Consider the following 72089-nt stretch of genomic DNA (forward strand, 5'->3'; position numbering starts at 1 on the left):
AGTCAGATTAGGGTTTCCTAGTTGTAAACCCTAATAGCCTACATGTATAAAAGGGACCCTTAAGCCCCAAAAACGTGGACAACACTTCCATTAGGGTTTCCAGCCGTTTTTGGTGCCTCTTTTTCTTCTCCTCTTCATCCAAGTTGCATATGGTGTTTGTGACTCCATTAGAGGTACTACACTTGTGGTACTTGCTTTCAAGAGAAAAGGAAATTCAAGGAACTAGTTGTTATTGCTATATAACACCAAAAGGTATGTATTCTAGCTTTATATATGAATTTCGAAAATTATTGTAGCATGCCAGGTTTCTTTTTGTGTTCATAAAGTTGTATAACTAATAGTGAAAACATAGATCCAATACTAGGGTTGCATGCACACATAGGATTGTTTGTATAAGAACCCATCAGTGGTATCAGAGCCATTGGTTTTTGTTTTCAATTAGCTTTTATTCAAATTTGTGAACTTGACATATTAGGGTTTATGGCTAATAAACCCTAAAGGCTATGTAATTTTCGCAATTAGGGTTGCAAAACCCTTGATGGCGATTTTTGCTAGGGTTTCCCAAATCCTTTCCTTAGCCTCCAAGATTTTGAAATCTAGGGTTATCCAACCCTTGGATTTCGAAATTACCTACTTCCCAAAGGTTAGATCCTAAATTTTAGGGATTTGGATAATCCCATATCTTGTAATTATCTTTTAATTGTTAAATATGGTAATTAAAGATCTTAAATTATCCCATCCCTTATTTTCGAGATTTAGAGAGGGATTCAAGGGATTATGATATCTTAGATGTATAATTGGTAATTATCCTCATGATCTAGATAATCCCTTGTGATTTAATAATTTAAATTAATTGTTTAATTTATGGTAATTATTAAATCAAGAGTTTTAATATTTAAAATTTTAATTTAAATGTCTTAAATTCGAAAATTTTAAGTGAGATTAAAACCTAATTGTTTTGAAGAGTTTCAAAAACTTGCCCTCAAGTTTTGGAATTTAAATTGTTGATTAAAAGTTAATTTTGAAAGTCTAAATTCCAAAACCCTGATTTTGAAAAGTTCAAATTAAACCCTTATGGTTTTATTAAATTAATTAAGTGTATAATTAAATGAGATTTAATAAATCCATAATGATTTTGGTTAATTAAAAGTATAATTTAAACTACCTAGTATTTTAAAAGTGTAAAATACACCCTTATACTATATATAACATTAAAAGTTTAATATTATACATGTATAACTAAAAATTCAGTCTTACCGTTAGTAGGCCTCATTCATGAAGCTAGTCTATAAGGGGTGTTTAAGGAAATTGCCTATAAAATGGCGATTGAATGGGTATCCACTCTTACCCACCGCACTCTTGACTAGTGGAGGGTCGTTAGCCGAACGGGTAGGATAGGACAGAAACCTTCCATTATAAGTATAATGAATTACAAAGTAACTAAATGCTTTTTCAAATTCACAAATCATAGTTACTTTAGGCAAAATGTGAAATTGTATGCTAACCCATGGAATTACACTTCGTACCCTTGTCAAACGTTAGTGGAGCGTGTGTGGTTAACCAACACACTAATTTGGGGATGACATTGATGGCAAAGGGTGGCTCGATGCTTATCATAGATCAATGGAGCGTGTGTGGCTAACCGGCACATTGATTAGGTGATAGTAGCATTGGGTGCACCACGTGATTCGTATGGTTATTTACACCTTGTTTGTGATCCTCGGCATCCCAGTCACGAATAGTAGGGCATAATCGAGATTAAACATGCCATTGAAGAGTTCAATGAGTCTCAAAAGATCTAGGAGTTTCAATTCATTTAAAACTTAAACTTCTTTTTCATTTTTCATGGTGGAAATTGGTAAATCGTCATTTACCTACCTTCAAATATTCTACAACTAGATTACGGCATCCCTCTTCTAGGTTGTAGAGTATTGTGTTGGATCCTAGCTTGATGTTTCATTTGGGTGTTGCATCAAGAATTCTAATCAACTTAACTAGAATTTTCTCCCGTTTTGTAGATGTCTGAATCTTACAATGGTCTTCCCAAATCCTTTGGAACAAGCTTTCCAAATGAAGATGACGTTCCGAGATACGATCAAGGAAATGAGAGTCATGCTTCACTTCCTCCACCTCCTCCAATTATTCTCCCTGACCCACAAGTTCAAAGGCTTGAAACGTTCAAGCTCACTCAAGCCCTTTTGGCAAGTAAACACGAAGATGGGAAACATGTGTGTGCGCACGTCTTAGAGATGAAGTCATACATTGATAGGTTAAACATGTTGGGTGTCGAGATTTCAAGTGAGTTGGCTATTGACTGGGTTCTTCAGTCACTTCCTGAATCATATAGTGAGTTCGTTAGAGAGTACTATATGATGGACCACGACGTGACCCTAATTGATCTCACCTATTTGCTTATAGCTGCTGAATTAGCAATGATTTGGCGTGCTGGTCAAGCAAATTTATCTAGTGAATCAAACTCCCAAACTTCAATGGACACTGGCAACATTGGAAGTCCAGAAAGAACTAAGTCTGTGATTGTCCGATATGTTGTGCCAAAAGAGTCTATTTGCTTTTATTTCCAAGAGAAGGGGCATTGGGGACGAAGCTGCCCTAATTACCTGAGAGATCTAAGAGATGGGACAGTCAAGACGTATGGCTCTGCTTCAGGTAAAATCCATTAACTAACTCTTTTAAGTTCCTATTCTAGATTCTTAATACATGATGTGATAAGATTACATTTTGATGTTTTGTAGGATCGAAGAAAAGAAAGGAAGCTTGAGAAAAGAAGTGAGCTAAATCTGATCATGAAGAAATGGATTTCGATCGCATTACTTGAAGAATGGATTCTTGAGCTACAACTTGGAGTTAGAATAGATTGTTAACATAGTTTTTCAGTTGAGTTGCATTGTAAGGACAAGTTTTTTCCGCAATAAAATAAATTTTGATTTTGTCTTATTTATTTATCCTTACAATGAAATATATGAAAAATTGATGTTCATGTACTTCTATTATTAGCAAAATGGATTTGATTCTTAATTATGGAAATGTTAAAAGTGTACCAAATAGGGAGACTTTCTCATCGCCCAAGTTTCGATTGCACAGAAACTTGGAATCATGCAATGTGTATTGTATGATGAATGGAAAACTTTCACATTTGGGAAACTTAGACTAATTCTTTGGCAAAGTGTCAGTTGAAGGACTAGGAGATCAAGTACACTAGGTTGTGCGTTGATCAAGTCCACCACAAGAGTGACAAAGATATTCGTCATGATTTACTAATGTTTAGTAAATGTGATTATACTTATAAGATTAAGTGTAATTCTGAGATTGATTGAAAGAGTTTCAATGAATAGTAGAACGAATAAAGAAGAATCGAGTAGGCAGAAAGATAAAAGTTTCTCTTTTCTAGGAAGAAGGGAGAATACCTTTTATTGTGTTTTATGATAAGTCTTAAAGATTAAGAACCATGTCTCAATAGATCCTCTAAGTGAGTCTTAGTGCAATTGCATGTCTAAGAAGAGGAATCAAGTATTGTAGAAATGGTTAAATCAAGAAGTCAATCATACTTCGTTCCAATATCAAGTCTTAAAGTCAAGATTGTGACATTGAGTGAAAAGTTTTAAGTAGGTTTATAACACTCATCAAATATGGAACTTGGAAAAGTTTTCTCATTCTTGTACATTTGAGATTGGTAAGTTGTGATGTCTTGGATAAGACAAAGACCAACTAGGACCAACTTGTGAAGTGTTCTTGTCTTGATAATAACTGCACTGACTCTTGAATATTTGATTGTCAAGAAATGTTTCTTGAAAAAGAGAATCATATATGTCAAGAGGTCAGTGGGAGTTTTAATGTTTTGAAAAAGTTTCAAGACCAAATCAAATAAACCTTATCGATCATCACTAGCGCACGAGTTGAGGTTTACAACCTATCGTGTTGACATTATTTTGATTCTGTGCCAATCCAATCGAGTTAATTATGCATGTGAGTTCTATGAATTCTCATTTGAATGCATAAAAAGCAAGGACCTTGATCAATGAAAGTACATTGATAAGAAAGGGTGAACTGCTTAACTACTTGGAAGACGTGGTGGGCAGCTGTGCTACCATAAGGCAAGAAATCAAGATTAAGAAAGGTCAGTCCATATGAGTTTGAATTTGTCATAAACTTTGGTTTTAACAAATTCACATGGATAGGAACAAATACACCATTTAAATCTAAGTGTCATAAGATTTCCTCCTTCATGAAAATGATTGTGAGGAAATGCTTTCACTGAGAAAGATTTTAAGAAGATAGTGATTGTAAAATTGCATTCTCGAATTCGATCATGGTTACGGTATCCCTTTCCATAATTTGAATTGTGAGGTTTGGCAATTAGTCTTAATTGTTAAGACACACATATGAACTATCTAAGGCAAAGGTGTATAAGTTCAAGAAGCCTTGATAAAAGATTATCAAAGCACTAAGTATTAGAAACATGGACTTAAGAAATTCAATAGTTATTGTCTTTCTGAAAGTTAAGATGTTTATGAATACATGTCGAAGCTAGTGGGAGCATAAGTGTTATGTTTTATAGTAATCATCATGATAGTGGGAGCATAAAAGTCATGATTGTATGATTATTATGGAAAGTATTGCAAGTTAGCAATATTAATTATAGAAAAACAAAGATTCAATTTGCAAAGTTGCATGGGTTGAAAAGTTGTTTTGCTATAATTAAGGGAGAGAATATTATACTCCGTTTCAAAATCTAAAGCTTAGATTAAGAAATTTTAATATTTTCAGTCAAAGGATACTTTGTGTGTTCTTAAAACGATTATGATTACGACATCCCTCTTCATAGTTCGAATTATGAGAACATGACACATAAAATATTATGGCAAAAGATTGGTAAAGTATCATATCTTTATGTAGGACATTATGCATCGTGTCCTATACGCTTCGGGTATAGGATCGATTGCAAATGCTATAGTATTTTAGCATTCTAAAATTTTCCAAATGTCTAGCGCATTTAGAGGGAAAAAAGGGACTACAATTGGTTTTAACTAAAATAATTAAACAACTATCAAAGGACAATCCAAAGTTCGACGAGGATTGGTCGCTTGTGAGTAGTTGGAAGTATAGTATTGAAAAAATATGGAAATGTTTCCATATTGGATGGACCATATCGACATCATTACAAATAGAAAAGATTCTATTAAGAATGGGTTGTCATGAGGAAAATATGGAAGCGTGTTCATATTAGGAAGTAAATATTGAAAATCTTTGTCTAGATTAGAAACTTTTATACAAAAGGATGTTCAAAGGAATGTACTTTGAGTGAGAGACATCATATCTAAGGAATTGTCTTGTAACAATCTCCGATAGAAGACTTTGTAATATCATTGGAAATAGTGCAGTGACATTATGAAGGGATCGTTGCATAAAGTGTTAAGATCTAGCATATTCTATAAGTAACGAGAATTTGATATTCTTACACTTATGAAAATGGATTTGGAGTTGTGAAATGAGAATGATTGGAAATGTGTTCAATTGATATATTTCACAAAGCATGGACCATAGGAAACACGGTGTGCATGCTTAGAGCATGGGACAATTGTTATTGTAATTCAAGCAATGAGTTGATTATCCGAAACATTAAATGATAAATAATGAGTAATCAATATGGTGGATAAATAGAAGGGTTTTATTTACTCTCACAAGTTTGGGGCCATATAGGATTAAGTATTGTTGTTATGTTTCAATTTGCATGTTTTGACTTCCAGAATAACTAGGTTATTCAAACATCCACAGTTGGTCATACGTTGGGAGTAGGTATGAATAAAGACTGTCATGAATCTATCTGTAGATTGTATGAAGTGTTTAGACATGGCACAAGTTTGCTGCAGAGTTCGTGAGTGCTTTGATAAGATTAAAGTATTGGATTAAACCCACGCTCACTTGGATCACTTCACGGTTTTATCACGAGGGATTAGTGAGACGATAATATTGTATATTCTTGAAACCGAGACGTGTGAGTTGTTATTTGTTGGTCAGTTACACATTGATAATAAGTAAACGCACCAGTAACTTGGTGTTATAAAACTTATTGTTGTGTGTGATTCGATCAGTAAATGCAAGCGAGCATTTGAGTCGAAGTTTATCCGTTCCTTTTACCCAAAGTGGGATAAAAGCGATATATGTGGGCCTCTCGATGATTTAGTGATGACACCTAAGCGCTTGGCCAAGCCGGGACTAAGTTGATGTGTTCAATTGTAGTCTGTTATTAGTCGTCATGAATCGGAAGTCGGGAAATAGTATAGAGAGAATGATTGAAATTCATGTCTTTTGTCTATACGATATATTGAGAATGGAGGAATATATAATCCCTTATCTAGAGGACACGCTATCTGATAAGATCAGAGTTGATAGCGGCTTTTGAAAGCTACGATTGCTGATCAGGTTCTGAAGTCATACGGAAAATAGTTATTAGACTTATCCAATAGGGAGATTGTTGGATTAGTGTCTAAGTCCATAACTGTTTTGGTATCTACTTGGCCCGATTATGAGCATGGTCCTTTTGGGTTGCCTTCACCATAGAAATATGTAGGATGATTTAAGGAGAGAAAGGTTTAAATATGATTTATTAATATATTATGAGAATAATATATTAAAGGAGAAATCATATTGTTTAATTAATATTGGTCAAGAATTAATTAAGAATTAATTTTGTGGTTAAAAGAGATTAATTAAACTTAGGGGACTGAAGTTGTAATTATAAGATAATTATAATTGGGCTATGGATCACCTAATAATATATAGGTTGAACGAATTCTATGGGAAGCCCATTAGAAATCATCCAAGGGATATGTTTAAGGAGTCCATGGGCTGCTTAGGGCCTAAGCAGTCAGATTAGGGTTTCCTAGTTGTAAACCCTAATAGCCTACATGTATAAAAGGGACCCTTAAGCCCCAAAAACGTGGACAACACTTCCATTAGGGTTTCCAGCCGTTTTTGGTGCCTCTTTTTCTTCTCCTCTTCATCCAAGTTGCATATGGTGTTTGTGACTCCATTAGAGGTACTACACTTGTGGTACTTGCTTTCAAGAGCTAAGGATATTCAAGGAACTAGTTGTTATTGCTATATAACACCAAAAGGTATGTATTCTAGCTTTATATATGAATTTCGAAAATTATAGTAGCATGCCAGGTTTCTTTTTGTGTTCATAAAGTTGTATAACTAATAGTGAAAACATAGATCCAATACTAGGGTTGCATGCACACATAGGATTGTTTGTATAAGAACCCATCAGTTGCAGGGCCGTAAAAACATGAAAATGGTCCTAAATCATAGTTTTCACTTGGATTTGGAAGCTAGAAAGGTTGTACAACAAGTTAGGGAGGTTACCTTGATGAAATGGAGCTTAAATTTAATGATTTTGGACTTGAAACTTGGATTGGAGAAGAGAGGTTAGAGAGAGAGACTAGTGAGAGAGAGTAAAAGCTTCAAATGGAAGCTTAATTTACTTTAAATATGATCCAATTTTGGGACACGGTGGAATTCTTCCCGATACCGACGTTAGACGTGGATTTTTGTCGCACCCGATTAAGTTGTCGTAACCCGATATGATCGATTCTAAAATGTTACCGATTACTAATATGGAGTGGTAATATGAGTTCTAAATACGTTTGGACACCCATTAAGTCATAATAGAAATCTCATATTTATGACTTAATTTAATGACGTAACGGAAACAAAATTGAAAATGACGAATATATTAACGAAAAGGGTTACAAATGATGGAACGAACTTCGGGTTGTCACATTATCCCCCCGTTAGAGGGAATTTCGTCCTGAAATTCAGAATTAAGATACAAATCATGGATCTGGGAACAGATGCAGATACTTCTATTTCATCGAGTCTTCACTCTCCCAAGTGAATTTTGATCCCCGCTTGGCATTCCGGCGAACCTTCATTATCGGGATGCGACTTTGTTTCGTGCGTTTGATATCTCGATCCATGATTTCGATGGGTTCTTCCATGAAGTTCAAGTTTTTGTTGATCTCGATCTCGTCTAGGGGAATCATGAGGCTTTCATCGGATAAACACTTTTTAAGGTTCGAGACGTGAAAGACGGGGTGGATCTTGCTAAGCTCGTGAGGTAATTGAAGTTTATAGGCTACCGGACCGATCCCGACGAGGATCTCGAAGGGTCCAATGTACCTTAGATTAAGTTTCCCATGCTTTCTGAAGCGTACCATTCCTTTCCAGGGTGAGACATTCAACAGGACACGGTCTCCAACCTAGAACTCCAGAGGTTTCCGTTGTATATCATCGTAACTCTTTTGGCGATCTCATGAAGCTTTCAATCGTTCTCGGACTTGTATGATCTTTTCAGTGATTTCGCGGATGATTTCAAGACATGTGAGAGCACTTTCAGGGAATCGACTATTGGCTAGCTGCATGTCCCCTACCTCGGCCCAGCATAGAGGGGATCTGCACTTGCGACCGTAGAGGGCTTCAAATGGGGCAACCTTGATGCTGGTGTGGTAACTGTTGTTGTATGAGAACTCGATTAAAGATAGATGTGTGTCCCACAATTTTACGAAATCAATGACACATTCTCTAAGCATGTCTTCCAAGGTTTGGATAGATCTCTCTCTCTGTCCATCGGTTTGAGGGTGATAAGTCGTGCTCATGTCTAGTTTAGTTCCAAGAGCCTTCTGGAGAGACTGCCAAAATCTAGAGATAAACCTACTATCTTGATCAGAGATAATGGATGCAGGTACACCATGCAGTCGAACTACATCTTGGATGTAGATCCGCGCGAGTCTTTTCATTTTGAACGATTCTTTATTCGGAATGAAGTGAGCGGACTTGGTCAAACGATCGAGAATTACCCAAATGGTGTCGTACCCACTCAGACACTTAGGTAACTTGGTGATGAAATACATCGTAATCATTTCCCATTTCCACTCGGGTATCTCGGGCTGTTGGAGCAGACCCAAGGGTTTCTGGTACTCTACTTTCACCTTGGCACAAGTCAAGCACTTGCCCACGAATGTAGCGATCTTGGATTTCATGTTTGGCCACCAGTATTATTTCTTGAGATCTAGGTACATCTTGTCTGAACCTGGGTGAACATAATATCTGGTCTTGTGTGCTTCCTCCATGACAATCTCCGTGAATCCTCTGGACTTTGGAATCCAGATTCGGTCCATGAAACAGTAGACTCCGTCACTTGTGATCTCAAGTTTCTTATCCATTCCCCTAAAGGCTTCGTTTGACACGTTCTCAGGTTCGAGGGCTTCTGTCTGGGCGTCCCAGATTTGCATGGATAATCGGTAATGAATACTTATCGTCAGTGTCCTCACTTTACGGCTTGAGCTTTCCTTTCGGATAAGGGCATTTTTTTACCACATTGGCCTTGCCTGGATGGTAGCGAATCTCACACTCATAATCGATGAGTAGCTCTACCCATCGCCGTTGCCTCGTGTTTAAGTCTTTCTGATTGAGGATGTGTTGCAGGGTCTTATGGTCAGTGAAGATCGTACACTTGGTTCCGTAGAGATAATGTCGCGAAATCTTCAGTGCAAAGACTACAGCTCCTAACTCCAAGTTGTGCGTAGTATAGTTGACCTCATGTGCCTTTAGCTATCTCGAGGCATAAGCAATTACTTTTCCTCTTTGCATAAGCACACAGCCTTAGCCCTGATTAGACGCATCACCATAGATAACGAAGTCTTCTATCCCTTCGGGTAGGGACAGAACCGGCACGCTGCACAAGGCTTGCTTTGATGTCTGGAATTTTGTTTCTTGATTTTCACTCCAACAAAAGGGTACACCTTTCTGTGTTACAGTGGTTAGGGGTTTGGCGATTTTCGAAAAATTCTTGATGAATCTTCGATAATAGCCGGCGAGACCCAAGAATTGACGGATTTTTGTGGGTGTCTTTGGTGCCGACCAATTCTCTATCGCTTTAATCTTCGAAGGACCCACGTGAATACCCTCCTCACATACCACGTGACCAAGGAAAGTTACCTTCCAAATCCAGAATTCACACTTGGAAAATTTTGCGTACAACTTTTCGGATCTAAGGGTTTCCAACACTGACCTCAAATGTTGTTTGTGATCTTCTTCGCTTCTAGAGTAGACAAGGATGTCATTAGTGAACACAATGACGAATTTGTCTAAGAAGTGACGAGACACCCTGTTAATCAGGTCCATGAACATTTTCGGTGCAGTGGTTAGACCAAAGGGCATCACTACGAAATCGTAGTGTCCATATCGGTCCTGAAAGCTGTTTTAGAAACATCACTCTCAAGAACTCATAGCTGATGGTACCCTGACGGAAGGTCTATCCTTGATTAATAGCTGGCTCCTTGGAGTTGATCGAAGAGGTCATCGATTCGAGAAAGGGGATATCGGTTTTTTACGGTCAACTTGTTGAGCTCACGGTAGTAGATAAACATCCAGAAGGATCCATCTTTCTTCTTCACAAACAAAACCGGAGCTCCCCAGGGTGAGGAACTCGGTCTGATGAACCCTTTGCTGAGTAACTCATTGAGTTGGCTAGACAACTCCTGCATTTCTGCTGGAGCTAAACGATATGGAGACTTGGCTATGGGGGTAGCTCCAGGAATTAGGTCAATACGAATGACTAACAAAGCATCTTTCAGCACCCGAATCGAAAAGAATACTAGCATAAGAGTTGTCGAGAAGGAACGTACCCGAAACAATGGTGGGATCAGCGACTGCCTCTTCCCGTCCCATGGCTAGGACTCTTCCGGTATTATCAGTTGTCGCCTTCTTGGGGGAGTTCCTCTTGAAATGCCCAACTTCTCCACAATTATAGCAGGCTTGACCGACACCTACTCCAGAAGATTGATTTGCAGATTGGGCTGGTGCCATGCAGAATCGGACCGTGTGCCCCTTTTTGCCACAATTGGTGCGTGACAGATCATGGTAGGGGTCGGGGTTATGGTGGTATTTTCACTTTTCACACATAGGAAGGTTACCAGCATACCTACTGGTAGGTGTTTGAGCTGTAGATCCCACAATAGAAGCGGAAGCAACGGGGGTAGTAGCAGCATGGACTGTTACAGTCTGCTGTTTCTTTGCGGATCCTTGAGAAGGTTGGCCTTTCTTCTTCTTCCAGAACTTTGTTTTCTCAACACTCCTCTTGGTCGTTTCAGGAGTGGTGGTTGTTTCCTCAACCTCATCACTGTGATCAATCAGGGTCTCGGCTAAGCTTTTGGTACTGTCATATGTATCCGGCCTCGTAGATAAGACATTTCCCTTAGTGGGTTAGGTCAACCCCTATATAAATCTCTCAATCTTCTTACTCTTTGGGGTAACCATTCCCGGATAGAGTAGCGCCATCATCAAATCTTGAGGTGTATGCGACAATATCGGAACCCTTTATCTTCAGGTTCCAGAGCTCGTGCTCTAACTTCTGTATTTCTCCCCGAGGGCAGTACTCAGCTAGAAGAAGTTCTTTCATGACTTCCCAACCTATAGCATTAGCTACAGGTAGAGTTAGGGATTTGACTCGGCCGTTCCACCAAGTCAGTGCCTTATCGATAAAGGTGTAGGCAGCAAACTTTACTTTGTCGGATTCCGAACAGGCACAGATTTCAAAGACAGATTCGATTTTCTCAAACCATCGGGTGAGGGAAATGACACCTCCAGTGCCATCAAAGGATGTAGTTTTTTCGTTCATGAAATCTTTATAGGAACCCACCTTTCGTTGTCCCTGGCTACCTTCCTGGTTTTGTGGCTGGGGACCACCTCCTGAACTACCGGGGTTCATTTGTGACATGGCGACTATCACTGCAGCAGTAACAGCTACATGAAGCGTTACACGATCAACTGGAGGAGAAGGTGGTGGCGGAGGGTTGTTGATCTTTGAGCTGGGTCTCTTTCTTGGAGGCATCTTGATCTAATAAGATCAGGAAAGAGAGGATGATAAGTCCTCCGAATTGAATCATGAGATATGACAGATATATATTCCGAATAAGCGATAAAGCAGGAAAGAGTTATCAAAGCAGACAATTTATCGCTAAAGGAATGTTCAAGGAGAAACGCCTGAATGAGGATTTCTACAAAGGATTGGCTCGAGAAATACTCCCATAGTATTTCATGATTCGCTACGACCATGGTTCGGTGTTTGGGGTATTAGGGTAAGTTTTAGGCATGCTGAACACCACAGTCACTCCCAAGCACATCTTGGTTGTGTCTAAAATGAATATATTTGGCCATGCTATATTGATCCTAGACACGACTACATAACTTCCCACGTTTAACCGCAATGCACAACACCCATTTACTTATGTTTTGTTCTACTTTGAAGTATACTTTTAGTTCAGAGCAATTAGGCCCTTAGTGTTTAGAGTTTTATACCACGTATGGTTTGGTATACTTTATTCACTATAAACAAGGGTTCTGATACCAATCTGTCACACCCCGAAAACCAAGGCGGAAACATTTCCGAGGTGGACTCCATGTTGAGTATCAAATCTAATGCACATAGTAAGCAAAGTAAACAACCATTACGTTACAGATGAAAATTAACAATTGTTCAAAAGTAAAGTTGTGCAAGTGTGATACATATGTGTGTGTGTGTGTGTGTGTGTGTGTATATATATATATATATATATATATATATATATATATATATATATATATGAACAAAAGCAAGACATGTCTTCTACATACTCCGTCTTCTCCCAAAAGGATCATCGGGTACCTATCTAATGCACACCTGAGAATACAAGCATTTTAAAATCAGCATAAAGCTGGTGAGTTCATAAGCGGCTTTGTTTTCTGAAAATGTATGAGTTTCCTTCCGGTTTCTGAAAACGTTACGACGCAAGAAAATCCCGTATTTTCTTTTAAGTAAAGCTTAGTAATCTGTTATGTTACACGGTTCTGGTTTTTGTACAATTGTTATCCCAGGAAAATCCCATATTTTCCTAAAAGTTGACTACCGATCTGAAATGTAACGTGAAAGATGTATATTGAAAACCTGGTTATCCTTGTTAAATGTATGTTAGTTTACCAACCCGAGATGTAATGTAAAAGATGTACACTGAAAATGTATTAGTTTTAACACGTATATAAAACTAATAACTACAAAGTAAACTAGTTACTGAAATCCATTATTACTGAAAAGTAAATCTCTGTTAACCAAATTGCGAGTTCCATAACCATACAACAGACTAATTATGGTAATAAGTAGTCCATCTCACTTTATGACTTTCGTCACCCTTAAACCCTTCGGTTCGGCCGTAGCTAGCAATCAGGTGCGGGGTAGTCAGCCCCGTATAGATCTATACACTCAAGTCACACTCCCTATCTAAGAGATTCTGGTTATAGCGGCGGTCCTCCACTCACGTATCCCTGTGGAGTGTTCTCCGAGGACGTGTCTCCAATTTATAGGAATAACAAATTTACTACTAATAATACAGAAAGTTCGAATGACTATCCTCCACTCGCGTATCTCTATGGAGTGTTACCGAGGACAAAACGATATTCTAAGTTTCATGTTCAAAGTTCAATGTTATGCTTTTAACTGTTATGATGTGGGAAAAACCATTTGTGAAAATATAAAATACAAAAATTTATAAAGTTTATCACAAATAATATGATAGTGTGTTCTGCAAGTTCAACGGTTGTTTGTTACGATTGTCAATGTTAAAAGCATTTGTAATATGAAACATAACACATATAAAAAAAGTTTTGAGTACAAGTATTCCTTGTACTTTGCTTGTATTCCCCCTGAAAACAGTGAAAAACATTGAAAATGGGTAGATAAGACATTTCCTTTAGTGGGTTGGGTCAACCCCCAAATAAATCTCTCGATCTTCTTACTCTCTGGGGTAACCATTCCCGGATAGAGTAGTGCCATCATCAAATCTTGAGGTGTATGCGACAATATTGGAACCCTTCATCTTCAGGTTCCAGAGCTCGTGCTCTAACTTATGTATGTCGCCCCGAGGGCAGTACTCAGCTAGAAGAAGTTCTTTCATGACTTCCCAACCCATAGCATTAGCTACAGGTAGAGTTAGGGATTTGACTCGGCCGTTCCACCAAGTCAGTGCCTTATCGATAAAGGTGTAGGCGGCAAACTTTACTTTGTCGGATTCCGAACAGGCACAGATTTGAAAGACAGATTCAATTTTCTCAAACCATCGGGTGAGGGAAATGACACCTCCAGTGCCATCAAAGGATGTAGTTTTTGCGTTCATGAAATCTTTATAGGAACCCACCTTTCGTTGTCCCTGGCTACCTTCCTGGTTTTGTGGCTGGGGACCACCTCCTGAACTACCGGGGTTCATTTGTGACATGGCGACTATCACTGCAGCAGTAACAGCTGCCTGAAGCGTTACAAGATCAATTTGAGGAGAAGGTGGTGGCGGAGGGTTGTTGATCTTTGAGTTGGGTCTCTTTCTTGCAGGCATCTTGATCTAATAAGATCAGGAAAGAGAGGATGATAAGTCCTCTGAATTGAATCATGAGATATGACAGATATATATTCCGAATAAGCGATAAAGCAGGAAAGAGTTATCAAAGCAGACAATTTATCGCTAAAGGAATGTTCAAGGAGAAACGCCTGAATGAGGATTTCTACAAAGGATTGGCTCGAGAAATACTCCCATAGTATTTCATGATTCGCTACGACCATGGTTCGGTGTTTGGGGTATTAGGGTAAGTTTTAGGCATGCTGAACACCACAGTCACTCCCAAGCACATGTTGGTCGTGTCTAGAATGAATATAGTTGGCCATACTATATTGATCCTAGACACGACTACATAACTGCCCAGGTTTAACCGCAATGCACAATACCCATTTACTTATGTTTTGTTCTACTTTGAAGTATACTTTTAGTTCAGAGCACTTAGGCCCTTAGTGTTTAGAGTTTTATACCATGTATGGTTCGGTATACTTTATTCACTATAAACAAGGGCTCTGATACCAATCTGTCACACCCCGAAAACCAAGGCGGAAACATTTCGGAGGTGGACTCCACGTTGAGTATCAAATCCAATGCACATAGTAAGCAAAGTAAACAACCATTACGTTACAGATGAAAATTTACAATTGTTCAAAACTAAAGTTGTACAAGTGTGATACATATGTGTGTGTGTGTATATATACTTATATATATATATATATATATATATATATATATATATATATATATATATATATATATATATATATATATATATATATGAACAAAAGCAAGACGTGTCTTCTACATACTCCGTCTTCGCCCAAAAGGATCATTGGGTACCTATCTAATGCACACCTGAGAATACAAGCATTTTAAAATCAGCATAAAGCTGGTGAGTTCATAAGCGGCTTTGTTTTCTGAAAATGTATGAGTTTCCTTCCGGTTTCTGAAAACATTACGACGCAAGAAAATCCCATATTTTCTTTCAAGTAAAGCTTAGTAATCTGTTATGTTACACGGTTCTAGTTTTTGTACATTTGTTATCCCAGGAAAATCCCATATTTTCCTAAAAGTTGACTACCGATCTGAAATGTAACGTGAAAGATGTATATTGAAAACCTGGTTATCCTTGTTAAATGTATGTTAGTTTAACAACCCGAGATGTAATGTAAAAGATGTACACTGAAAATGTATTAGTTTTAACACGTATATAAAACTAATAACTACAAAGTAAACTAGTTACTGAAATCCATAACCATACGACAGACTAATTATGGTAATATGTAGTCCATCTCACTTTCTGACTTTCGACACCCTTAAACCCTTCGGTTCGGCCGTAGCTAGCGATCAGGTGCGGGGTAGTCAGCACCGTATAGATCTATACACTCAAGTCACGCTCCCTATCTAAGAGATTCTGGTTATAGCGGCGGTCCTCCACTCACATATCTCTGTGGAGTGTTCTCCGAGGACGTGTCTCCAATTTATAGGAATAACAAATTTACTACTAATAATACAGAAAGATCGAATGACTATCCTCCACTCGCGTATCTCTGTGGAGTGTTACCGAGGACAAAACAATATTCTAAGTTTCATGTTCAAAGTTCAATGTTATGCTTTTAACTGTTATTATGTGGGAAAAACCATTTGTGAAAATATAAAATACAACAATTTATAAAGTTTATCACAAATAATATGATAGTGTGTTCTGCTAGTTCAACGGTTCTTTGTTACGATTGTCAAGGTTAAAAGCATGTGTAATAAGAAACATAACACATATAAAAAAAGTTTTGAGTACAAGTATTCCTTGTACTTTGCTTGTATTCCCCCCTGAAAACAGTGAAAAACATTGAAAATGGGTAGGGGTTATGAACTCACCAGATGAGAAAACGTGTCGGTTTGGACGCTATGTGTCGATTTGGGGCTTGGTAACACGCGAGGTTCCAATGTAATATGAAATGGTATACAAATGTATCTAATTACACTTTAAATCACTAATTAGATATGATTATACATTCCAATACGAGAAAACACTTCAATCAAGTGTTTGGAGTGACCCGGGTGACATCTACGGACGTATAGGGGTTTGGAAAATGAGTTTGCTCTTCAAGAGTAAACTCCTTAGGGAGGTTACAACCCTAAGACTATGACCACATGAGTTCACGGCCTTGAAATCATGAATATGGGGTATTATGGTGTCAAATGGACAAATAACACTTGGGAAGGGTTGCTATGATTTAATCTAAGGCATAGGAATGAGTTAAACCACCAAAGGGACCATCAAAGGGAGTTTAGGGCCCTAAACTAGGATTTTACAGCCGTAAGATCCTATACCGTTCTTATATTAATGATTTGGTGGCCTTAGATCAATCACATGTGATTCAAACCAGTTTTACACGCCTTAGAATGAATTTAGGGCATCATTTGGCTAGTGTATATGAGTTTATGGCCCAGGAACCCATTCTAGGGGGGTTTACAGCCATGAACTCTCAAAGGGATGGTTTTCATCAAGTTTAAGGCCCCTAAATCGATTGTGGTTGATTCTAGAATTTAATCCAAGGCTATTGGTGAGTTTAAGTGGCATTTAAACACTCAAATTTGAGTTTACTCCCCATGAATGTGAGTTTACAGCCCAAGCGTGTTCTTGGGAAGTAAAATCGTGTTTACTCCCCAAAAATTGGATTCAAGGTGTTCTAAGTCTATTCCATTAAGCCATTTAGCCATATCTAAGCTCCAAAAGTGGATTGGAAGGGTTTTAAGGCTCAAAAACCCATTATATGTGTGTTTACGGCCCAAGCATATTCCAGGGCCGTAAACACATGAAAATGGTCCTAAATCAAAGTTTGAACTTGGATTTGGAAGCTAGAAAGATTGTACAATAAGTTAGGGAGGTTACCTTGATGAAATGGAGCTTAAATTTGATGATTTTGGACTTGAAACTTGGATTGGAGGAGAGAGGTTAGAGAGAGAGTAGTGAGAGGGAGAAAAAACATCAAATGGAAGCTTAATCCACTTTAAATATGATCCAAGTTCTAGACATAGTGGAATTCTACCCGATACCGACGTTAGACGTGGCTTTTGGTCGCACCCGATTAAGTTGACGTAACCCGGTATGGTTGATTCTAAAATGTTTCCGATTACTAATATGGAGTTTTAATATGAGTTCTAAACACGTTTGGACACCCATTAAGTCATAATAGAAATCCCATATTTATGACTTAATTTAATGACGTAACGGAAACGAAATTCAAAACGACGAATATATTAACGAGAAGGGTTACAAATGATGGAACGAACTTCGGGTTGTCACATGAATCCTCCTCCATCTTTGTAAACATGGCTCCATGGGTTGGATTGCGCATTTCTTCATCATCTGATCCAGATGACCAGATTTGATATGTAGCATCTTCCTCCTCATCAGTGCCCTTTGCAACTAGAGACAAATTCTTAGCTTTCGTACGAACCTCCTCTAACTTTTCAGCGTAGTATGCCTCATCTTTCACCTTCATCTTCCTCTCATCTTTCTTTCGAAGCATACAGTCATTTGCAAGATGATTCGCACCATTGCAATAATGAAAATCAATCCCAGTATCTCCCTTCAGCTTCTTCTCGTTGTTTCCCTCAACAATCTTCGAATCTTGCTTCTCTTCCTTCTTCTTCTCTTCCCTCTTCTTCTCTTCCCCAACATTTTTACTTAGAAAGTTCCCTTTTATCTCAGACGACCTTGCCTTCTAATTGAAAGGCTTTTTAAAGAACTTTTTCACCCGATTGTTTGAGTAAAAAGCAATTGCTTCATCATCAGAGTTCATGATGAACCCTTCATCTTCATCTGAAGCATGTTTCTCAACATCTTTCTCAGAAATCTTTGACATCAAAGCTAGTGGACCTCCCAACATAGCCTGCGATTCTTCAACTATTTCATTCACTTCGCCTTCATGAGTTTTAAGCTAGTTGTACAAGTCATTCAATGTAGATGTGTCAAAGCTTTGTTGGTTCTTCACCATCATGCTCACGCTCCGCCATTCCTTTCTAAGTCCCATGATAAATATCAGATTGAACTCTACTGCAGATCTTGTGATCCCATATCGATTGCATCGATATATCAGCTCATTCAGAAAATCGTAATATACTTCAATTGATTCACCATCTTTCTGTCTGAAGTCCTTCAACTCAACTAAGCATTGTTTGATAGAATTAACCTTCGTCTTCTCACTTCCCTGAAACTTTTCCTTGAGATTGTTCTAGATTTCTTTTGCAGTTTTACAACTCCTCACGTAGTTGTAAACAACTAGAGGCAAAGCCCCTCTTAGTTTTCCCATACATCTTTTCTCCAACTTTTTCAGACGATCAGCTTGATTTTCAACACCAGAGTTTCTAGAGGAAGAACCAATTGGTTGAACATTCGATGGTGGACTACGATTGCCAGAAATATAGTTCCACAGATCTTCATCTAATCCATGAAGATAATCCTGCATACGATCAGCCCATTGATCGTAATACTCAGGGATGAGTATAGGAATTTTGGTAGAAGATCCTAGAAAATGAGAAAATGAAGTCATTGAATTCAGATTGAAAGATGCCATTTTTGTACGGAAGAAATACTAGAGATTTTTAGAAGAAACTATGAGAATTTGACAACAAACTGTATGACTCATATCACAATCACTCTTAGAACACTCGATTCAATGAATTTAGCGCAGAATCTAATTACAGTCTTAGATCTAAAGAATTTTTCACTTCCAAAAAGGGCGGAAACTTTTGAATCAAAAAGTTAATTCAAAAACCTTTTGAACAAAGTGAAAATCAAATTAGAGATGTAATTCCTGCTCTGATACCAATTGATGAATCAATGAATCGAATATAGAATGAATTATAGAGTGAATTCAAAGTAAGTATGCGAGATTTGAACACCGATATAAATATGATCTATTTGGCTCTATTACGCTTTATAAAGTTTACAGAGTACAATGAATATTTTGTAAAGACTTTGTTTCTAAGACACTAGTAACTTCTCCTATTTATCGGAGAGGAAAGCGTACAAAAAATATACTAAGGACTAAAACATTATGCTTCGAATATTATGCCTTAGTAAAATAAAAATACAGAAAGATTCGAAGACTCTAAATACAAACTTTGATTATTACAACACTTTGACCGTAATAGGAACTATGTTAATGAGTGAACCATTAACAAGATGGTGTGATACGAGTTCCGTGAAGAAGGGCACATCACGAAGGATTGGACGAAGAAGAAGGAGATATGAAGACCCAACATTCCACCGAAGCTAACGGAAAGAGCCTTCCAGATGACGCTCGAGGCTGCAAAGGAGGCAGCAAATGTCCCTTCATGTACCTTTCTTGTAAATGGTTTTCTTGCCAATATACTATTTGATTCTGGAGCAAACTACTCCTTTGTGTCACATAAGTGTGGTGGGAAACTAGCATTGCCCGTAGAGAAAATTGGTAATGCCTTAGTTGTGGAAGTTGCCAGTGGCAAGTTCGTACCTATTACCCATAGAGTTAAACGGTTTTGACATCGTTTTGGGAATGGATTTGCTTAGCACTGATGATTCTGAGATTCTTTGCAGGAAGAAGATGGTCAGGGTGAACCCACCAGGAAAATATTCATTTATGGTGTACGAGAACAAATGCACAGTGAATTCTAGATTCATCTCCCTAGTGAAAGCCAGAAAATATTTGTCCAAAGGATGTGCATCATATTTGGCATTTGTGATCGATGCTAAGAAGGAAAAGAAGGAGGTGTTACCAGGAACGACACCAATAGAAAAAGCACCGTACCGACTAGCACCGACGGAAATGATGGAGGTTATGATGCAACTTCATGAGTTGTTGTAAAATGGTTTCATTCAACCTTTTCATCACCCAGGGGAACTCTTGTGTTATTCGTGAAAAAGAAGGATGAAAGCATGAGAATGTGTATAGACTACCAAGAGCTGAACAAGGCAATGGTGAAGAACAAGTATCCATTGCCAAGGATTGATGACCTATTCAAACAGCTGCATGGTTCGAGCTATTTCTCAAAGATCGATCTCAGGTCAGGATATCATCAGCTGAAGGTTAGAGAGCTGGATATCAAGAAGACTGCATTCAGAATAAGATATGGACAATATGAGTTCTTGGTTATCTCGTTTGGACTAACCAATGCTCCAGCAGCGTTCATGGATTTGAAGAAAAGTGTTTGTAAACCATTCCTTGACAAATCCGTGATAGTGTTCATAGATGAGATTCTGATTTACTCAAAAAGTTAGGAGGAGCATGGCAAGCATCTACGCGAGGTATTGGACGTCCTGAAGAAGGAGACGATGTACGCACAGTTCTCCAAGTGTGATTTTTGGATCTGAGAAGTCCAATTCTTGGGTCATGTGGTTAACCAAGAAGGGATAATGGCTGACCCAACAAAAATCAAAGCAGTGATGAAGTGGGAACAACCAAAAAGTCCCACAGAGATTCGAAGATTTTGGGATTAGTTGGATATTACCGCCGATTTATCCAAGGATTTTCTTCAATAGTTGTTCCATTAACATATTTGACCGACAAATGAGCTACTTATATGTGGAGTGAGAAGCATGAAGAAGCATTCGAGAAGTTAAAGAACAACTTATGTGAAGTACCGATTCTTTCTCTTCCCGATGGAGTTTAAGACTTCGCGGTCTATAGTGACACTTTTGGAGTTGGGTTGGCTTCTGTTCCGAACAACATGAAAAGGTGATAGCATACACATCTCGACAATTGAAGGAGCATGAAAAGAACTACCCCACTCATGATATGGAGTTGGCAGCGGTAGTTTTTGCCTTGAAGATATGGAGACATTACCTGTTTGGCACGAAGTGAAAACTTTTCACTGATTATAAGAGTCTCCAGTATCTCTTTAATTAGAAATAATTGAAGATGAGGCAATGACAGTGGCTAGAATTACCCAAGGACTACGGCTGTGAGATACTTGACCACCATGGTAAAGCAAATGGTGCCGCTTATGCTCTCAATCGGAAATTCAATCTTAAAGGAAAAGTCCAAGGCCATTGAAAATAGAAGTTGTCTCGACGATTGTGGAAAGTATCAAGAAAGATCAAGAAGAAGCTATATCAAACAATGACCAAAAGGAACAACTTTTGGGCAAGATGTTGGAATTTGATAAAAATAGTCAAGGGCTGAAGGCATTCCAAGATCGAGTTTGGGTAGCTAAGATGGGAGGGATAAGAAACCTTCTAATGGAAGAAGCGCACAAAACCATGTACTTAGTTCATCCCGGTAGCACTAAAATGTATAGGGACCTAAAAGCCTACTAGTGATGGCTGATGATGAAGCTCGATGTTGTGAAGTATGTGGTCGAGTGTGTGACTTGTGCAAGAGTTAAGGCATAACATGAAAAATCGTATGGGAGTTTAGAACCTTTACCTGTACCCATAGGTAAATGGGAAGACATCACCATGGATTTTGTGATTAAACTGCCCAAGACACACAGCGGTCACGACATGATTTGGGTGATTGTAGTTCGTTTCACTAAGAGTTCACACTTCATAGCAGCCAACATGTTATGGTCTATGGATAAGCTTGCAAATGCTTACGCGAAGGAGAAAGTAAGACTTCACGGTGTTCCTCATATGATTGTATCAGATTGTGATAGTCATTTCACTTCAAGGTTCTGGAGAAGTCTACAAGAGGAATTGGGTACAAAGTTGTGTTTGAGTACAGCTTACCATCCGAAAACTGACAATCAAAGCGAAAGAACGATTCAAACACTTAAATATATTCTGAGAGCATGTACCCTGGAGTTCCAAGGGAACTGGGACGAGCACTTACCTTTGGTAGAGTTTTCCTATAACAACAGTTTCCACTAGAGCATCAAGATGGCACCCTATCAAGGTTTATACGGACAGAAGTGTCGTACGCCCTCTTGCTGGCTTGAGGCTAGAGAAAAGCAGTTTATAGGCCCCGAGATAGTCCATGAGACTACTGAAAAGTTGAAGGTGATTAGGGAAAGAATGTTAGCAACTCAAGATGGTCAGAAGAAAAATGTTGACAAAAAGAGACGACCGATGACCTTCGAAGTTGGGGATTCAGTTTTGCTTAAAGTCTCACCGTGGAAGGGACTTATAAGATTTTGGAAACGAGGAAAGTTGAGTCGAAGGTTCATTGGACAATTCAAAGTTATTCAAAGGATTAGGAACCATGCTTATAAGCTCGAATTAACCGAAGAACTAGATGGTATTCATAACACTTTCCATGTGTGTTATTGAAGGATGTTCACGGGAGAAGTTCCTGACATAATTCCAATCTCAAAGTTAAGAATGGATCAGAATAAGAGGTTGTTTGAAGAGCCTGAGGCAATTGTTGACCGTAAGACTAAGAAGTGACGATGCAAGATGGTCGACTTAGTGCTAGTCCATTAGAAACATTCAAATGGGCCAAATGTCACTTGAGAAACAGATTACGGGACATAATCATCCTAAGGTGGAGAGAATTGTAACGCCCGAATTTTAGGGTTAAGCATTTTAGATAATGTAATAGTCTAGGTCATCTATTGTAAGTATTTTTGAAGAAATAAACATGAATTATTGGAGAATTTTTGTGAATTATGTGTGTTTATGTTCTTATTAATGATTTATAAATGTATAATAAATAAAGAATAAAAATAAGCGTCAAAATTAAAGTGTGATGTAAGCCCGATATCTTACATAAAGTTGTAGAGGTCGAAAGAAGGATTCCATGGATATAAATAATGCCAAAATCCGAGTTATAACGAAGAAGTTACAATCCCTCGAAGTTTTGCGACGGAACAAGCACGACACCGGGAAGTCCAAATAGTGAATTTACGATAGAGCGATTTTTAGCCTTAGTGATCTAAATGAAAGTCATATATTATGTTAAACCAAGAGCGTCCATAAAAAGAACGCCGAAATCCGACTTCGTATGAGGAGTTTATGATTTTTCGAAGTTTCGACTTACTAGAATATAGCCCGAAGTTTAAATATTAGAACGAGCGGTATTTAGCCGACATGACCTAAACGAAAATCGAAGATCTCGTCAATAGTAGTGTAAAGATAAAAAGATAAGCGACAACGGACATTGGATGAAGAAGTTATGGATTTTTAACGGACAATTCCTGTCTCGACCTATTAAAAATATAAAACGTAAAATAAATTCAAAACTAGCCGATGGAGTCTAAATGAAAGTTGTAAAGTACGTTACCGCTTACGCGTGGATATAACAAACATCGAAAACAGAGCCTGTATGCGAAAGATACATATTTTTGATGTTGAGGGTAAAATTTGTGAAACCTGTTGCGATAGTGACGATGTGGCTCGGTTTCGGCCGTCCGAGGCAGATCAGTCTCACATCCGATGAATGACGCATCACCCTTCACTACGTCTCACGTTTGAGGTTGGGTACGCCCAGCGCAACGTAATGTTGCTGAACACATAGCGTAGATTCGAAGTCCGACTCTATAAATACCATGTGAAATGTTCCAGACTTCCCACTCATTTCTTCATTCTCACTAAAATTTCTTTCTCTCTCTCTAGGGTTTCTAACCCCCCCTTAAAGCCTAGGTGAACCCCTAGCACCCGAGGGAAGCACCGAGGCTCCTCGAGTCCCATGAAAAGAGGGTCTTTCGGTTTAGAAATGCTGCTCCAAGTGAAGTCCGGTTTTCTATAAAACTCACTGTAAGTGAGCTACGCCTACGCTATTTTTAATATTGCTTTTATTTAATTATAGTAACATTATTAGGAACTTATAATAAGTACTTGGGCTCTTATTATGGTTTATTTAAGTAATGTTTAACTCTTATATAATACTAATAATAGCTAGACTATTAAGTAGTCACGATTAACGATAAACTAAACCCTAGTGGTATTGATACTAGGTTTTGTCAAGGGAAAATTGTTTTGAGATAACGAAGTGTGGTCCAAATACCGAGTCACCACCTTCTTAGTTGAGTGCATAGTTACTTTCATCTTACACATAGATATGAAGTATTTTATATAAATTACTTGGTATGTGTGCATATTATCTGTATACTTGTTATCTATGTTGGATGAACAATTTTATACATGTTTTAAATGATTTAAACTGTATACGTATTTTATATCTACAAAATGTGTTGGGTAAAACATGGGCAGATGTAATAGTTGATATGTGACCAAATAAAATAATGAGAGGCCTCGTTATAGATGTTATTGATGATCTAGTCATCTAGCGGAGTATAGATGACGACCACAGATAATTCTTGATAGTCCAGTGGAATACTAGCAGGCTCGCAACATGTAGGTGTTTATTTGAACTGTATGTTTACCAGTAGTACTCCATCCCCCACATGGTTGCCTTATTACACATGAATTGTTGAGGAATCCCCGAAGCATGTGTTGTCACCCCGATTAAAGTCCTTAGACTAGGTCCCTTGTGTTAGATGTTTTAGGGACGTAATGTGAGGATAACGGGTAATCGGGTTTGTTTGGTTTGATAAAGTTAATAAACTTATTTATTGTCTTTTGAAAACCCTATGTGCTCACCAGGATCCCAAGCCTGACCCACTTAGTTTCTTGCTTTATAGGTAGTGGCGCATGAGCGTAGATGTTTGGATGAGAGATAAGGAATTATAGGACTGTATATACAAAATAATGTAGTAACGCTTATGGTGTACTGTTTATGCTTTTCACCTATATTGAACATGACATCCCGAGTCTTTTAACGAAATACATTTCTTTGGAAATGCTTTTGATAAATCTTTATCATATTTTGTATTGGGACAAATTCCGCAACACATTTACTTAAAATGTTACTTTGATTTTCAAACAAGCATAAACAAAATCAATCTTTTCTAGCAGTGAAAATGGGGATGTCACAGAGCTATCAGCAAAAGCCTTCTGTTCTCATGTAGTTTGTTCTTTTAATGTATAGTACCTAAAAGACTCTTATAGTATTTTTTTTTCTTTATGTTCTATTCTAACGTTCTCCTCTATGTAGTATATGTATAGCTTGGTAAGTTTTAGACCTCCCGCAACACCACTATCACTCTCAAACACATGTTCATCGTATCCCAAGTAAATATAGTTGATCAGGTTATATTTGTGACAACCCGATATCTCAACTGTATGTAATGACCTAAAAAGTCAAGTATTGTAGCTACTTTTGAAATAATGAAATTAACTTCAAAAATGAAATGTGTAAAAGTCTCTATAGTGATGTCTATTATGCTAGATAATGTGTCAAGGTTTATAGAAATACTAAGAACACTAAAAACCGAGTTATAACGAAGAAATTATGACCATTTTAAGATTTCCGACAAAACCGGCAACACCGATTAAACGAAAAATGGGAAGTTTCAATACAATAGTTTTTAGCCTTAAGCATCTAAATGAAAGTTATAGATAACATCAAACTGTGAGCGTACATAAAAAGATCGTCCAAATCTGACTTCGTGTGAGGAAGTTATGATTTTTCCAAGATTCGGGTATAGCAGTAGACAACTAAAAACTCAAAATAGAGCTCGAGATACTTTTTACCAAAAAACCTAAATGAGAATCGAACGTCTCAACATTAGTAGTGCAACTGCGAAAAGTCTGATGACAACGGACATCGGATGAAGACGTTATGGATTTTTAACGGACTTTTCGTGTCCTGACCCGTTAAAAATAAATAATTAAAAATAAAGTCAAATTTTGCCGATGAAGTCCAAACGAGAGTTGTAGATAATATTCTCAGCTATGCATGCATATAAATAACGTCGAAAATGGAGCTCGTATGCGAAAGTTACAGATTTTACAAGTTCGGGGTCCAAAATCCGAGGCTGTTAGGCCCCCCCACGACTTGGCACAGCTTCGCCGCAACCCGGCAAGTGACTGAGGGCGTCCAATCAACGGAAGGGGATAAGACTTGCTCCCCACGACGTGGCCAACCTTATCCACGACATGGCACACCAGAAATGCCCCTATAAATAGAACTCTTGGGGTGTCGGGTTTAGGTGCTCCATTCTTCCATCTCTCGTGCTGAAACTCTGCGGTTAAGCTCCCCAAGCCCCGATTTTCACCTTCAACACCCGAAGGAAGGTTTTTTGTTCCCGATATTCCCGAAAATCCCAATATTTTCCCCCATTTTCAACTCTTCTTGTCGAAGTTCTACTCGATTCTTTTCTCGACTAATTCAAATCAACCACTTCAATCAAGTGAGTTCATACCCCCCTTTCATACACTTTCAAATACTTTATAATGTACTTTTAACACATTTCGGAGGAGAATACAAGTAAACACACAGCTATTATCATGTGTTACATAATGTTTCAGTTTACTCATTTTTATCAAATGAATCATATGTGATTCATAACTACTACACGAAAACTCTTGTTCTAATTTGCATGCACTAGATTTATACAGAGTACATAGTTTCCAAAGTAGCCATCATTGTTAAACTGTTTTATGCATTCAAAGAACTTATGACTTATGCTTTGTCAAACATTGTGAAAAAGAATAAACTTTGCATACAAAACTACTACTTTAATACAGACTTAGTTGAGAATCCATGAGACGTTTACATCTTCAAATACTACCTATTTGCTAAAGGGTACCACTTCAAGTCCTGTCTATAACCAGAGTCTCCAGTAGGGAGAACGTGTCAAATGTCTATAGATCTATACGGGAAGTCATGATCCCACGCCCTGACTGTTAGCTACAGTCCGTCCTTTGGGGTGACAGTTTGTCATAACGCTACGATGCCTGAAGAATGTCGCTACAGGCATATTATGTTTAGTATGGTTATAAAACTCATTGGATAAACAATTATTATAGTACTTCCGATTTATGAATGAGTAGCTATTAAAACTATTCTTCGTCTAACAACTGCGATCTTCTTATAGTTTTACTATATGAAACTATGCCCCAATCTTTTAAAGCATGTCAGTTGCTTCCGGTTTTCGGTCTTGGACATTAGACTACATGTTACTTTAGGAAAATAAGGGATTTTCCTATATACAAAACAATCAACTAATAGGAAAATAAGGGATTTTCTTGATTCAACTATCTACATTTTACAACACAAACATTCTCATGCATTTCATACTTTTATAAGAAAATAAGGGATTTTCTTGGGAAAACGCACAAACTTTGGAATGGCATACAATTTCTCAAAACCGTTTATGAACTCACCAACTTAATTGTTGACACTTTTTCTTTGAAATAACTTGTATTCTCAGGGAACCGCTAAGTAGGTTTGGAAATCAACTTTAGGGAATTTACGTGCTGACGTTAATTACTTCTTTTGAAAGATGTTTATGTATTTATGTTTTGAACATGTAACGAATACAATTATGTAGACATTTTGAAAACCTTTATATATATATGGTGGTGTGTACTTTCCTTTCTATGAACTATTATGATACTGAATATAACGTCCTCCGCCCCCGAACGTTTCCGCTATTCTGGTTTGTAGGTGTGACAGATTGGGGGAGAATACAAGTAAACACACGGCTATTATTGTGTGTTACATAATATTTCACTTCACTCATTTTGATCAAATGAATCATATGTGATTCATAACTACTATACGAAAACTCTTGTTATACTTTGCATGCACTAGATTTATACAAAGTACATAGTATCCGAAGTAGCCATCATTGTTAAACCGTTTTATGCATTCAAAGAACTTATGACTTATGCTTTGTCAAGCATTGTGAAAAAGAATAAACTGTGCATACAAAACTACCACTTTAGTAGAGACTTAGTTGAGAACCATGAAACGTTTACATCTTCAGATACTACCTTTTTGCTAAAAGGTACCACTTCAAGTCCTGTCTATAACCAGAGTCTCCCTACAGGAGAACGTGTCACATGTGTATAGATCTATACGGGAAGTCATAATCCTGCACCCTGACTGTTAGCTATAGTCCGTCCTTTGGGGTGACAGTTTGTCATAACGCTACGACACCTGAAGAATGTCGCTACAGGAAAATTATGTTTAGTATGGTTATAGAACTCATCGGATATACAATTATTATAGTACTTCCGATTTATGAATGAGTAGCTATTAAAACTATTCTTCATCTAACAACTGCGATCTTCTTATAGTTTTACTATATGAAACTATGTCCCAATCTTTTAAACCATGTCAGTTGCTTCCGGTTTTCGGTCTTGGACATTAGACTACTTGTTACTTTAGGAAAATAGGGGATTTTCCTGTATACAAATCAATCAACTAATAGGAAAATAAGGGATTTTCTTGATTCAACTATCTACATTTTACAACACAAACATTCTCATGCATTTCATACTTTCTAAGAAAATAAGGGATTTTCTTGGGAAAATGCACTAACTTTGGAATGGCATACAATTTCTCAAAACCGCTTATGAACTCACCAACTTAATTGATAACACTTTTTCTTTGAAATAACTTGTATTCTCAGGGAACCGCTAGACAGGTTTGGAAATCAACTTTAGGGAATTTACGCGCTGACGTTAATTACTTCTTTTGAAAGACGTTTATGTATTTATCTTTTGAACATGTAACGAATACAATTATGTAGACATTTTGAAAACCTTTATATATATGGTGGTGTGTACTTTCCTTTCTATGAACTGTTATGATACTGAATATGACATCCTCCGCCCCCAACGTTTCCGCCGTTCTGGTTTGGGGGTGTGACAGATTGGTATCAGAGCATTGTTTATAGGGAATTAAGTATATCAAAACCATTTTTGGTATACAACTATAAACACAAATGGGAAAAAACACTCTGAGTAAGAGTCATACTTTTGAAATTAAATTTATTTAGTTCCTGGAAAGTAGGCGTACATTCATTTTATACTAATAATAGTTTCATAAATAGATCTTTATAGAAGTATTATAAATAAGTTGTGCAGTGCAGGTACGCCTTGGGACATGTAATCGGAACTGGGAAGAATATAGTCTGGTCAACTATATTTATCCAAGAGCCGACTAACGTATGCCAAGGAGTGTCTACAGTGGACAACAAATTTAAAACTTACCAAAAGCATATAGTTAAAGAATACCAAGGGAGTATTTGAGTATCTACAACCATTAAACTTAAGGGTAAATTTCATATTCTTTAGCTTATAGCCAATTCTTAACCCTATTCTCGTATAGACTCAATGGCTGGATTCCATCACCCCGGTGACCCCTACTACCCCAACCAAGGTAATGGAGGATGGATCGAAGAAGATCTCGAAGAAGACGAGGAACCTATAGAGTTGGATGAAGGAGAGGACTCTGGTACAGATTTGGAGCCAGAGGTAATCAATCCACCGGCCCCACAACCTCCCGTCTATGTGAGGAACTTCCAAGGACCAACTCCCGTGTGGGGGAGTCACCTCCACCATTGGAGCCAACAACAAAGCTTACGCCCTCCCTACGGCATGTGCCGAGACTTCTACGATGTTAGAGGTGGGGGTTCAGAAGACCGAGCACTCCTAGTCATGATTGGCAAGTTAGCCAACCAGTGCTATCAATCCGGAGTTCAAGCCAACCGGATCCGCGAGGTCAATGTGGAAGTACAAGTGCACACTTCCGACATCCTCCGTTTGGACAAATTGCAACGGTATTGCCTAGACTGCACTAATGCCCTCCAAGAACAACTGAATGCCACGATCGCAGCAATAACGGAAATGAGGGAACAACAAGCCGCATTTGATAGGAGCCTCATGGAGTCAAAACAGTCAGACACGGAGTCAAGCTCCAAATGCATCCCGTACCGCAAGTAGTACTTTCCCGACTTTCAAATTTTGTTATAAGTTAGGACTTAGGCTAAAAGTATTATTTTCTTTAAACTTTTTGTAAACGGAGACCTTTAGAAAGGTCAAAATTTTTTGTCTAAACTCGGATGTAACACAACCATATGTTTAATATATATATAGGGCATATCTCTTTCGTGTGTTAATTATGTTTAGTTCATTCAATTCATGAGTTTATCTATTCAAACTCCATTTGTAAATCGAACTCAATACCCTATATAGGTCAAACCAAATTCTTGAACTATTAAGGAGAGTTAAATCATAATCATTCAACTCTGAACTACCAAAACTTATAAATCTTTCATTTTCTTTTGGCAGCGCGATGCCTCCTCGTCCAAACCTAAGACCCAGACCAGGCACGACACCACCCCCACCTCCACGACCAACTTATGATCCAGCCTTGGTCCAGGCTGCTATCACAGCAGCAGTAACTGCAGCCCTCTCGCAAATAAACTCCAATGGAAATGGAGGGGCAGGAAGCAGCACGAATCATTCCAATCATGGCACTGGTCATGGTCAAGTAAGAGAATGTACTTACAAGGAGTTCTCCAATGCAAAGCCAAAAACTTTTAATGGCACTGGGGGAGTCATTGCACAAATGCAATGGTTTGAAAAGACCAAAACGGTCTTCGAGATCTGCTCATGGCAAGAAGCAAGCAAAGTTAAGTTTGATGCTTGCACCATCATTGACCGAGCCCTCACCTGGTGGAAAAGCCATGTCAATTCTGTGACTCTCACTGTCGCTAACGCCATGAGTTGGGAGGACCTGAAGGTTCTACTACTCGAAGAATACTGCCCAACGGGCGAGATACAAAAACTTGAGCAAGTGCTCTGAAATCTAAAGATGACTGGGTCTGATCTAGTCGCCTACACAGCTAGGTTCAGCGACCTCGCTGCATTGTGCCCTACCATGGTCAACCCAGAATCCAAAAAGGTTGAAAGGTACATTTGGGGGTTGTCACCGCAGATTCAAGGTCATGTCCTGGGTTCCAATCCTATCACTTTCAACAGCGCCAAACGCCTTGCTCAGCGAGTCATCGACCATGGGGTAAAACAGGGTACCATTGCAACCACCACCAATCCATCTACAGGGCCAGGGAAGGCCTTGGAACAAGATAAGGGGGAAAACCATACAGGAGAACCCCAAGAAACAACAAGTGGTAGCAACCCATGCTATTACTGTACCTACCATCACTGCTCCCACAAGTTCATACAATGGGAAACTTCCGAAATGTAACCAATACAACTTACACCACCACGGTCTCTGCCGTGACCTCCAATGAACTAGGTGCAATAAGAAGGGGCATACGGCCCGCTTCTGCAAGGAGCCAACCCAAAAAGCCTCCCCCACTGCTAATACCAGAGTAAGCCGAGCCTGCTTTGAGTGCGGAGCCATGGGACACAACCGCAGAGACAGCCCGAAGGTAAACAACAGGAATACCTGTGGAATGGGCCGAGTGGTTGCAATGGGACAAGACGAAGCCGTTGTGGACCCCACTATTGTGGCGGGTACGTTTCTTCTCAATAACTCATATGCATGCATTTTGTTTGATAGTGGAGCGGAGAGAATTTTTGTGAGTCATGATTTTAAAGGCCTGCTAAAACCAACACCAAAATCATTAAGTGAACCGTTTATAGTAGAAATGGCCAACGGTAAAACAGAAGGCACTAAGGAGATATACTTAAACTATACCCTAACTCTAAATGATAATCCCTTTCCAATCAACCTCATGCCAGTCTCGATTAAGAGTTTCGATGTCATCATAGGCATGGATTGGTTGAGTTCTCATCATGCGAACATTTTATGTTACGATAAGGCCGTTCGCCTTAATCTGCCAACTGGTGAAACTTTCATTATCTTGGGCGACAAACCCAATACCACTCTTCGTATCATCTCAAGTATCCAAGCTCAAAAGTGCCTACGCAAGGAATGTCATGCGTTTCTGGAACATGTCGTGGATATGAAACGCGAAGTCCAGGACGTCAAGAATGTGCCTGACGTATGCGATTTTCCCGATGTTTTTCCCGAGGACCTTCCAGGAATACCACCCTCGAGACAAGTCGAGTTCAGAATCGATCTGATTCCCGGAGCTACCCCAGTAGCCAAAGCGCCCTATCGATTAGCCCTAGCAGAGATGCAGGAGCTATCCAGCCAACTGAATGAGCTATTTGGCAAAGGATTCATCAGGCCGAACTTCTCGCCTTGGGGAGCACCCGTGTTATTCATGAAAAAGAAGGATGGATCATTGAGGATGTGCATCGACTACCGAGAACTCAACAAACTTACCATCAATAATTGATATCCCCTAACCCGAATCGACAACTTATTCGACCAACTCCAAGGAGCCAACTACTTCTCCAAGATCGATCTGAGATCGGGATATCACCAACTGCGAGTTCTGGAGAGTGATGTTCCCAAGACGGCCTTCCGAATAAGATACGGGCATTACGAGCTCATAGTGATGCCATTTGAACTAACCAATGCCCCGGCCGTATTCATGGATCTAATGAATCGGGTATGTCGTCCATTCTTGGATAAATTTGTGATAGTATTCATAGACGACATACTCATTTATTCAAAGAGTAAACAAGAGCATAGCCAACATTTGAGACAAGTCTTAGAGACATTACAAGCGGAGAGACTTTATGCAAAGTTCTCAAAATGCGAGTTTTGGATTAGAAAGGTGGACTTCCTCGGTCACGTGGTCAGCAAGGAAGGAATCCACATGGACCCATCTAAAATCAAGGCTATCAAAAATTGGCATGCACCAACTACACCAACATAGATTTTCCAATTTCTAGGCCTTGTTGGTTATTATCTAAGGTTCATTCAAAACTTCTCCAGCATCGCAAAGCCTCTTACCTCCCTAACTCAGAAAGGTGTGACCTACAACTGTGGAGAAAAAAAAAGAGGTTGCCTTTCAGACTCTGAAACAGGCCCTTTGCAGTGCGCCCATTCTTTCTCTTCCAAAGGGGATCGAAGATTTTGTAGTGTATTGCGATGCTTCGAAACAAGGGTTGGGCTATGTACTAATGCAGAGAGGAAAGGTTATGATGTATGCCTCACGACAACTGAAAACACATGAAGTCAACTACACCACTCATGACTTAGAACTTGGAGTAGTGGTCTTCGCTCTGAAAATCTGGAGGCACTACCTATACAGTACCAAGTGTACCATCTTTACAGACCACAAGAGCCTTCAACACATACTCAACCAAAAAGAACTCAACATGAGGCAGAGGCGATGGGTTGAACTACTTAGCAACTACGAATGCGAGATTCGCTATCACCCGGGAAAAGCGAATGTAGTAGCTGATGCCCTTAGTTGAAAAGAATACTCAGGTCGCCGAGTGAAATCCTTAACCATGACGATCCATTCACATCTGTCCACACAAATCAAGGAAGCTCAGAGGGAAGACTTGAAAACAGAGAATGTGGCAGGTGAAGCCTTAAGAGGAATGGACAAGAATCTTGAAGTCAAGGGTGACGGAGTTCGTTACTTCATGGATCAAATCTGGACACCGAAGTTTGGCAGATTCAAATATGTGGTCATGAACGAGGCGCATAAGACTTGATATTCTGTGCATCCAGGTTCGGACAAGATGTATCTGGACCTCAAGAAACTGTATTGGTGGCCGAACATGAAAGCAGAGGTAGCTACCTATGTGGGCAAGTGTCTGACTTGCGCCAAAGTCAAGGTAGAATACCAGAAACCATCAGGATTACTACAACAACCCGAAATACCCGAGTGGAAGTGGGAACGGATAACCATGAATTTCATAACCAAATTACCCAAGACAACAGGTGGACTTGACACCATTGGGTAATTGTCGATAGGTTAACAAAATCCTCACACTTCCTGCCCATTACGGAAACCGATAAGATGGAGAAGCTAACTTGAACTTACATCCGAGAGATTGTATGACTACACGGTGTACCAATATCCATTATCTTTGACAGATATAGTAGGTTCACCTCACGATTCTGGAAATCATTACAAAAATCCCTAGGAACAAGGCTCGACATGAGTACAGCTTACCATCCACAAACCGATGGTGAAAGTGAGAGGACCATACAAACCCTAGAAGATATGCTAAGAGCTTGTGTAATCGATTTTGGTAAAGCATGGGATACCCATTTATCGCTAATTGAATTTTCATACAACAATAGCTACCACTCCAGCATTAAAGTTGCTCCATTCGAAGCCCTCTACGGCCGGAAGTGCAGATAACCACTGTGCTGGATTGAAGTAGGTGACACACAACTAGCCAAGCGACAAGCACCCGACAGCACTCTCACTGGCCCAGAAATCATAAGAGAGACAACCGAGAAGATTTTACAAATTCGGGAACGACTAAAGGCTTCAAGAGACAGACAGAAGAGTTATGCATACAAAATATGGAAGCCCTTGGAATTTCAAGTCGGGGACCGAGTACTATTAAAGGTCTCGCCCTGGAAAGGGTTAATATGTTTTGGAAAACGTGGGAAACTAAACCCAAGGTATATCGGACCATTCGAGATCCTCACAAGGATCGTCCAGGTAGCCTACAAACTTCGTCTACCGCAGGAACTCAATAATGTACACCCTACCTTTCATGTGTCAAACTTGAAGAAATGTTTGTCCGATGAGACCGTCGTCGTCCCTTTAGACGAGATCGAAATCAACGAGAGTCTCCACTTTATAGAAGAACCAATTGAAATCATGGATAGGGAAATTAAAAGAACAAAACAAAGTCGCATCCCCATCTTGAAGGTCTACTGGAATGCAAAGCGATGACCTGAATACACCTGGGAATGCGAAGATTAAATGAAACACAAGTACCCACATCTGTTTCCCTAATCCACAAGTGTTTTTCTTACATTAAATTTCGAGACAAAATTTCCTCTAACGGGGGGATGATGTGACAACCCGATATCTCAACTCTATGTAATTACCTAAAAAGTCAAGTATATTAGCTACTTTTGAAATAATGAAATTAACTTCAAAATTGAAATGTGTAAAAGTCTCTATGGTGATCTCTATTATGCTAGATAATGTGTCAAGGTTTATACAAATACTAAGAACACTAAAAAACGAGTTATAACGAAGAAATTATGACCATTCTAAGTTTTTCGACAAAACTGGAAAAACCGATTAAACGAAAAACGCAAAGTTTCAATACAATAGTTTTTACCCTTAAGCATCTAAATGAAAGTTATAGATAACATCAAACCGTGAGCGTACATAAAAAGAACGTCCAAACCTGACTTCGTATGAGGAAGTTATGATTTTTCCAAGATTCGGGTATAGTAGTAGACAGCTAAACACTCGAAATAGAGATCGAGATACTTTTGACCAAAACAACCTAAATGAGAATCGAAGGTCTCAACATTAGTAGTGCAACGGCGAAAAGTCTGACGAAAACAGACATCGGATGAAGAAGTTATCGATTTTTAACGGACTTTTCGTGTCCCGACCCGTTAAAAATAAATAATTCAAAATAAATTCAAAATTTTCGGATGAAGTGTAAACGACAGTTGTAGATAATATTTTCAGCTACGCGTGCGTATAAATAACGTCGGAAACGGAGCTCGTATGCGAAAGTTACAGACTTTACAAGTTCGGGGTCCAAAATCCGAGGCTTTTACCCCCCCCCCCCCCACGCGGCACAGCTTGGCCGCGACCCGGCAAGTGACTGAGGTCATTCAATCAACGGAAGGGGATACGAATTTCTCCCCACAACGTGGCCAACCTTAGCCACGACGTGGCACACCAGAAATGCCCCTATAAATAGAACTCTTGGGGTGTCGGTTCAGGTGCTCCATTCTTCCATCTCTTGAGTTGAAACTCTGCGGTTAAGCTCCCCAAGCCCTCCGGACGCCCCTGTTTTCACCTTCAATTCCCGAAGGAAGGTTTTCTGTTCCCGAGATTCCCGAAAATACCGATATTTTCCCCCATTTTCAACTCTTCTTGTCGAAGTTCTGCTCGATTCTTTTCTCGACTACTTCAAATCAACCACTTCAATCAAGTGAGTTCATACCCCCCTTTCATACACTTTAAAATACTTTATAATGTACTTTTAATACATTTCGGAGGAGAATACAAGTAAACACACGACTATTATCGTGAGTTACATAATGTTTCACTTTACTCATTTTTATCAAATGAATCATATGTGATTCATAACTACTACACGAAAACTCTTGTTCTAATTTGCATGCACTAGATTTATACAGAGTACATAGTTTCCGAAGTAGCCATCATTATTAAACCGTTTTATGTATTCAAAGAACTTATGACTTATGCTTTGTCAAACATTGTGAAAAAGAATAAACTTTTCATACAAAACTACTACTTTAATATAGACTTAGTTGAGAATCCATGAGACGTTTACATCTTCAAATACTAACTTTTTGCTAAAAGGTACCACTTCAATTCATGTCTATAACCAGAGTCTCCCGTAGGGAGAACGTGTCAAATGTGTATAGATCTATATGGGAAGTCATGATCCCGTGCCCTGACTGTTAGCTACAGTCCGTCCTTTGGGGTGACAGTTTGTCATAACGCTACGACTCCTGAAGAATGTCGCTACATGCATATTATGTTTAGTATGGTTATAAAACTCATCGGATATACAATTATTATAGTATTTCCGATTTATGAATGAGTAGTTATTAAAACTATTCTTCATCTAACAATTGCGATCTTCTTATAGTTTTACTATATGAAACTATGCCCCAATCTTTTAAAGCATGTCAGTTGCTTCTGGTTTTCGGTCTTGGACATTAGACTGCTTGGTACTTTTGGAAAATAAGGGATTTTCCTGTATACAAAACAATCAACTAATAGGAAAATAATGGATTTTCTTTATTCAACTATATACATTTTACAACACAAACATTCTCAAGCATTTCATGCTTTTATAATAAAATAAGGGATTTTCTTGGGAAAACGCACGAACTTTGGAATGGCATACAATTTCTCAAAACCGCTGATGAACTCACCAACTTAATTGTTGACACTTTTTCTTTGAAATAACTTGTATTCTCAGGGAACAGCTAAGCAGGTTTGGAAATCAACTTTTGGGAATTCTTTACTTTGTAAGAAATTCTTTACTTTGTAGTTATAAATCACGTGTGATTGATTATATAACTAATATCTTTTCTACTTGTATTTCCCCCCCCCCCCCCCTAAAAGCATTTAAAATCATTTAAAAGGTAAGTTAAGGGGTATGAACTCACTTGTAGTGAGTGATGCGAATGTAAGATCGATATAGGATTCTAAGTGTCAAGTGAAGTCTCGAGCACACACAGTTCCTATTTAGCATATAATGACACATATGTGTATATAATTAGTGTTTATACAACTAATCGATCAAGGAAACCACCTTAGGAACTAGGAGACACTTGAAACTAAGTGTTACAATCACATGTGATTGTATTAAGGGGGTTTACAACCACACATAGGTGTTTACAACAGTGATGTTTACGGTATAGGGTGTTTACTGCCAAGGGGTTTACGACCAAGGGAGTTTACGACCGTAAACTCCTAGAAATCACCCTCAAATCATTTGTTCCAGGGATTTAGGCTAATGATTCTACTAGGTAGCAAGTGTATGGAAGGAATACTCACGATTTAGAAGCCTTAAAAGGGTGTTTTCGGCCACCAAGAACAAGTGTGTGTTCTTGGTGAATGTTGATGATCTTGAAGAGCTAACCTAAAGAGGTGATTTCATGGATGAATCAAGAGATTCTTACAAGGCCAAGAAGGAATAACAAGAAGGATGTGTGAATGAGTTACAATTTTTTAAGATTAAGATGATGATCCTTATGATACTTGAGAGAGAATTCAAATGTTCTTGAGGTGAAAGGGTAAGAAATGATGAAAAGTGAAGGAGTATGATACTTATGGGCATGAGAGCACGGCTGGCAAGAGTTTACGGCCGTAAACTCCTTGTTTGCGGCCATAAACTCCTTGTGATGGAGTTTATGGCTTGAATGATGTAAAGTGAACTCAAACATATACTTCCTAACACTCTTTCCTTGGATGTACTACGCTTAGAACACTCAAACAAACCCCTAACAAAGCTAAAAGATACCAAAAACCAGTCTGACTTTTGATTGAATTGGATGATTTTACAAGATAGAGATTTCGGGTTGTTACAGATGTGCCTATTGATTAGGAAGGGCCAAACCAATTATTATAGGTTGGGCCCAATGTGTGAGCTAGGCCTGATGATATGTTTGATATGTGATATTCTGGGGAAATCACTAAGGTTTGTGCTTACAATTTCATGTTTATGGTCTCAGGTACTTATGGTTTGAAAGGGAAGGATCCCATGTGAGTGCACAACATCCCATATGGTTTTCCGTATTGACTATTTAAGACTTTTACTATGAGTTTTTGGGAAGTTACAATGTGATTTATTGTTTCATTCCCTCAATTGCATATCTGACATGAAGAAGATTGCAGGTTTATACCCCTACTTCCTAACATATCAGCAATAGGAATTCTATCCATCCCCGCTCGGCATATGAAGCACCAAAGAGGTAAAAGGGTGATCTTTGACCAACATATATTTATAGTTGCTAATTTAGTGTGCGTTCAACAAAACTAGATGGTAGTTGGTATCAGATAGCTGGTAGTTTGTAGTGTTTTGTTAAACAATAAGTGAGGTAACTTTTGTATTCTGAAAGTTTTGCTTAAACTAAACGTAAAAGCTTATAGTGTTAAACACTATTTTTTTTTTTCAAAACCGAGTGTTTGTTAAACATTAGAAGTTAGATGTTCTTAAACGCTTTCTGCCAAACATGCTCTTAGAATGATGCATTCTTGAAATTATATTAATTTTAGTCTAGAAAAATACTAATAATAAACAATAAATGCTAATAATTCATCTTGTTACATAATTTGATATCAGTGTATAATTTGTTACATATATATTAGTAAATGTTATGGAGTTGGATCAATTAAGTAAATTATAAATTGTTAAAATTTTGAAATATAATGCCTTAATAAATAATAATAATAATAATAAAAATAATTGAATTCTTCAGTTATGTTTTTCTGTAGGTCATGTATAAAATTAAATGCGATAATTTTAATTAGACAAAGAAGTCATGGAAAGAAAACAACAATTCATGCTCAAAATTCATATAAAAATCTTTTAATCATAATGAAAGTAAGGTCCTTGGTAAATTGGTAAATAAGACTCAAGAAGAAACCCCCACTTCCATCCATTTTTCTCGTTTTTAAAAATGGTGTTGATTTCGCAAAATCTGAAAAATCCTTAAATATTCTTAATAATCCAAATCAAATTATATATATATATATATATATATATATATATATATATATATATATATATATATATATATATATATATATATATATATATATATATATATATCCAAAATAGGTTTGTGAGGATGTTACTATTCATTTCAACTTTTCATTTGTAGCCGTCTGATTTCCTTTACTTCTCAATTCATTCTTCTTTCTTTCTTCTTCTTAACCTACCCTTTTACTCACTTCATTTGCTTTTCCTAATGTCAGACCAAAACCAATTAAGTGCATATCAAATTACAACTCTTAAAAAATATAATATAAGTTATAAAATAAACATTTTTCTAAAAGTATAGTAATACATTTACATTTTCTACCCTAAAATAATTTTGATTAAACACATTTTATCCTTCATAATTTTAAGTTTAAATTATTGGTAATTTTAAGTTACTTTTTGGTTCCTTACATAATTTTTTTTATAGTTTTCATTTTTATTAATATTATTTTTTTATTTAAATGTTAGTTACTACATTTAAAATACATTTCAAAACATTATTTTGTATCCCTCATCCATATATAATTGTTTGCTTCTAAACCTTATTTTATACTTTTATGATTCACTTTGAAAAGAAGTTCTCTGCCAAAATGCGCGGAAATTTCTCCCAAAAACTTTATCAATGTTGACTTGCGTTTTTCAACATACTAAGTTTCCGCAGCATTGCATGGACGGTCCAAACGTAGTTTTAATAAAGAAGTTACTATATCCTAAGAAAAAAGTCAAACCTATTATTAAAATCCAGAGTAATATTGTTTAAAACTAAATCATTTATCAAAAAATTATGTATCGAAAAATATACAATACTTTTTTACTCAGTAATCACAAAGCATGAAATAGATTTCATTTTTTAAGAATTATTTGATTTCATATATAAGATTATATTATTCAAGAATTAAGCGATTTCGTTCATGATTTTACAAAATACTAACAAAATGTGTTTCTACAATACTCATAAAGCGTAAAATTAAAGAGTCATGCGATCTCTTTCTTTAAGTATAATAAATCATACATACTTATAAAGCTAACATTTCTTCTTGAATCTCATGCATTTGAAATCTCATTTTTTAACTTCTTCAAACCACATTCATTTGAAACCCCTATTTTTTAACTAAATTCAACTCAAAAGTTTTTATAATTATAATTTAACACTCAAACGTTTTATAACGTATATTATGTTTAATTAACATTTAATGAAAAGTTTACTATAAAAATATCAATCTTTTGGGAAGACATTCATACAAATCATATACAAATTTCAGAAAAAAAAAAAAAACAAAGTTAAAGGTTTTTGTGTTAGTATATTGATCATATGTTATGTAGGATGATGTGGAAAATATTTAATGAAATATTTTAAATATGTTTTTTGTTTTGTTTTGTAATTGTATGGTTTCAAAAAGATAGTTAATTAAAACTCATGCATATGTTATATTTTCCATCTCTCTCTCTCTCTCTCACTCACTCTTCATATATATATATATATATATATATATATATATATATATATATATATATATCTATATATATATATATATGTATATATATATGTATATATATATATATATATATATATATATATATATATATATATATTAAAACATTTCAACCAAAATTCATTTAAAATCTAATATTTCAAATGTTTTCTTAACAATAATTGTAAAAATTTCAACATGTGTTATTTAATTGATTGATTAAAAAAATATTAATGTTTTAAAACTCATAACTCTTAAACTTATATTCTTTAATTTGTTAGTTAACTAAATTATTTTTTCTACATGAAGATAACATTTTTATGTTTGGTTACTCATATTTATTTATATAATTAGAAAACAAGGTGTACATTGAATGACTACTTCAATTTCACATAGAAATCGATACCACTACAGATGTATGTTGTATTTAACCGGTGGTAAGAGATCTACATACTCTTTTTTATTATTTATATTAATGCTTAATAATATCTATTTTATATTTCTATTTACCTTAATATTTTAGTTACAAATTAAGGAAGAGGATTCTCGGCGCACCAACATAAAGTTAAACGTACGCCTTGCAAAATATGTAATTAAAATTAAATATCATATTTACTAATCGACTTATTTTAAAACTCTTGATGATATATTTTGTATGCCTTCATTCTTAATTTTACTGTTTAATATTTGAAAATTCATATATGAAACCTTGGATGTTTTTGTATAATATAAATAGTGTAATACAAAGTTTATTAATTCAATACTGTTTATTAAGAGCTCATTCAAAACAACTTATTTGTTATTTTATTCAAAAAATATTATCGAACATAATAAAAGTAGATTCTATTAATGTTATACAAAAATTTATAATATATATTTGATATTTTAAAATTAAAAGTAATGTTTATAATGTATGGACTATGTTATATAGTATCAACATATAATTTGATGGATTTTTTTGTTATTTGATAATTTGGTTAATGCCCAAAACGTGACTAAAAAGGTAAATTTCAACATATTTCTAATTTCCCATAATTATTTTAACCACTTAAATGCAATCTTACGCAACGCGTGGTGTTACACCTAGTTTACTTTATAAAATCTGACGATTCTATTCTTTAAAAATCAAGAATTTACTTGAAACTAATTTTATTATTTAATAATCAGATTTCATTATTTAAGAATGCATTGATTAATAAATGTTTTTGAATTTTCATAAAATAAATGTTTTTGAACTACTTTCATAGAAACAATGAGATACGTAAAACGAATTTCATTATTTTCGAATGATTCATTATTGTTAACATATTTTTGAAGCATTTATATTATTCTTTAAACTACTAATAACAAGACATTCTTAAAGAATAAGGAATTTTATCTTTACACATAAAAAGATATTACACAATATAACATATTCTTGAAGAATATGAAATAAAATAATCCATTCTTGGTATGAATTATGAAATAAGGAACATTTGTGTTGGCACTATTTCTCATTTTCAGTTACATGTGATGCTCTTATTATATCGATAATCTTTTCTGATTTTCGGATTTTCGAATCGGAACTTTAAAATACCTTGTATGTATACTTATTTCGATCACTTCTTCATATGAAAAAATCGTTAATTTCTAAAGCGTTGATCAAACTCTTGTGGATGTTAGCTCATTTGATCACCAATCAAGATTTATATATTTGTTTGGACTAACTAGCTCTTTTTAACTTGGTTGCGTCATCATTTATCATGTCCAAATCTAAAGTTTGCCCACTACCCATTGCCCAAGTAGGGTATTATAAACCAAAATAACTAAGTCGTAAAATTTGAGAATCTTTTTAATCGAAACCGACAACTCAAGAACTCGTGATTACTAGTGCAATTGATTGTGGGACAATATTAGCCCTTATATATTTTCGATTATTACTACTAGTTCCTCCTAAATTCTCAAAACCCACTTTTCTTAACTTTCAAGACATTAGGTTTATTTATATATAAGATATAAGATATAAGATATAATTATCATATTATGTAATTTAATTGTTTTTTTTTTTTTGAAATGGCAAATATTATTAAAAGGTCGGCGATATGTAAGTAACTAAATCGCGACAGAAAAGCAGTACAGGGAGAAAATGACGATAATAAAAGCAAAACAAATTACAATAATAAATGAGTAAAATGTGAGAAAATCCATTCAACCTAGTTGCAAATATCATTTTTTTATTATTTGCTGCATGAGTATTAATTAACCATAATAACATATGCAACCTTTATTGAATATACTGGAATAATTGTAAAAGTCTAACTGTTCCTGGCATTAAAATTTATAATTTATCATGTCGAATTTTCATTTCATAACTAATTCATAGAAAACAATAAGTTTGTAGCATGTGACTTTTTGTAACATCGATAACCACAAATCCTACATTGAAAATTTGTAATTTGACCAAATAGGTTTTAAGAACTTTCCAAATGCATGGAGGAGCACAAAACTCTTTGAAAAAGTAAAGACATAAGCAGCTCGATATTTCATAAACATATTCCATAGAAACATCCATTAATTTTTTTATGTCACATTTTTCAATTTTACTGGTTTAGAACAAGACATTGATCACGACCAAATTCTGTCTTTTTCTTGTTTGTCATCATCTTCATTAATTTTGAAATAAATCTTGAATTCCACGACATCTTGATTTATGGTTGTATATTAAAGACGAATACCTAAGTAATTCAGGTATTAAAATAATATTTAGTTTTATTTTTGATAAATTATTATATATAATAAAAACAGGTAAATTTCCTCTGTATAATTTAGTTTTTAGTTTATATAACTTGGGGAAAAAAAGTTTCTTATTTTATATTTTGGTCAAAAATTTACTATCTTCTTTAATATTTTGGTAAAAAAAAATTCTTAAGTTACAGATTTGGTGTGTAGATTTTCGTACATTGATAATTTCTATCCATTTTTTTAATGGTACTTTTCACCCTATAATTTATAGAATGACACATTCCCCACACTTTAATTTGTAAAATGTCAATGTTAACGTATTACATTGGAACAACACCTATTTTGCACCCCTTCGTCCTTTTTATATTGCAATATTTGTAGGTTTGGTTCCGCGACATTCATATGTCGGCAAGTTTAATCCACCCAGAAACCACGCTTAGAAAACTATAAATTGACGAATAATAGTACATTCATTTTGTGTGACAAGAACATAGTAAGTGGAACCTCACATGCATCCCCCGTGAAGTAGGGACGGGGCAAGTTCTAATTATTAATAAACATATATGATAGTCCTATATTGATCATTCTTGTATTATACGTCAAAAAGTTGAGGAGGAAAGTCCCAATAGCCTTCATTTTTGTAATAACATAAGCCATACCCACCGAACACAAAATATCCAATAAACTGTATGTGCCTTTCGTAAAATGATAACCAGTTATGAAAACTGTTTACAAAAGAACTTTGTATAATTGTAAAATCTAGTGGTGAATGTTCTAGATATTATGAACCTTAGAGCTATCCGGATGGTTTCAAAGTATAGGATATCTTGTATGTACGGTTGGGATCTACAAATGATATAAGAGCTAGGGTGAGCTGTGACACGATGAGACTGGATGATGAAACTGACCTCTTTAGAGGGGAATCAATGGTGTCCTGCCATCCCACATCAACCGAAAAAGAGAAAAAATCATTCTTCATAAGGGGTGTGAAAACTTTGTTTACAATACATGTCTAAAATTGTACGAGCCTTAGATTGGATGAAAACTCAAAGTTTAAATGTGTTGAAGTGGGAGATATAATACCCTTGTTTTTTGAAACATGTGAAAAGACTATAACAGTCTGATATAACATCATATTACATTTCCAAAATACAATTTAACTATTACTTTCTGATAGTTTATTAGAGTTTTCTTACCTTGTTGTTACAAAGACTATGTAGAACCATACTATAAAATAAATAAGATTACATATACAAATGTTGCTACTAGCCTCATAGATGTTTGGTAGTGTTTGAAAGATCACTCTTCCTTGTGTACAAAAAGGAAGAACACATGCTAGGTAACAATGATATACCGAGGTACATACCTTTATATTTCTCTCTAATCCATAAGTTAGATGTCAAATATAAAAGTTAAAAATTTACTTTTTAAGAGAAACTCTTACCTTTAGCAATGGTAGTACCCTTCAATATAATAGTATTCTGTTTTCCATATTTTCGGGGATGTTACAAAAGTACTTGCATAGATGAAGTTCTTACTAAAAAATATTGCCTTTTCGATTGCGTAGTTGGTATAGGCTGCTACAGGTAGCTGAATTGGTTAGCCATTGGCTTCCCGCATTAGTTAATCATCATTTAAGGATTCTGTGTAGATCTTATGTATGTGGTAAATCCCACACACCATTAAGTCCCCAAACCAATTGTTAAAGGATGATAATAATAGTTTTATGAAAATTCATATTTGAATGGATTTTTGTTACCCGATAAGAAAATCATTAAATAGAGGTTACATATGCTTATGTACTCGTATAATCTCATGTCCCTTAGATCTATATGGAATGCAGACTCCCGCCTTTTTCCGTTATAAATTTTGGTCGCATGAATTGCTATTTTCTCTGTATTACTGTTTTACTTACTTTATTGCTCCATTGGTTAGATTTGTTTCAAATGAAAGTACGTCTCGATTTGTCATGTGCGCTTTACCATGTATAGTGACTGTTGGATAAGGTGTCTAAGTCCATAACTATTTCTGGTATGTACTTGACCCGACCCGATATGGTCTATTTGGGTTGCATGGCACCACGCAATTGGATAGACTAAATGAGAGAAATAACACTTGTAGTTTATTAATATATTATAAGTTCTAATATATTAATAATATTATTTCATTAGTTTGATCAAGAATTAATTTAGAATTAATTAAGTGATCAAAAGATAACTAATTAAATATATGGGTTGATTATGTTAATCATTCATATCTTGTATAGTGGGCTAAGAGGCTCCATGGATAATCAAGTTGGGTTAAACCCATTGGATGCTCCATGGAGGCTCCATAGGAGTTACAAACCCATGGGTCATGGAAATGAAGAGTCATGACACATTAGGGTTTACATGGTGTAACCCTAGATGTGTCAACATTATATAAAGCTCATGTTTCTCCCAAAATCGGCGACACATGCATACTTGAGGGCTAGAGTCGATTTTTAGAGTTTTATAATTTCTCTCCAAGTTTACTCCATAGCATTTGGTGTCGTGTGAAGCATTTGAGGCATCACACTTGGGGTGCTTGTGACAACCCAAAAATTTCCATTATGTACAACCATCCACTTCAATAGAAGTCAAAACTGTTTCTACTAACTTTCAAGCTTGTTGGAGTAAGTTTGAGTGTTTTAAAGTTAGTGCTTCGAGAGGATATCAGGAGAGAGGATACACTAGGGTTTAATATGTTACAATAAGTGCTCAAACCTTCAAGAGTTTGAAATATTACAGTCCAAAAATGGTATTTGGACCAAAAAATCCCGAGACTATATAAGGAAAACTTAGTCATTTTGAATTCATTTGTGACATTTCCAACAAGAGAAACCCGATTTCTCTCTCAAGGATCTTCACCCGATCACCCCCAATTGTGAGTACTTGAACCTAGAGTGTACATAAGTGTGTTATATGCCTTAATAACATGAAAATCATATCAAAACAACAAGATTTGGGAGTTAACCACCCAAGAACATCTTGGAGAGTAAACTCCTTTATAAGGGCCAAAGTGTGCCCAATGTCCCTCCAAGCCTTAGGACTAAACCTAGAGACTACCATTACTTGTTTTAGACCCCCAAAACATTAAGAAACAAGGCTAGAAGTGAGTTCACAACCAAGGAAGTTCTTAGGCCGTGAACTCCATTTTATGGTGCCAAAGTGCCCTAAATGCCTTCCTTCAGCCAAGAGACAACCATAGCACTTTACCATGATGTGTTTAGGACTCAAAACAATCAAAATACCATCACCCATAAGTGATTACGGCCGCAAACACAAGCTAAAATGGTCCAAGGGCCGAAAACTCAAGTTAGGGGTGTTTTGATGCCACAAACACTTCCTAACGCTTAGGCTTGAATTTAGAATGCTTCCTTATGACCTTTAGGACCCTCATAAGCATAAATGGCCATGAGTTTACGGTAGTAAACTCATTTGGGACGTGAACTCCTCAAAAACTCCAAAGAAGGTGGTCTTTCTCATCCTAGGTTAATGTTAATGTCCCTAAAACATTCCCTAGCTTTCAAACTTGCACTAACCCATGAGTAACCATGAGTTTATGTCCATAAAATCCCTTGGGCCATGAACTCATGGTAGTAAACTCATGTGGGTGCCTTTATACCTTCCTATGTTGAATCACATGTGATTCCAACACTTGGTCAAGGTGTTTCCTAGTCCCGGAAGGTGTTTCCTTTCATATAGTTGTTATAAACACTATATTCATGTCAATATGTGTCCTTATATGTCATTTAGGAATTATTGTTTCTCGGGACTTCATTCGTGGAACTTCTTATCCTTACACGCATACCCGTTTGAATCGCCCACATCAGGTGAGTTCATACCTCGTAATGAATCTTTTAACTATTTTAACTGTTTTAAGGGGGGGGGGGGAATACAGGTTGAGCACAATGATAATTGTGTAAATGTTTGTTATTAAACATCTTTCAAAATGTTACTTATGTTAGTTAAGTTGTCAAAACATTTAAAAACTCGTTTAAAGTTATGTTACTTGATAGTTATACAAAACTCCATTTTTAAAGTAAAAGCATAACTTAGTAGAGAAATAAGTCTTTTCAGTAACAGTCCAAGTAGAGCATTAGTAAAATATTATACGTATAGTTTAGGATAATGCTATTCATTACTTCTAGTACAATGAAGCACACAAAGAAACAATATCAGAACAGAACGAACAGTGAAGAGAATCAAACATTGCCAGAACAGAACATAACAAATTAAGTCGCTATAGCATGAGAACACCCAGACAGGATCTAATTATACCAATGAATCACTTCTACATTAGTAATAGTTATATTGGGTATACATGATCATACAACTTTAATGTGGGTTACATGGCTTGCATGGAATTGCTTGGGTCGCGTTGGGTTCCCTTAACCTCCTTTCATGAGAGCGTTTAGTGGGGGTTCTAGCTTTCACATTATGACTGTAATAAGACAAATATGTTTTTAGGTTATTAGTACATCCGCATGTCATTATAAACGACATCTGTGTACTTACTTTTCCCATTACTTTCATAAAGTGACAATGTCACTTGAAAGTTAATATATTTTCTAGTCAAGATAGTTATAAACTAGGGAGAATATACTTTACAATTGACAAAGGAACAGTCGGGTTTAACACAGAATAGAAGATGCCTTGGTAGAAGGCTACGATTAAAGGTTAGGATCATGATGCTAACTTTATGATTCCCTAATGTATACACTATAGGATACATATATGCTAAGTAGATCCCGACAACTAATAGGATGTGTGCTCTTCGCCGTATGTCCTGTTCCCATTGTATGTGGGCTTGCACCGAAGTCACCCAATCTATTATCTACCCAAATCTATATATATTTATACTTAGTATACATTAAGTCATTATAAGGGTACCAGGTATGGATCAGGTCATAGGACACATATTCAACGCATAGTTATTCTAGTACAAAACTTACTTTTCAAAGTTAGTACTTTTGGTATACAAAACTAGCGATTTCCCAGTTAAGGGCTAATCCATTTTATTAAGCCAACACAGTTTTAAAGACTTTAAGTGAATTAACTCTATAACACCTTAGTTTATACACCATGGTTATATATAAAACAAATATCCAATAGATAGTTAAATGTGTGTCTTCCCCCGACGTCCTATTCCCGTTGGATGTGGGCTTAGGGAAAATTCCCCCAATTAACTATCTACCCGATATCAAATTATATATAGCAATATAAACAAAGCTATTGAAAGGTAATCACCATAGTCAATATCTTATTATAAGAAAAATAGGTTTTCTTACAAGAACTCTTCATTACATATAAAAGAAACATTACAAATAACTCCATGAGTAACAAGTGAATACACCAAGGTTATATATGACAACAATCTAACAACCAATGGAATGTGTGTTATCCGCCTTGCTTGCTGTTCCCCGATGGGTTATGAGTTTAGGACAGATGCGCACAATCGATTGTTTATTTACTCTCTGTATATATAACTTGTACCCACTTAGTATGCATAGAAAGACTTGTAGTGTCATTTTACTTAACTTCCATTAAAGTAGGAAATATAGGATTTTCTAAAGGAACAGGCGAACTTATCAAAACAGAGCTTACAACTTACATCACTTTTACATATACATTTTCCACATTTTATAGCTTACTCACATCACTAAAATCTTATGAACTCACTAGCTTAATTGCTGATCAACTCCTTCAAATAACTTGTATTCTCAGGAGACTATTAGACAGGTGCTCGTGCTGGGATTCAGAAGATTGAGTATTACAGCTTCAAGTCTTGTTTTGTTATTTGTTTATGACTTCTATGGTTTGTGAACACACACATTGTAAACACTTTCTTTCTAAATGAAATGGTTGTTCATTACTTGCTTACCATATACATATCTCGTGATACTTGACATGACGTACTCCACCCCCAAACGTTTCTGTCGTTCCGGTTTTGGTGGTGTGATAGATTGGTATCAGAGCATTGTTTATAATGAACTAAGTATATCAACCGATAAAAGATATATGTCTATAAATACAATGGGGCTTAAGTGCTTTGGATAATGATATATTTTATAGTATAACTACAAGTTATAAAAATATACCTACTTGCTCATACATGTACATAATAGAACTAGTTTCACGAGGAGAACAGAACTAAAAGTATTTAAAGGTTGAACACTGTCGTAAACCTGAACAGTTATGTAATCATAGCTAGGATCAATATAGCCTGATCAACTATATTCATTCGAGATGTGACCGACATGTGTTTAGGAATGATGTGGTGTTGCAACAGAGTTAAAACTTACAAAAACACCAGCCAAGAGAACGCCAAAACAACTACAGTTAGAGTTAGAGTACTATGGGAGTATTCTATGATTTGATAGCGTGATAAAAAGTTTAGAACATACCAAGTACATTACGTTAGAATACTATAAGAGTATTTTAGTCCAGATAATTAACTTATGTGATAACTTAAAAGACCCTTGAGGATAGATCTATAATCTTCCAGGGTATATTCATAAAGTTTTATATATAATCAAGATCTTATATACATAGAATCTGTGACCGACGCTTCACTATCCATTCCTTTTAAGGAAGTAGTGTTGAGGTGGGATCAATTGTTCGAAGGTATATTTGATCATCAATTATATATAATACAAATTGGTGTACCTTGTACAATTATAGGAGGATTCCCTAAGGATCACCCCATAAAGTTACCTTAAAGCTCATAGGTTCTTTAGTCACTTTCATTCTCGGACGACAAGCCCAGATAAACTTAACCACTTCCTCATAGTAGACAACATAAGAGTTCAGGAGGAACAAGGACAAATTCATGAGAAGATTTCAAGGAAAGATCAGCCGAAGTAACCAAAACATCTTACGCGTCACACTAATAAATATTAATTAGGTTAATCTATCGAGCGAGTGGAAACACTGCTCACATTACATGTGTTAGAATTATTTTCATACATGCAGCTGGTAACAATTATTCAGGAAACATATATTCATTCGAGGATAGTAATTTCAAATTCATAGAGTTTATTTGGTATAGACTCATTTATGAATTGTTCCTAGAACCCTGTGGAAGTCAGGAACCGATACATCCAGAACTAGGATAACCTTGTCTTTTCAGCTTTCGGCTTGTGTCCATTACTATAGACTTATTCCGTCTTTTCATTGTTTTCTTTTAGCAAAGATGCCTCCTCGCAGATCACCCAAACACGCTACTCCCATAACTCCCATACCTTCTCCACAAATCGATGCAGCAACTCTGAATGCTGCATTAGCCGTGACTATGGCAACAGCCATGGCACAATATCACCCCATCAGTACAGGTGGAGGTGAAACACCTATTGATTCTACTCAAGGTGAGGTCCCTGTGTGCCAGGGAAAGTTCTCCTACAAGGACTTCACCAGATGCCAAACATTGTCCTTTAAAGGGACTGAAGGAGTCATTGCCCTCATGCAATGGTTCGAGAAAACAGAGTCGGTTTTTAGAATCTGTTTAAGCCCAGAAGGAAGCAAAGTGAATTTTGCTACCTGCACCTTCGATGGCAAGGCCGTAACATGGTGGAACAGCCATGTTAAGTCACTGACCCTATCAGTGGCAAACTCAATAGGTTTTGAAAACCTAAAAGAGTTAATGCGGGAAGATTATTGCCCGTTAGGCGAGATTCAAAAACTTGAACAAGAGCTGTGGGATCTCACTATGGTCAGCTTAGACATAGTGACATACACCGATCGGTTTAGTGAACTAGCTGCTTTATGCCCCGAGATGATTACCTCGGAGAGCAAGAAGATAGAAAGATACATTTGGGGTCTGACTACTCAGACCCAAGGAAATGTGTTGTCTTCTAACCCAGCCACATACGCTAGTGCTAAATGCTTGGCTCAACGACTCATCGATCATGGAGTCCGCCACAGCGTGAAAGTCCCTATTCCCGAGTCATCAAGGGAAGAGGACTATAATCAGGAGTCGGAGAACAATTGAAAGAAGAAGCGAACAACACTAGACACCCCGCAAGAGCAACAAGCGAGTACTATGTACGCCGCTACAATGCCTACTGCTTCAGCACCTGCTAGTCAATATGCTGGAAACTTTCCGAAATGTGGAAAGTGCAATTTACACCACACCGGAGTATGCCGAGAAATGCAGTGTCTGAACTGCCACAGAAAAGGACACACTGTCTATTACTGCAGGGCACCGGTTCAACCGATCTCCCAAGTCCCCGGAGCTGAAGAAAACCAAGCCTGCTATGGCTGTGGTGAGACTGGACACCGTCAGAAGAACTGCCCGATAATCAGGAACTCAGGCGCGGATAGACGCATTCTGATGATCACCGCAGGAGAATCTACCCCGGAGTCGTCAACGAGTAGTGGTACGTTTTCAAAATGGTAATTTCTTTTAAAATTAATATTATATTCATATAAGATTAAAAGTTGGGGATAAACACTTAAAAAGTAAGAATAACAACTCACATGTTGAAATAGGTCGTAATATTTAAAAGAACTAAAAGATCCCTTAGAGAAGCTATTATGGCTCACCATATACATCAGGGTTGTCCGCAAGGTTTCAGACTTAGAGTGAGTGACTCTGCTTAGGTCCCCTTCCTTAATTGGTTGAGTATTTGAGGCAGAGGTGCTCAGTCGACTGTCTGGCTCATCTTAAGTATTCACAACTTATATAGGATGGGCGACGGTAGTGGTACCATGGGGGATCATAGTATAAAAGTATCCATTCTGTAAGTAAAGCACTTTTATTTGTATGTATGTGCACATAGCGGTACAATACATAGGAGTGCTAATTTCAATATAGAAAACAGGAAACTCGAGAACAGTGACAAGGAGTACATTGTTGGACATACTAGGAGTACAGTACCAATCATACTAGGGATACATCGTCGTATATCAGACGTTTCTTTCATTTGACCAAAAAATTCGTTCAGTATAGAGTCCGTTGTTTTCTTTCTTCTTGAGTTGGCGTGGTCCTCACCATATTGAGTTCATATGTTTCTATCCCCTCGATCGGCAAGTTCTTGAAACTTTCATCATACGCATTGAAAGTCCGACCTGAATCAAAAATTTTATCTTTCGCATTCTAAACCCCCAAAGTACTCGTGCGAAGAGTACTTTGTCCTCTGAAGCTATATCGTCAAACGTCCGCAGACTGTCACGACATACCACTCGTCCAACATACCAAGTTCTAGCACAGAGGCTAAGGATGAATACAGCCCGCCTATTATTATTTAGTGTATACACGAGGGTGGTATATGAATATGATTACGCAGATCTAGTATGTGTGTAACGACCAAATATTTCAACAAAATTTAACTTTTCAAAAACAACCATTTTAATCACGTTCTTACAAAAAGGTTTTCAATACATTTATTATCAGAGTATTCCCACGTCCATATCATAAAACATAAACATAAGGAGTGGTACGATCACGCCTCTGCCTTGCCACGGTCTCCTGAAGAACCTGAAAAAAACATTAAACCACAATTGTGAGCCCGAAAGCTTAGTGAGATACCCCAAAAATACCAACCACATATACCATACACACATATCATGCCATAACATAACAAATCACAGAACAACCATGCATATCGGGTCTACTGTGTGACTGGTCCGCCGCACTGGCCAACAGTCCACCTAGTCCACCCTCCGCGTCTAGCCATATACATCGAGTTTGCAGGGTGGTTGGTCCGCCCGCACCGGGCCTTCAATCCACCTGGTCCACTCTCTGAGTCTACAGTATGACTGGTCCGCCCGCACCGGGCCTTCAGTCGGCCTGGTCCACTCTCCGAGCCTCGGCACGTCTGGTCCGCCCTCGTGGGGCCTACAACCTATCCGGACCGCTCGTTGGGCCTTCGGAATAACTGGTTCGCCCTGGGTATGTTGGCTTACAGCACAAAGCTGGTCCCACCTCAACCCAACCCCAGTCAAACAACCATGTGCACATAAACATACAATCATATAACAATTCATATTCAATCAAACCGATCTAGCAGATCACGTAACACAACATACTCTAAGTAGGATACCGACCTAACCGGTCACTAACAAATAGCATCCTAACTACCAGGATGCAAACATAGTAAAACAGCAACATAACAACAATACCCAGATTACAATCCGATAAAGGGCTGGCCTTGGTGCCTTAGACCCTGTTGATATAGTGAGGATAACTCACCTCACAACTGCTGACTGAAAAGATAGATCACGCTGCTCCAACCTCCGACACGAACTCCACCACTGATAATACCAAAAGACTGAACTCAAAAAACACCACTAATTACCAAAATACCCCTAGAAGTCAACTGGTCAACTCTTAGTCAAAGTCAACCTTCAGGATGACTCTACTCGCTGAGTCAGCCCGCAGACTCGCCGAGTCCCCCAACACTGAAAAGGACCCGTTTCAACTCACTGAGTCATCCCTTGACTCACCGATTCTTAGCTTAACTAGGAAAGGCTAAGACCACAAGACCAGAATCGCCGAGTCCAAGAAAAGACTCGCCGAGTCCAAGGCTATCTTCAACCAACTCGCCGAGTTGTTCTTCAAACTCGTCGAGTTCCTGCCCGCCTTCAAGCAACTCGCCGAGTACACCCTTGTGACTCGCCGAGTAACACTTGTTCTTAACTCATACAGAAGCCTTTCAGGCCATGCAATTGATCCAAAACATAGATCTACCCTTCTACAACCATTCCATTACGTAAAGTGGAAAACTTTACGTGAATTCAAAGAGATCTAGAAATTTAACACTCTAGGGATAGGGTTTAGGACAAGATGGCTTCACCAATCATTCAATAACATGGACTATAATGCACTCTAGACCTTCTCCATTCTAGATCTGAGGTAGCAACCTCAGATCTAACTTTCAAACTCTAAATACCACAAGCCAAACTTTCCATACAACCTAAAAATGATGAATCTACATGAATAGCAACCCAAAACGAGATAATACCTCAAAGAGAAACCCGCAATCAGCAAGGAATCCGAATCTAACCAAACCCTTTACTCCAAGCCTTCTAACTCTCCAAGATCTTCCTCTGACTTTCTTCTCCAAGGCTCAAATGCACTCAAATCCTTCACAATCACGTTTCTATGGTTTTCTGGACTTCAATGCAAGGTAAGGAGGCTGGGGAGAGGGTATAATGTCCTTTATATAGGGCTCATTACCCGAAATTAGGGTTTTCTTCGCACAACGCCTACTCGCCGAGTCCAACTTTTGGACTCGCCGAGTTAGCTACTTAACACGCGACCTGAGTCGTGAACCTACTCGCCGATTCCACCCATGGACTCGCCGAGTTGCCCTTCAAATTTACACTTTGAACCCCAAACTTGTACTCTTGGACTCGGGATGTTACAATTCTCCCCCACTTAAATTAGGCTTCGTCCTCGAACCCTACGGCAACACAACTTCATAACTACTCTTGCAATGCACCTGCTGGCATTAACCAGACCAGATTTTTCAAAGCACAGCCATCAGAACCCAAAACCTAACTTTCCCTCTTGCGGTGTCCTGACCATCGCTTCAAGCCGACCACCGGCCTCCTCCTTTGATAATCACATCTAACCACCGAGTACCACTCCCTGATACTTCGCTCGCTCCAATTCACAACAATCATTTGACTCATGCGAGCTAGAGATAATCGCTGAACCACCAAAATCCCAGTCTGAATTCACTTGACCCACTCCATGCTGACAGGATAACGCATCCCTCAATCTCATAGCAACTCTCATGAGTTCCCCTACGCAATCTCATACCCATGAAGAACTGACTCTAGCATCCTCAGGTTGGGAAAACCCGATACACTGACCATTCCTCCAAACATCCCTTAGGACGAATTACCTCTACGTACACAATTACTTAACCGAAATCAATTTGGGAATCCAAGACTGCATTTCTTCATCCCTTACGAACCTCTTTACTTTACACCCTCGGAATTTCATTACGTGACCTCGGCAGACATCCAATCCGGATGTGATTCCATATCACCGCCACACACACTGCGCAAAAACCATAATTGAAACACTTCAGTCATAACTTCACACTACTGATTTCACTTCCGTGACTTACACTCCCTCCCAGAGCTACATTCCTTTCCTTTTTCCTTTCCAAGGAGATCCAGTTGGCCGTCTTGACATTACCACAAGTGCCATGGTGCTCACCCAACACTACACCATTTACTTATGGCATAACCGCTATCCCATGCACCATACATACTTTGAATCCACTCGCGAAGGCTTGCAAGTCCATGCACTACCTCCACTAATCGTGATCAATATCCGGGGCCAGACCTTACGACGCTAACATATCGCGACATACTCAATCCATTTCCTCGCACCGATCTAACTACACATGTAGAGTCTTGAGCATGACTGGACCGCCTTACCAGGCCTTCAGCCAAACTGGATCACTCTCATAACCTTCAGCAGACCTGGACCGCTCTCCAGGGCCTTCAGTCTAGCTGGACCATCCTCCGAGCCTTCGGCCTGGCTGGTACGCCTAACGGCCTTCACTCTATCTGGACCGCTCGACTAGCAATCAACATTCCGAGTTATTCCTTCGGGAAACTCCTCCCATGCACACTGTTCTAGCCATCTAGGGTTCCGAACTCTACCTCCATCCCATATACTCAGTCCCGGCCCAATCCTAGGCCTCCCACAATCAATCGCTAATGGTCTGTATCCCGCCCCGCACGTCTGCCACTTACTCATACCAGCTCATGCTTTTGGCTGACTGAGACACTACTGAATCCCATGCAGCTAAACGACCCTTTCATACTTATCGATTTTGTCCCGGAAAATTCTCCAATTCTCCCCCACTTAGAGCACTACCTATCAACCACCGGTCGCCATTGCCGACCTTCCTCAACAACCTTCCCGACACAAACACTTACACGCGAACCGATTCCCACTAATACGAGCAACCTTCACAGTTCACACATCACACTGATCATCCCGGACTTGAAAGAAACTCGATCTTCAGCTAACCACTCCTTAGACTACAGATGCTACCCGATATCCAGACCAACACCTGATTCCCACGAACAACCCTCATGAAAGATAACCAACAAAATTCCCAACACTAAATCCATAACCAAGCAATAACCCTCAAAATCAAAGAATACAATACCAAAATCCACGCAACAAGACTAGCAGATAAACAATACTCCACAATAATCATAAAATAATAAGACATCAAGAAGAAACATACCCGCAGCTGCATCCGACACTGCCCTGACCTCCTTCGCTGTAAGCTGAAAAGCACGACCCTGAGCCGTTGGGGGCTCCGCTCCACCCTGACCTCCACCTGTAATCCTCAACGTGGTCGGTGTTGGAGCCTACACCGGTCCTGTAGCAAGCTGTGGATAGTTGACCCTCAAGTGCCCAAGCTGACGATAATGCTAACAGATCCTCAAATCCTGACTCAGGACTGCCTGCCGACAATCCCTCGCATAGTATCCCTCCTTTCCGCACTTGCGGCATGCACCACCGGATCGACAAACTCTGGTGTGACCGCTCCCACGCTTCCCACAAGTGTGGCTGCTCTGATCTCCTAATCTAGAATCAACGGTCTTGGACCGTTTTGGTGCCGGCTGCAACTGCACCGGAGCTTGCCTCTGCTTTCGCAACTGCAACTCAAGCTCCAACTCACGCTGCCTAGCGGCCTCCTTTAACTCTAACAAGGTCTCGCACCTCTGCGTAGATAGGAATTATCTGATATCCTTCTTGAGCATACTCAAATATCGGGACATATGAGCCTGCTCCGAAGCAAACTCGGGGCAAAACATCGCCCTCTCAGTGAACATCCTGGTGATCTCCGTCATCGACTCTGAATCCTGCTTCAGCTCAAGGAAATCCTGAGCCAATCTCTCCCTCTCAACCCGCGGAACATAACGAGTGCTAAACATCTCTCAGAACTGATCCCATGAAACCGCAGCCCTCTGAGCATCCGAATATGACCCCGTGGTCAATCTCCACCAATCCTTTGCCCCAAGCCTCAACAAGTTCAGGGCACACCTCACCCTCTGATCAGCAGGGCATGAACACATGAACAAACACCCTTACACGTCCGACAACCATCTCATAGCAACAATCGGGTCCTAAACTCCATCAAAGGTAGGTGGCTTCGTATTATCCAAGTCCCGATACTGGAAACCTCTACCAGCTCCTCCCATTGCCGTTGCTACAACCGCTGTAGCTGCCGTGGAAGCCGTCTCTACGAGAGCTGCATAACGCTCATAAAAATACTCCACCATGGCGGTCTTGATCGACCCAAACAGTTCCGGCAGCTCGGCCCGGAACAACGCAACAATCTCATCATGCAAGATCTCATGTATCCTAGCATCCAACTCGTCTGTGCTCATCTGACCAACAACCCTGGGCGGTACAGACCCGCCCTGACCTCCCTCTCCTGCTCCCGATCCAGCCCCGGATCCGCTCCCAGCATGCCTCGTGACCACCATACTGAAAACATCAAAAAAAATCTCAGATACTTTCCACTAACCCGGGAACCAACTCCCAACCCAACCCTAGAGGTCATGGTTTCCCTGATACGCGTATGGGTCCTATGCTTTCAGTAGTACGGGCCCATACTACCTTCTAGACCTACACATATTTGTATGAAGTACTACCACAACACCCTAGTGACAATTATACATAGCAAACGCTCAATCCTCACTCATATAAGAATGCTAAATATCTCACAACTGACCTCTCGGTCACTCTCAATCCCTCTTATCCATGAAACTTCCACCAACCCTGCAACACTAATGTATGCTAGCGATACATAATGCTGGACCCTATAGACTTTCGAATATCCAATAGTACCCCAAGCTCCCAATCAAACAACAACAGAACATAAGGCCAAATCAAACATTTTCATGCTATAAGATCTTAATTAGGTACCACTATGATGGATACATTAGACAACTACAGTAATGATATCAATCTCACATAAGGGATCCCTAGGCTAGCAGGCATCATAAAACAGGCAACATTATCATGAAATCCTGAAGATCCCTAGCCTAGTACTAGCATGTTGTTCTATCAAAGCTCGAAAACAATTATCATGCATGGTATTTTAGGGTTACTTACTGGCTCCGGCTGATCGTACCTCCGCGTCCTCCTTTTACTTAATTTGAAAACCATTTTAAATTTTCTTTTAAAAACTCTCCCTTATTTGAGACTGGATTCACACGAATGTTCCTCCAATTCACTCAAACCAAGGCTCTGATACCAACTTGTAACGACCAAAAATTTCAACAAAATTTAACTTTTCAAAAACAACCATTTTAATCACGTTCTTACAAAAAGGTTTTTAATTCATTTATTATCAGAGTATTCCCAAGTCCATATCATAAAACATAAACATGAGGACCGGTACGATCACGCCTTTGCCTTGCCACAGTCTCCTGAAGAACCTGAAAAAAAATATTAAACCACAAATGTAACCCTGAAAGCTTAATGAGATACCCCCAAAATACCAACCACAGATACCATACACACACATCATGCCATAACATAACAAATCATAGAACAACCATGCATATCGGGTCTACTGTGTGACTGGTCCGCCGTACCGGCCAACAGTCCACCTGGTCCACCCTCCGCATCTAGCCATATACATCGAGTCTACAGGGTGGTTGGTCTGCCCGCACCGGGCCTTCAATCCACTTGGTCCAATCTCTGAGTCTATAGTATGACTAGTCTGCCCGCACCGGGCCTTCAGCCGACCTGGTCCACTCTCCGAGCCTCAGCACGTTTGGTCGGCCCTCGTGGGGCCTACAACCTATCCGGACCGCTCGATGGGCCTTCGGAATAACCGGTCCGCCCTGGGTATGTTGGCCTACAGCACAAAGCAGGTCCCGCCTCAACCCAACCCCAGTCAAACAACCATGGGCACGTAAACTTACAATCACATAACAATTCATATTCAATCAAACCGATCTAGCAGATCACGTAACACAACATACTCTAAGCAGGATACCGACCTAACCGGTCACTAAAAAATAGCATCCTAACTACCAGGATGCAAACATAGTAAAACAGCAACATAACAACAATACCCGGATTACAATCCGATAAAGGGCCGACCTTGGTGCCTTAGACCCTCTTGATGTAGTGAGGATAACTCACCTCGTAACTGTTGACTGAAAAGATAGATCACGCTGATCCAACCTCCAACACGAACTCCACCACTGATAATACCAAAAGACTGAACTCAATAAACAACAATAATTACCAAAATACCCCTGGAAGTCAACTGGTCAACTCTTGGTCAAAGTCAACCTTCAGGATGACTCTACTCGCCGAGTCAGCCCGCAGACTCGCCGAGTCCCCCAACACTGAAAAGGACCCCTTTCAATTCACTGAGTCATCGCTTGACTCACCAATTCTTAGCTTAACTAGGAAAGGCTAAGACCTCAAGACCAGACTCCCCGAGTCCAATGCTATCTTCAACCAACTCGCCGAGTTGTTCTTCAAACTCGTGAAGTTCCTACCCGCCTTCAAGTAACTCGCCGAGTAACACTTATTCTTAACCCAGTCAGAAGCCTTTCAGGCCATGCAATTGATCCAAAACGTAGATCTACCCTTCTTCAACCATTCCATCATATAAAGTGGCAAAATTTTTGTGAATCCAAAGAGATCTAGACATTTAACACTCTAGGGCTAGGGTTTGGGACATGATGGCTTCACCAATCATTCAATAATAGGGACTTTAATGCACTCTAGACCTTCTCCATTCCAGATCTGAGGTAGTAACCTCAGATCTAACCTTCAAACTCTAAATACCACAAGCCAAACTTTCCATACAACCCAAAAATGATGAATCTACATGAGTAGAAGCCCAAAACGAGATAATACCTCAAAGAGAAGTCCCCAATCAGCAAGCAATCTGAATCTAAGCAAAGCCCCTTGCTCGAAGCCTCCTAACTCTCCAAGATATTCCTCCAACTTTCTTCTCCAAGGCTCAAATGCACTCAAATCCTTCACAATCACGTTTATATGGTTTTTTGGACTTCAAGGGAAGGTAAGGAGGCTGGGGAGAGGGTATAATGTCCTTTATATAGGGCTCATTCCCCGAAATTAGGGTTTTCTTCGCAGAACGCCTACTCGCCGAGTCCAGCTTTTGGACTCACCGAGTTGGCCACTTAACACGCATCCTGATTCGCGACCCTACTTGCCTAGTCCACCCATGGACTCACGGAGTTGCCCTTCAAATTTACACTTTGAACCCCGAACTTGCACTCTTGGACTCGGGATGTTACAATGTGTGTTTCCGCCCTATCTCATGTTCTCCGTTGAGTTGTGGACCTAGAGCGGAGTTGCACATCTGACAGTCCTACTAATCCTAATTATATACGACTTGTATACACAAGGTAATGATAGATGGACCAAGTATGAATCATATCAAGGACACTAGGGCAAGGTTTCCAAGTCTACGAGTGGGTATTCTACAAAGCAGAAGAGCTCAACCCCAGTAGTAACGTTAAGAGAACTAATTTCGGGACAAAATTCATTCTAACGGGGGGATGATGTGACCACCCAAAACTTTCCATTCTGTACGACCATCCACTTCAATAGAAGTCAAAACTGTTTCTACTAACTTTCAAGCTTGTTGTAGTAATTTTGACTGTTTTAAAGTTAGTGCTTCGAGAGGATATCAGGAGAGAGGATACACTAGGGTTTAATATGTTACAATAAGTGCCCGAACCTTCAAGAGTTTGAAATATTACAGTCCAAAAATGGTATTTGGACCAAAAACCCCCGAGACTATATAAGGAAAACTTAGTCATTTTGAATTCATTTGTGACATTTCCAACTAGAGAAACCCGATTTCTCTCTCAAGGATCTTCACCCGATCACCCCCAATTGTGAGTACTTTAACCTAGAGTGTACATAAGTGTGTTATATGCCTTAATAACATGAAAAGCATAACAAAACAACAAGATTTGGGAGTTAACCACCCAAGAACATCTTGGAGAGTAAACTCCTTTATAAGGGCCAAAGTGTGCCCAATATCCCTCCAAGCCTTGGGACTAAACCTAGAGACTACCATTACTTGTATTAGACCTGCAACACATTAAGAAACAAGGCTAGAAGTGAGTTCACAACCAATGAAGTTTTTGGGTCGTGAACTCCATTTTATGGTACAAAAGTGCCCTAAATGCCTTCTTTAAGCCATGAGACAACCATAGCACTTTACCATCATGTGTGTAGGACTCAAAACAATCAAAATACCATCACCCATAGGTGATTACGGCCACAAACACAAGTCAAAATGGTCCAAGGGCCGAAAACTCAAGTTAGGGGTGTTTTGATGCCACAAACACTTCCTAAGGCTTAGGCTTGAATTTAGAATGCTTCCTTATCACCTTTAGGACCCTCATAAAGATAAATGGCCATGAGTTTATGGTAGCAAACTCATTTGGGCCGTGAACTCCTCAAAAACTCCAATGAAGGTGGTCTTTCTCATCCTAGGTTAAAGCTAATGTCCCTAAAACATTCCCTAGCTTTCAAACATGCAATAACCCATGAGTAACCATGATTTTATGGCCGTAAAATCCTTTGGGCCATGAACTCATGGTAGTAAACTCATGTGGGTGCCTTTATACCTTCCTATGTTGAATCACATGTGATTCCAACACTTGGTCAAGGTGTTTCCTAGTCCTGAAAGGTGTTTCCTAGTCCCGGAAGGTGTTTCCTTTCATATAATTGTTATAAACACTATATTCATGTCAGTATGTATCATTATATGTCATTTAGGACTTATTGTGTCTCGGGACTTCATTCGTGGAACTTCTCATCCTTACACACATACCCGTTTGAATCACCCACATCAGGTGAGTTCATACCCCGTAATGATTCTTTTAACTATTTTAACTATTTTAAGGGCCGGTGGGGGGGGGGGGGAATATAGGTTGAACACAATGATAATTGTGTAAATGTTTGTTATTAAACATCTTTCAAAATGTTACTTATGTTAATTAAGTTGTCAAAACATTTCAAAACTCGTTTAAAGTTATGTTACTTGATAGTTAAACAAAACTCCGTTTTTAAAGTAAAAGCATAACTTGGTGGAGAAATGAGTCTTTTCAGTAACATTCCGAGTAGAGCATTAGTAAACTATTATACGTATAGTTTAGGATAATGCTATTCATTACTTCTAGTACAATGAAGCACACAAAGAAACAATATCAGAACATAACGAACAGTGAAGAGAATCAAATATTGCCAGAACAGAACATAACAAATTAAGTTGCTATAGCAAGACAACAGACAGATAGGATCTAATTATACCAATGAATCACTTCTGCATTAGTGATAGTTATATTAGGTATAAATGATCATAAAACTTTAATGTGGATTACACGGCTTGAATGGAATTGCTTGGGTCCCGTTGGGTTCCCTTTTCATGAGATTGTTTAGTAGGTGTTCTAGCTTTCACATTATGACCATAATAAGGCAAATATGTTTTTAGGTTATTAGTACAACCGCATGTCATTATAAACGACATATGTGTACTTACTTTTCCCATTACTTTCATGAAGTGAAAATGCCACTTGAAAGTTAATCTATTTTCTAGTCAAGATAGTTATAAACTATGGAGAATATACTTTACAATTGACAAAGGAACAGTCGGGTTTAACACAGAATAGAAGATTCCTTGGTAGAAGGCTACGATTAAAGGTTAGGATCATGATGCTAACTTTATGATTCGTTAATGTATAAACTATAGGATACATATATGCTAAGTAGATCCCGACAACTAATAGGATGTGTGCTCTTCGTCGTATGTCCTATTCCCATTGTATGTGGGCTTGCACCGAAGTCACCCAATCTATTATCTACCCAAATCTATATATATTTATAGTTAGTATACATTAAGTCATCATTAGGGTACCAAGTATGGATCAGGTCATAGGACACAGAGTCAACGCATAGTTATTCTAGTACAAAAGTTACTTTTCAAAGTCAGTACTTTTGGTATACAAAACTAGCGATTTCCCAGTTAAGGGCTAATCCATTTTATTAAGCCAGCACAGTTTTAAAGAGTTTAATTGAATTAACTCTATAACACCTTAGTTTATACACCATGGTTATATATAAAACAAATATCCAATAGATAGTTAAATGTGTCTTCCCCCGACGTCCTATTCCCGTTGGATGTGGGCTTAGGGAAGATTCCCCCAATTAACTATCTACCCGACATCAAATTATATATAGCAATATAAACAAAGCTATTAAAAGGTAATCACCATAGTCAATATCTTATTATAAGAAAAATAGGTTTTCTTACAAGAACTCTTCATTAGATATAAAAGAGACATTACAAATAACTCCATGAGTAACAAGTGAATACACCAAGGTTATATATGACAACGATCTAACAACCAATGGAATGTGTGCTTTCCGCCTTGCTTGTTGTTCCTTATTGGGTTGTGAGTTTAGGACAGATGCGCACCATCGATTGTTTATTTACTCTATGTATATATAACTTGTGCCCACTTAGTATGCATAGAAAGCCTTGTAGTGTCATTTTACATAACTTGCATTAATGTAGGAAATATAGGACTTTCTAAAGGAATATGCGAACTTATCAAAACAGAACTTACAACTTACATCACTTTTACATATACATTTTCCATATTTTACAGCTTACTCACATCACTAAAATATTATGAACTCACCAGCTTAATTGCTGATCAACTCTTTCAAATAACTTGTATTCTCAGGAGACTATTAGACAGGTGCTTGTGCTGGGATTCGAAAGATGGAGTATTACAGCTTCAAGTCTTGTTTTGTTATTTGTTTATGACTTCTATGTTTTGTGAACACACACACTGTAAACACTTTCTTTATAAATGAAATGGTTGTTCATTACTTTCTTACCATATACATATCTCGTGATAATTGACATGACGTCTTCCACCCCCGAATGTTTCCGCCGTTCCGGTTTTTGGGGTGTGACAGTGCTAGGCTCACAAGGTTTCAAGGATCAAAAACAACAACAAGGTATGTAGTTCTATCTTTTATTCAAGTTAAAATTGTTCCCCATGTATGCTAGATAAGATCATAGCCTTGGAAATAAACTTTGCATGATAATTAGACAAACATAGATCCAAGGTTATTAGGGTTGCATGTACACTTAGGAAGTGCTAGAATGCTCAAAACCCATCAGTGGTATCAGAGCCTAGGCTTGTTTGTTGATTATTTGTGCAAACTGCTTGAAAAAATTGTTCTTTTGCTTTTTGCTCATATAAACTCGCCGAGTCCATGGGGGGACTCGATGACTCCATGACCAAATGCAAGCTACTCGTCAAGTTTGTTCTTGCAGTCGACGACTAGAAGCTGCAATTTTCAGAATTTCGATTTTAGTTGTTGGAAATGGACTAGAAACATTACCCTAATTTTTTTTGGTTCTTGTAAACATGTTTTTGATGGTGTAATGTTTATTCTAATCCATTTACAATGACAATTATCAAGATTACAAGTTTTTAAAGTGTAGTTTTTTCCATGAAAGTGTTCATATTCATGTTCTTGTTCTTACGATGTTTAAATGATCATAGGAATTGTTTGTAACTATGTGGTAGATTAATTCATGACCATTATGTGTTTTAATGGAGTCCATAACTTGTCCTCAAGTTATGGAAAACCAAAAGTCACTTTGTTAAAAACCATTAAAATAACACATGAGTTATAAAAATGAAGAGTCTTCATTTTTAATACTCTATTAAGTCATAAGTTACAAGAACTGAAAAGTTTTGAAAGTTTACAAAACTTGCCCTCAAGTTTTGGAACAAGTAAAGTCTTGATTAAAACTTTAGTTCCAACCCTTACAATTTTAAAAGTTAAAATCCAACCCTTATACTTATAATATTATAGGTTAATAATATATATATATATATATATATATATATATATATATATATATATATATATGTATGTATGTATGTATGTATGTATGTATAAGATCAAAGTCGTCTTACCGCTAGTACGCCTCATTCACGAAGCCAATCTATAAGGTGCGTATAAGGTTGTTGCCTATAAAATGGCAAGTTAATGGGTGTCCACTCTCACCCACCGCTTGCTTGACTGGTGGAGGGTGGTTAGCCGAACGGGTAGGACAATGATTTAGAAATTTTCATGAAAAGTATAATGATTATTATAAAGTAACTAAATGTTTTATAAATTCCCAATCTTAGTTACTTTAGGAAAAAAGTGAATAAGGTGCTAATCCATGAAATTACACTTTTCACCTTATTTAAGTCGGTGGAGCATGTGTGGTTTACCGGCACACTAATTTGGACTTAACAAGGAAGGAAAAGGGTGACTTAAGGTTTTTCATGAGGTTGGAAGGAGCGCGTGTGGTTTATCGGCACAACGATTAAGTGAAAAACATTAAGGGTACCAAGTAATTTGCATGGTTACTTAACACATTGTTTTGTGATCCTCGGTATCCCAGTCACAAAACATGAAGGGCACACTCGAGATTGAAACATGCCATTGAAATTTTCAATGAATCTCAAATAATCTAGGAATTTCTAAATGTAAATAAAACCTAATAATTTATGTTTCGTTTTCATGTTGGAAATTGGTGAATCGTCATTCACCTACCTTTCAAATATGTTATAACTTGGATTACGGTATCCCTCTTCTAGGTTATAATATATTGTGATTGGATCCTAGCCTTAGTATTACATTTGGGTGTTTTATTAAGGACTATCCCTATATCTAAACTAAACTTACTTTCTTCCTTTCAGTTGTCTTCCAAAAATGCTACTCCTGGCTTAAACCCTAGTGGCTCCTTCTCTCTCATGAACCTTTGTGGGAGAGTCATCTTTGATGGATCCAACTTTACTAACTGGATCAGAAACATCAGGATGGTCACTCGTTACGAGAACAAGGAAGCTGTTCTTGACAAGGAGCTCAAGGTGCCTGAGCCAACTGCTATTCCTGAGTCCTGAGGAGTTTGCTGAATATGAGGCACATGAAAGAGATGACAGCCGAGCTCCAAAAGTCCTATGAGGACTACTATCCTTTTGAGATGCACCAAGATTTGATGGACTGCTACCATTAGAGTGCTCGTCAAGAGCGATATGAAATCATCTCCTCTATGATCACAACCTGAATGAAAGATGGTGAACCCATCACAAGCCACATGCAGAAAATGCAATGGTATGTGGATCAATTAATGAAGTTGAATGTGAAATTCCCTAAGGAGTTAGCAATAGATATTATTTTGCACTCCTTACTTTTGTGTTATGATCAATCCCACATGACATACCACATGAATAAGGAGGAAGTTACACTTAGCAAACTTCAGGGACTCCTAAAGACCGCAGAATCAGGTCTTAAAGGTAAGTCGGTTGTGACTACTCCTACTACTACTCCAAACTCAGCACCTGTCCTGGAAATCGGGAAAGGTAGAGGGAAGAAGAGAAAGAACCCCTCGAAGGGTACCAAGGGTAAGACCCTTGATGGCTCCTCTTGTAGCGGAACCAAGAAAGGTTTCGTTACACCTCCTTCTAATCCTAAGGAGGCTGAATGCTTCTACTGCCACGAAAAGGCGCACTGGAAGCATAACTGTTCGAAGTACCAGCAAGATTTCAAGGATGGGAAAGTTAAAACCCAACCATGCAGGTATTTACACTATCTCATCTAATAATTCACTCTATTCTAGCTCTTGGGTCATTAATACCCGTTTCGGTATTCATATTTGTTCTAAATTGCAGGGACTAAGAAGAAGTGAGAATGTGGAGCATGGAAAATAAACTTCATCGTGGGGAATAGGAAAGTTTCACCTGTCACCAAGATTGAAGTTTATACCTTGTTGTTTAGTAGTGGATTTACTTTAGATTTGAATAAATGTTGTTATTCTCCAGAAACGACAAGAAATGTTATTTCCTTTCATGCTTTGTATAAACAAGGTTTTACCTTTTCTTTTGATAATGAAATTGGTGGAATAAATGCTTACTTTAATAATGTGTTTTATTTTAAATCATTACCTTGTGATGGTGTGTATGAGGCTGTGTCTGTTGTAGATTATTTAGGAAATAATGTATTGTGTATTGATTTTACCAATGATAATAACTTGGATAAAGCATCATTATGGCATTGTTGTCTTGGACATATAAGCAAGAAACACATAGGCCAACTCCAAAAGGATGGAGTTTTGGAATCATTTGACCTAAAGTCAGATGATAGTTGTGAATCATGCTTACTTGGAAAAATATCAAAGTCACCCTTCACTGGTTCTTGTGAGAGGAGTGAAGGTTTGTTGGATCTTGTACACACAAATGTATGTGGACCCTTCAAAACTGCCACAAGGGATGCTAATCGTTATTATGTGACTTTACAGATGATTATAGTAGATATGGATATGTCTACTTAATCAAGCATAAGTCAGAGACTTTTGAAAGGTTTAAAGAGTTTAAACAGGAAATCAAGAATCAATTGGGCAGGAACATTAAGATGCTTCGATCTAATCGTGGTGGTGAGTATCTTAGTACTGAGTTCCTCGACTATCTAAGGGAATGTAGGGTTGTCTCACAATTGACACCTCCCAGGACACCACAGTTGAATGGTGTAGCTGAGAGGCGTAATCGAACCTTGTTGGACATGGTTCGTTCCATGATGAGTCTAGTTACGCTACGAATCTCATTTTGGGGGCATTCCTTAGAGACTTCCACCAATATCCTTAATCTGGTCCCTACAAAGAAGGTTGCCAAAACACCTCACGAGATGTGGACTGGAAAAGTTCCTAGTCTAGCCCACATCAAGGTTTGGGGTTGCAAGGCTTTTGTATGACGCGAGACTTTTGAGAAGCTTGAACCTCGAACTGAGAGGTGCGTCTTCATTGGCTACCCAAAAAAAATCCTTTGGCTACCTCTTCTATAGACCTAGTGAGAATGTGGTCTTTGTAGCAAGGAGGGATGTATTTCGAGAGAGAGAGTTCATAAGCCAAGGAGACAGTGGGAGGCTAATTGACCTTGAATAACTTCGGGAGTCAAGTGGTGAAGGAACCTCAAACCCTAGCAGTCAACTTGAGGAGGAACCTCCTGTTGATCCAGTTATACCTCCAATTGTACCTCTGAGGCGTTCCACAAGGGTTAGGAATGAACCTGAGCATTACTATGGTTTCTATTTACTACGGAAGGTGAGACACTTATCAGTGATGGGACATTGGTAAGTCTAGATGAACCTAACAACTATTTGGATGCCATGGCAGGCCCCAATTCTGCTAAATGGAAAGAGGCAATGGATAGCGAGATACAATCCATGTATGACAATCAGGTCTGGGACTTGGTTAACAATGTGCCTGTAACAACCCGAAATTTCCGTATCATTTTATTGTAACTCTTTCGTAGTACAATTCGCGCAACCAATCGTCATTCCAAATTCGATTTCCGATCTTCCGTATAATTAAGTCATTATTTAGTATACATTTAAAATGACTTAACGGGTGTCTTAATACATTTAGAAATCATTTTAACACCCAACTTTGGTGATCGGAATATTTCTAGAAATTACCGTATCGGGTTACGGTAACTCAATCGGGTACGACCAAAAACCCCGTCTAATGTCGGTATCGGGTAGAATTCCATCGTATCCAAAACTTAAACACAATATAAGCGTGTTTAAGACTCCATTTGAAGCCTTTGGTCAATTTACCATTAAACACTACCAACCTCTCTCCTCATCCAAGTTTAAGGGATCAAAACTCAAATTTAAGGCCTCAAATCCTTAAGGTACCTTCCTAGCCTTAATCTATAGCATATTTGGCTTCCAAATTCGACATTTAATCATAAAATAGGACAACATATGTGAGTTTACGGCCCAGGAGCATGCCTAGGCCGTAAACACCAATTTGAAGGGTTTTAAACCCTTAAACTCCTTCCTAAACTCATTTGGACTTTAGATATGGCCAAGGGACTTCAAGACATGGACTTTAAACAATTAAAACATGAATTTTATGAGGTTTGAAGGAGTTTACGGCCAAGGATCATTCTTGGGCCGTAAACTCATATATCTAGGGTTTTTATGCCCTTAAACCCTTCCAAACCACTCATATGTCTTAGTTATGAATATTAGAACATTGGTTTTAGCATTTGGACACTTGAAACATGATTTTTGGGGGACTTATGTGAGTTTACGGCCAAGGCATGTGCTTGGGCCGTAAACTCCATGATTCATGGTGTTAGAATGCAAACTAAACACCCCTAAAGCCTTTAGATGAATTTTAGAAGCCCTTCTATGCAAGTTTTAGACCTTGAAACACCTTGTAGCACCCTATAGAAGAGTTTACGGCCATGAGAGGGGTCTCATGGGCCGTAAACTCCATAAAACCCTCAAATATCCCATACAAACTCATGTTAGGCCTTGGAATAATCCTATTAATCACATGTGATTTGTTTTGGAACCATTTAACTCCATTTTCATAGGAAAATAGGAGTTTACGGCCAGGAAACTATGCTAGGCCGTAAACTCCCATAAGTGGGTCTATTTGATGTTTTAAAATCATTTCAAGTCCTTAAACCAAGTCTAGAAATTTTTCCCCTGAGTGTTGAAGTCATTTTTGCCCATATTTGACCCCACCATGAGTTTACGGCCGTAAACTCATGGGGAATGGGTCTTGTGGCCGTAAACTCCATAAAGGGGGTTTTCCTTTGAAGTCCCAACTCATTTCCTAAGTCCCTCGCATCATTCATGTCCCTAAACGCCACCCGGGTCCCTGCGAACACTTGTATCGGAGTGTTATCGCGACTTGAAGCATTTGTCCCTATCCAACAATCAATCTAAGTCCTAATTAGATACAAATGTGTATCTTTACATCATAATTAGGAACCTCATGTGTTTACAAGTCCCGGATCAACTCTTAGCATCCAAATCGTCTCATATCTCGTCCGGTGAGTTCATACCCCTACCCTTTTTCACTGTTTTCACTGTTTTCAGGGGGGGAACACAAGCAAAGTACAAGGGAATTCTTGTACTCAAAACATGTTTTCAAATGTGTGTTTCATATTTCATATGCTTTTATAACTGATTACCACAACTGATAATCATTTGATCATGCAGATCACGTAACATATATTTGTGAAATAGGTCTTTAAACTGTTATGTTTTACATATATTTCACAAATGGTTTTCCACATTTTATCAGTTAAAAGCATGGCATTAAACATTTGAACATAATACTTGTACACTGTTTTGTCCTCGGTAACACTCCACACACCTACACGAGTGGAGGACTATCATATTATTACTAGTAAATTTGTTATTCCTGTATGATTGGAGACACGTCCTCGGAGAACACTCCACCGAGATACGCGAGTGGAGGACTACACCCATAACCAGAATCTCTGGTATTTAGAGAGCGTGACTTGAGTGTATAGATCTATACGGGGCTGACTACCCCACACCTGACTGCTAGCTACAGTCGAACCGAAATGGTTCAAGGGTGACGAAAGTCATAAGTATGTGGATGACTTATTGCCACATGTGGACTACTTATTGCCACAGGTTTCAGTATATTGTATGGTTATGGAACTCGCAATTAGGATAACAGAGATTTACTTATAGTAATAATGAATTACTTTATACATCTTTTACATCTTTTACATCTTTCACTTACTGAAACTAACATTCAGGAAAGTACGGGACTTTCCTGGGGAAAACATGGAAACCAATCACGATTACATCTTTTATATCTTTAACATCGTTTACATTAGAAACCAACATGCAGGAAAGCATGGGGCCTTCCTGGGTAACACTTACATAACTAGAAAGAGTAATAAACTGGATAACATTACATCTTTTACAATTTGTAACATACTATAAGGAAAGTATGGGACTTTCCTGGTAACACATGATAAGCAAACAGAACAGTTTAACCAGTCAGATAACTAATTATACATTTTCACATGAGTAGACATGTTTTCAGTGTACAAACTTACTATACTTTACATTTGTGAAACAATAACCAACTTTTAAGAAAATACGGGATTTTCTTGGTGTACATAACATTTCAGAAATAGAAAGGAAACCGATACATTTTCATAAAACAAAACCGCTTATGAACTCACCAGCTTTATTCTGATTTTCAAACCGCTTGTGTTCTCAGGTCAGCGTTAGAACAGGTACCCGAAGATCCTTTTGCTCGAAGACAGAGTACATGGAGATCCGTTTCATTTTGTTTATATATACTATGTATCACAACTGTACAAACTTTACTTTTGAAACAACTGTAAAACTTTCTTATCTAATGTAATGGTTGTTTTACTTTACTTACTATGTGCATTGGATTTGATACTCCACGTGGAGTCAACCCCGAAAATGTTTCCGCCTTCGGTTTTC

The sequence above is a fragment of the Lactuca saligna genome, chromosome 1 (genome assembly GCF_052625555.1).
Source record: "Lactuca saligna cultivar CGN05327 chromosome 1, ASM5262555v1, whole genome shotgun sequence".
NCBI classification, from domain to species: domain Eukaryota; kingdom Viridiplantae; phylum Streptophyta; class Magnoliopsida; order Asterales; family Asteraceae; genus Lactuca; species Lactuca saligna.